This window comes from Oreochromis niloticus, linkage group LG3 (genome assembly GCF_001858045.2).
Source record: "Oreochromis niloticus isolate F11D_XX linkage group LG3, O_niloticus_UMD_NMBU, whole genome shotgun sequence".
Taxonomy (NCBI): domain Eukaryota; kingdom Metazoa; phylum Chordata; class Actinopteri; order Cichliformes; family Cichlidae; genus Oreochromis; species Oreochromis niloticus.
In genome coordinates, this window is record NC_031967.2 from 38,405,230 (window position 1) to 38,476,404 (window position 71,175).

Genomic DNA, 71,175 nt, shown 5'->3' on the forward strand with positions numbered 1-71,175 from the left:
TTCAGATTAAGTCCCAGCGTGGCAAAATATCACTCAATGTCCAGTGCTCTTCCACAATTCTTTATCCCACTGTTCAACTGCCCAGCCTGTATTTTCACAGTACATGTTACAGTACTCTTACATGCTGCTGCTGGTCGTCAGTCGTCATCAGTGTTACTGGATCAGTGGCACTGTCGTTTGCCTGCTGTATTCAAGTCCACGATGTTCTGTCGGTCTTCATCAGGCGATTGACTGTCCTTTGAACTTCTTCTCCGCTTCAGGGACGAAGTGAGAGATCCAGCTGCACAATTTCGAGCCAAAAACTGGCTTATTCTCCCAATTCTTTTAATCTACTTTTCTGCTGCTGAACTCAAGGTTGCAATGTTGAGAGAGTCCACCTGTATTGACACACTAAAGCATACAATTAGTAATATATTCATTTTTCTTAAAGGCTTCATTTGCTCCATGGGCCTCGTCTGTCTCTCTGTGTTCTTTCTGTACACACTCAGTTCCCATATATGGGCATGCAAAGTTCCTGTTCACTATTTCCTGTCGCTGCAGCCCCGGTACACAGAGCCATATTTCCTGTTCTTCAAACTAATCTAACTCCTTTGTTTTTACACACGTTTAAAGGTTCTAACCTCTTTAGTCATTCAGTAATCGTCTCACACACTGCCTTTTCTTTCAAACTCCCCCTTTTCACTTACTCAGACAAATCACACAGTCACTCAAATCAAATACTGACAGCATTCACACAATTAAAATCACTCGAAATACGCTTTCATACGAGTATCTTGGACATGCCTTCCATGATCAGAAAGAGCAAGTCAAAAGAAAAAAGAAAAAGAAAACTGAAACCTCTCATAACATCACTGAAGGTCAAATATCTTCATAGACCCAAAAGTAAGCATATTATTTCCCTAGTCAAAAGTCAAACCGTTCCTCACAAAGTAATTTTTAATCTAACAGCCTTTGTGTTTTGAAACTAAAAGAGGAAGGAACAGCGCCCAATTTAAACTGCGCATGTTGTCACTCAACAACACACACACAGAAAATGTAACTGTATATATTATCTCAAACTGAAACAAACCCATCTAAAAATCCTAAAACATCTTACTTCGACACCCCAAAACACACATCGCTTACAGACATCTTTATTAATTAAATTATCTCAAATTGAATTTCAGTTCTCAGAGCCCAGGTAACGGTCTTAAGTATCAACAGTTTATGTATCCTATCTCAAAACCCCGCAAAAGTCATACAGTCCTGGCAAGAAATAAAACTTTACTTACAATATTGTCATAAACAAATCCAGCGTCTTAAATACATGCATCAGCCATGTCTAGCAGTCTCTATAAACTTCCTCATACTCTATTGACCTCTCAGCTGCCTTATTTGCATTCTCACACACACACACAATCTAAAAATAATACCAGCCTGACTCACAGACTCAGACAAGTCTCTTAATATATTTACACAGACGTCCTATGATTACAACTGCACAGATTTTAGGCCTCTCATTTCAAAACCTACACAATTTAGACAATTTTTAAGTTAACCCTCCAAGGGACAAACTCCCTGAGTTTTTTGTCATCAATTTAACCAGTCTCGGCCCCGGGCCGTGGTCAAATATCTAAGACCCTACACAATTTAAAAGCGTCAACCAACTCAACCCGAAAAGCCCTGTTTTGGGGACACTTCACATCCCAGGCTTCCCCGAAGTTTTAAGTTAAAAATTAGACGCCCGAAACCCGGTTTCTACTGACTCAGTCTGAGACATCTGAAGAGGAAAATGTCCTCATGATCCAAACTATGCACATGACGCGCACTGTCACATGTTTCAGGGTCCTTAAATACTCTGACTCCAACTTGAGGCAAATGTTACCACATTGTAAACCTGCTAATGTCATTCATTAGTAGCAAAATGTCTCTGGCTTTAAGTCTTTTACTTTACAAAGATGTTTTTTATATTTAACAATTTCCATCATAAAGAAAATAAATATAAAGGGTCATGATCCCAAACACTATACATATGAAAAAGAACACAACACTACCTCTGCTTCATCTGACTGGCTGTTGATAATTTGTTGTTCTGAAAACACTGTAAATGATACGAGTGATGATGTCATCTGCTGAAGTGATTAAAAATGAACAAAAATATAAATTAAATATCTAAACAGAGATTACATTTCAGAAAGTTGTTACTGTGATCTTAATGAATGTGAACTTTATTCTGCTAAACAAACTCAGGAAGTCTGAGTCACACCTTCAGGTTTCCTGTGAACACATCGTCTTTTCCGTGGAAATGCAAGTTTGTGATAACTTGAGAATGAGGAAACACAAGAGTTTAAATTTTATACCATGGGTGTGTTTACTGAAAATCATGGACGAGTTTTATTCCCGGTGGCCTCGATCTCAGGTTTAGAGTTCTTCTGCCCTCAGCTGAATGTCTCTTATGCTGAGAGCTAAACATTAAATGGCTTCAGTGAACACTCAGGAGACTATTCTTCAGAGCTTTACTGATCCTTTTTTGTAAAACTCTAATAACAGAAACAGAATACCGTGTATTTAGTCTCCATACAAATATGCAAAGATTACATTCAATATTGTCGCCATGAGTAAACAGTCACTACACAATTTCAACATCGACAATCCACACGCATAGCATGTCAAGAAATGCTAACATGTTTCATGTTAGCAGGCTAACCAAAGCACCAACAGTTAGCTTACACTAGCCCTACTAATGTAACAAACTCTAAACGCTAAAGAAATTCATCCCGTCACTGAACAGGGTACTGATAAGTGAGAACAATCAATCAATTTCACCACACTTACAGATTATGCCTTTTCAAGAGTAACAGGAATGTCAGAGACATGGAGAAATGGAACTTCCTTGTCGAGCACTGTGGGAAAAACCTCTCCATGGCGCTTCTCCAGTTAAACCACTAGTTGGCAGGCTTTGTGATTAGAAGATCAAGAATAAACATATTTACTGACACATTGATTCAATTACTTACAGAACAAATGACTATGACCCGTCATATGACATCATTATAAAAGCATACCTCAGAATAACCCGAGGAACAGAGTAGTTCCCGCCTGATGCCAGCAGGACGTCACACCAACTAAAACTAAACCCCACTGTTTCAAACAATATTAACAGTCTTTCAGACTTTGTACCACCAGGACGACTTCACTGATGGGTCGCAGGTACACTCTACATTCGCCACTGTGGACGATCTTGACTTTAATCTTCCTTAGGCTACGTGCAGGTCTTAATGCTCAATTCTGAATTTTTGATCAAATCCGATTTTTTTGTCTGCTTGTTCACACTACACATAAAATGCGACAGCAAACACTCTCTAGTGTGAACCCTCAAAGCGGCCCACATGCGCAAAAGAAGATGTCACACACAACACGCTCTGTTTAGACCCAGAGCAAACAATATTGTTTGACTGATGGCCCTTAATATAAAGACTTCAGACTTTACGTTTCCCAATTTTTGCTTTAAGTTATTCTGATATTTACATAATAATGTAAATAACCTAATAATGATCCTTATTGCTGTTTTAGAGGAGCGGTGCTTCAAAGGATAGTTGCAGATTTCTGTCAGAATCTGCAGATTATACAGTACAAATAAAATGTTCACGTTGTCTTCCCAACAGTTTCACTAACATCTACACTGGATGGCCAGGAAGCGTTCGCGATGTCTTCTCAGGCGCTTCTCCGGCGCTGATAATTGGCGTCTGTCTTGTGTCAGTGACGTAAAAGACGGATTTAATGCGACATGACCGTTCAAACAGCAGTCGCTTTCTAAAACATCAGATATGTATCGGATTCAGTACCACATACAAAAGTGACCCAGATCGGATTTGAAAATATCGGATTTGTGCCGTTCACACTGTCATACCGTGATCGGATATGGGTCGCATAGGGTCAAAAAAATCGGATTTGATGCGCTTTCGCCTGCAGTGTGAACGTAGCCTTAGTCGTTCCTGGGAAAGCTGTTTGTGAGTAGCCCTAGTGGCCAGCCAATCCAGTTTTCTTGTCCATCTTTGAGCAGGACAACATCTCCAATTTGTAGACTAGGCTTTGGTGCCCTCCACTTGCGATGACCTTGTAGACCCCTGAGGTACTCTCTCCTCCATCGTCCTCAGAAGACATTGGCCAGGTACAGTTCCATGACTGCCAGGTCCTGGTCATGGAACTGGCCTGGTGGTACTGGGGGCACACCGATCTTTTGTGTAAGTAGCATGGCAGGAGTGAGAATTGAATTGATATACCTTTATTAGTCCCACAAGGGGGAAATTTTTTTCAGGATGCTCTGAGTCAGCAGAAACTGTGGTAACTGCCTTTGATTTAAATATTGCAGTGACCTCTGCCATGAATGTCACTAACACCTCATGTGTGAGCTTTGCGTTTCCATGCTGCAGCAGCATTACATCAAGGATCCACCGACTGACGCCAATCATGCCCTCCCAAGATCCAGCCATCTGTGAGGCATATGGAGGGTTAAATTGCCATTCACCACTTCTGTCGCCAAGGTACGTGATGATTTTGTCATTATGACAGCCCTTCTTGTCAATTTGGAGTTCTCTGCAAGCGCTCACAAAGTTTGTGCCACAGTCGGATCTGAGTAGTTTAACAGCACCTCAAATGGCAAAGAAACAGTGCAGAGCATTAAGGAAAGATGAAGTATCCATTGATTCTATCACTTCCATGTGTATGGCACGAGTGCTCATACACATAAAGATCACTGCCCATCTCTTGGCTTCTGCTTGACCTCCTTGTGTCTTTCTGACTGTAACAGGCCACGGACCAAAAACATCTAGGTCCACACACGTGAAAGGAGAGTCTGTACACATTCTGTCTTTTAGTAGATCTGACATGATCTGCTCTTGTTGCCTGCCTCATAATCTGCGACATATGACGTAGTTGATAACACTACTGATGCCTCTTTTGACCCAATATACACTGACCCACTATACAAAAACCTACAGCTATGATTGCACCTTTGGTGAAGTGTCTTCCCTGATGGCATACTTGTGCATGAAAGTGTCTGATTATGAGCTGAGTTATGTGGTGTTTACTGGGAATGAGCATGGGGTGTGTCTCATCTGTTGATGGTTGAGCTCTTGTCAGCTGGCCGCCGACCCTAAGAACTGCATCAGCGTCTATGTAAGAACTCAGCTTGCTAAGTGGATTTTGTGTGCGAATGGACTCACTCTGCTCCATGCGCCTGATGTCATCCGCATACACCTCTCTTTGAACTGCACAAATGATAGTGACCTTGGCCTGCTGGAGCTGTTTTTCTGTAACATAGTTGTTGCACTTGTGCTATCCATGACATGTGCTCTCTGTTTCACCTTTAAAGGACTTGGCAATGTGCAGCAGTCTGGCGACTGTTTTTAACAGATGACTCCAACTATAGAATCTCTCAAACCTTGCAGTCCCAAGCTCGTTTTTTGACAGAAAAGTGTCACAGGATACAATATTTGGTGTCTTTCTCAGGGCAAACAAGTTCTAACGCTTCTTTTTGTATTTGTCATCGGCCTGAATCCATAAGGAAGGCAGGTCCACTGAGCCATATAGAGTGAGACAGATGCTCGTCTGGCATGGTCATCTGGGTTTAGCTGTGTGGATACGTTATCTCACTAGTGGGTCTGGGTAGAATGCCTGATGCACTCCACACGTTTATGTACATACACATAAAGTGATTCTTTTCATTGAAAATGTATCCAAGGACTACCTTAGAGTCTGTGTAGAAGTAGTGTCAAGCTCCTGCTGGACCATTTCCACCCCTTATACAGCCAGCACAGCAGCATAGTGTTCTAGTCTGGGAATGGTGATGTCTGATTTTGGAGCCAGCCTTGGAGAAAGCCTCTGTCCCACCTCCTCCCCCTCAAAGAAACATCGCTGCCCAGTTACTTCAGTGGGTTTCTCACTGTGTCCTGACTCTGGACATGTGCAGTCCTAAGACAAAGGAAATCAAACATGGCAGTTAACAAAGAGAGTGTCGACAGTTATCAAAGGTTAATCAGATGTGTTTTAAGTAGGGATGGGTACCGGTATCTGGTGCCATTATGGCACCGGTTCTGACATAAACGGTAGTAACCAGACCGAAAAGCAGCGCACATTTCGGTGTTTTATTTCGGTGCTTTTTTTTTTGTTCATGAGATGTCATACACTTTGGATTCTAGCCGATCATTTTACCTTTCCAAGGATAGTAGGCGGGCCCACGTACGTACGTTCTTTTAGAGCAGAGCTGCAGATTAAAAATGCCCAAGGCGAAGCGGTCAAACGTCTTGCTGTACTTCACAGCAAAAGATGCAAACTCAGCAGCCTGCAACAAGTGCTTTAAGCCCCACGCCCCCGGTACCGGGAGCAAAAAGGAGGAGATCACGTTTAATCGGTTATAACAAGGGGTGAGAACTATAAGTCTAGACATGTGTGGTATCCACAGAAACCTCTGAATCTCAGCTAAAATGTCATATAAACAATTTCTACAACCAGAAAACTCAACGAAAACAAGCCATGATTAAACGAGCAGTTATTTAAAAGCGCACAAGTCGGCTATACAAACAAGGCGAACCAGAAATTCTCCAGACTTCATGTAACCGGCTAAAGAAAGGCTGGTTATCTTCCAGAGCTATCACCAATTCCAAACACCAGGTTTCACCACACTCTGACCAAAATTCACTGAATGAGCCGCAAAAGAAGACCACAAAAACACACAGCGGCGCAAATGCGCTAAGACAGAAATTGGCTTACCGTCCAGATTTCCTCCGTTATTTTCGCCGGTAGCTGGTAGCCACGTGATTATCAGCAGTTACCACGCCTACCTAGCCGCATCAGAGCCGTTTTCCATCAACAACCTCCATTTTAGACCCACCTATAGACACGTGACTGGAGTCACATGCAGTAAATTTGGGCCCACGTGGGTTTTGGCCTTGGAACGTCTGATTGGTTGAAGTAACGTGAACGTGGCATCGTTACTGTGACTCTATTGGCTCAAACAATTAAAAAGAGGTGTCAATCATGCAAATTGACCAAAAGAAACCAAAGTTACAGCCCCTCAGAGTTTAAAGGGCCAGAGGCCAATTAAGCGCTCCATGCGCAGAAAAGGCCCATTACCATGTAAATGTGTGGTTAATTCTTCAAAAATGTATTTAAAAAAAAAGCACTTGTAGGCATGTTAATAAAATTAATTTATTTCTGCTCTTAAATACCTAAAAAATTCAACTGGCATGGTGTCCAATTGTGTGCCAAAATTGGACATTTTTGTACAACGTCTGGATATTCATGTATTGACAGGGCTGTAGTTTTTCACTGTTTCACTTTAAAAACATAAATCTTTGCACAGATGATGTTTATATGTTGGTACGGTTCTTATCATTTTGCAGAAAAAAAGAGACCGCTAAAAATAAAAAAATAAGAGGCTTTTGGACAAAGTTTGTGTTCTCCATTCTTTAAGCACCGTTTCGAGCACCGTTTAGGCATCGGCACCTTTTCAAAAGTACCGATTTGGCACCGGTATCGGATAAAACCTAAACGATACCATTCCCTAGTTTTAAGTTGCAGGATTAAAACACAGTGTTCTTTATGATCACAAGGACATACTTTGTATATTTTAATCAGACAGAAGAAAAATATGAGAATGAGGTAAGAGGACAAATGTTAGGGTGACCAGCCCAGGTGTGTACAGCAAAGGAACAGGAGGAGGATGTCCCTGTTTACTACCTGTCTAATTATGAGGGACTCTGTTTATGATGGGAGCTAAATTAAAGCAAACTTTAAGGTCAACAAGTAAATTATCTCCTTGTTTCTCCCTGAAATGTTAAATTTGTCTGCATCTGGCTGGAGAAGCACACCCATCTTCAGCAGCGAGATAACCAAACCCATATATACATATACATATGTATCTGTGGAGAGAGATACAGTATGCATAGTATGCAAACGGCCATTGTAATTCATCATACATTGAACATTGAGAATAGGACAATGGCTCATTACTATTATGCTGAACACAGTCCAAAAGATTCAGTAAGCCACATCGGTGTCTACTGTTTACTATCATAGCCAAGTGAATAAACAATGTAAACAAAAAGTTTTCACTATCCCTACTAGGAGCATGTTCAGTGAGAGACTGAGATTACCCATAATTCAATTCAATTTTTTTTATATAGCAGCCAAATCACAACAACAGTCGCCTCCAGTAGCGGTTTTAGATACGGGCGACACGGGCGGTTGCCCGGGGCGGCATCATGGTGGGGGCGGCATCACTGGCATCGGCAAAAAAAAATAAAAAATTGCTCGTACTCATGCTGCCTCGACATCATGCCAGCGCATATTGGGGATGGCATAGGCACCGATCGGTTTTCTATCGCCCATTTGCTGGGAGTAAGGGCGCCCTCCGTTTGCGGGGTGCGCCTGCTGCTTGCTGCACAGGGAGGAGAGGGCGGGGCGGCGGGGGATTCTCTGGCTGGCTGGAGCAGCATCTAATAACCAACTCACAAAATAAAACAAAATAAAAGCAAACCAACAACACGAAAACACCAGACATTATAATACAGACATATAATTTGCACCGATGTTTTTCTATATTTCCCTCGGGATGAATAAAGCATAATCAATCAATCAATCAATCGATACACGAAAAGTGAGCGCGAGAGCTCTCGGTGCGCCTGCTCGCTGCTGAAGTCGAAGTAAACTTTATTGTCATCTCCGCTACATACAGTCCAGTATATAGAGAGACGAGACGACGAGGCTCCAGTTACAGCAGTGCAAGTAAACGAACAATAAATATTTATGAGTAAAAAAATAAATATACACTTTTGGACTCGGGGTAAAGGGATCAATAACAATTTAAAATGTATATTTTATATTTTGTTGATTCAAAGTCTCACACACAACCCGTTTTTAAAGTTTAAAAAAAGTGAAAAGAAGAGGAGTGTAGCGACTTCCACAGTCGCCAGAGGCCGGGGATTGAGCCTGCCTATTTGCCTGACGCGCTGTCAACTTTACGCAATAATGCGAGAGGTGGAATTGCTTGCTTGTTCATTAAAGTGCTTGAAAAGTTTACAGAGCAATGTGATCGGCCTGCGATTCAAACTCTTAAAACATCACAGCTCTAATGCAACAAGGGGAAACTCGTTGTGCTGCATTCAACAAAAACTACGGCTACCCAGCCCTCCTCTCTGTCAAAATCAAACCAGTGAAAGACAGACTGACTCTTAATGTCACCGCTAGCACCCACTGACTCCCGTTACACATCACCATAGCAACCAAACAAATGAAAACCCAGTGATCATTAAAATTCAGTACATTTAATTATGGCTCCTACAAGGAGAAACGAGCAAAAGATACAGGTAAGCAGATGTGTCATCGGATAATGGCAGGTCATGTATCCTAAAACTTTCAGAATACTTTCTTAATTATGTGGGTTACAGCTCCTCCAAGAAGAAATGGTAAAAATAGTAACAGTAACAGACTAAACTCCAAACAATATATACAATAATATAATATTAATATAATACTAATTAGTCAGTGTCAATTGTTGATTTGTCCTGTTCTCATTGTATGACGAATTATGATGTCTGTTTAGTAGCCGTTTGCATACTATATACTATATACTATATACCGCCACTGGTCGCCTCAATGCACTTTATATTGTACAGTAGATCGTACAATAATAGATACAGAGAAAAACCCAACAATCATATGAAAAATCATATGAAACCTCCGGCAGAACCAGGCTTAGGGAGGGGCGGGGCCATGTGCTGCGACTGGTTGGGGTGAGAGAAGGAGGACAGGATAAAGACATGCTGTGGAAGAGAGACAGAGGTTAATAACAGATATGATTCAATGCAGAGAGGTCTATTAACACATAATGAGTGAGAAAGGTGACTGGAAAGGATGCACCATTGAATGACACAGGAAATCATTCCTACCTGTGGCCATCTCCCTGTACAACTCCATTTAATACACCTTAAACTCTGCAATAGTTACACCCTTTTTGCAAACACTGTTTTGTACTTTAAACGTGTAAATCACTAACATATTGTTTTGTTTATATAGCTTAGTCTGTAAGTGTTTTTCAATTTCTTCTTGGAGCAACTGTAACCCGCATAATTTTCTTACGGATTAATAAAGTATTCTGATTCTGATTGTTTCAGGATGACCTGCCAAAATCCAGTGACACATCTGCTTACTTTGATCTTTTTCTCGTTTCTTCTCTTCTTTTCTCTTTCTTCTAATCTGAGGACCAGATTGCTTTGAACTTTTCTTGTCCATCTTCCATTGGTTTTAATTTCTCAGGCCAGTATCAACACCCCGAGAATCACCACAACATAACCTAATAGACCTACACCTTAGTGCACTGATTCAGTTTGTATAGGAGTTTGTTTTGTTTTTTTTCAGGAATTTCACACAACCCAGTAAAAAATTATTAATGCATAATAGGCTCGGATTGACAATACTATAAATTCAATGTGCAATATTTAGAAGCAGCATGCCCCTCCGCCTTTCGAAAGGTGAAAGGTAAGCCCTCGGGCTTACATTTCATGCATATGTGTTTGGTAGAATTTAGAAAACACATCGGTTCAAATTATGACTCTGTATCATAATGTCTGTAATAATGTGTTTTCGTGTTTGTTGGTTTATCTTAGTTTTATTTTATTTTGCGAGTTGATTATTAGATGCCGCTCCAGCCACCCAAAGAATCACCCACCGCCCCGCCCTCTCCCTCCATGTGCGTCAAAAGGAACTGATGACAAAAGGTCAGAGGAAGGGAGCACTTGTTTGTAGGTGAAGCTCTTTTGCTGCCACCTTATGAGTATTTAATTGAAGTGTATTTTATTTGTGTTAGATCTTTTTTAACTTGCAGTTCTAAATTGGAAGATTATTGTGATCTTGAAATATAAAAATAAAATTATGTTATTATTTTTCATCGCTCAAAATAAACATCACACTTGCATAAACCATACCCGCCGAAATGCCGTGTATTTATTGAGACTTTCAACCCCAGGCAGGCCAAGTATGGATCTTCGGATCCACATACGTATGTGAGCAGCTGTTCTCCAACATGAACTATAGTAACAACAAACACCGCTCACACCTCACAGATGACAGCTACAGTCCAGCGTAAAGATGAAGTGACTTCGTACAGCCCCGGTCTGCAGACGCTGTGCGCAGAGGTTCAGGAGCAGATGTCCCATTGTAAACATACCACGGCAGACCCGACGATGTTTCCATGAACATGCTTTTTTCTTTATGGACCACTTTTCACACATGGTTGCTGTAGCCACACAGCCAGCTGTGTTTTTCCAGCTTACAGCCCGACACATACCAACACAACAGCAGAGAGAGCACAGACTTTAAGCCGGCGAGGCTTGATTGCGGGTGCCGCTCAGGTGCGTCCGCCTCCCCTGCAGCGGCACTGCAGACAACGCCCCGCCACACACATTAACCAGGTAAAATAAATATTTATGCAGATATTTTGCAAAATAGTTATTTTTCATTTTTTAGCAGCATAGTGCCTTTTTCCAATTATTTTTAAAATTTAGGTCAAGGCTCCACTTGACCCAAAAGTGATATAAGGATGACGGCTCACTACAATTGTTGTTTGGTATATGAATAATTTAAGTTCAGCTTTTTAATTCATTTAAAAGAGACCTTCAACTGGGTGTCTTTCCTTTTTGTTATATTTTTTAAGAGTTCAAAATGTGTTTCTCTGTAGCACTTCATGGATTTCATAAGCAACACACTTTAGTTGTTTATACAAAGCATCAAGGTAAAAAACAATAATAGTGTTATCTTTATTTTAGATGTCAAAAAGTATTTGCAGCTCCCAGTCTTTTCTTTTCGGTGGAAACTGGGTCCAAATGGCTCTTTTGGTGTGAAAGGTTGCTGACCCCTGCCCTAGCCCCTTACCCTAACCCTAACCATTAAATTGTTAGGGTTAACCCTGACACTAAAACCACATTTTGAGCCTCAAAAATGCCTTTAAATGCCTTCAAAAAATGTGAGGACCGGGTTGTGTGTCCTCACAAGTGACTGCTGGTTCTCACAAGTATAGTAGAATGCAGATTTCGGTCCTCACAAAGATAGCTAGACAGGAACACACACACACACACACACACACACACACACACACACACATATATACATATATATATTTACATGTATAAAGATAAATGAGTTTTATTATAATAAAGTACACACACACAACTCAAAGTGTAGATTTAAACAGATAATAAAAGTAGTTTACACTTTACTTAAATGAGAAATAAAAATTAGATAAAAAAAAGAACACCAGCCTTAAATACATCCAATTCAAGAGTTGTGATCTGCAGCCATCACCTTAAAAGTAACTTGAATCACTGAGAGCGCAACTAAATAATTAACTGGAATAATTATTGGAATTTCTCTCTGTGTTACATCACCAGGTTCGTGATGTGTTTTGACATTAATCACGTGTCCTTTTTGCGTTTAACTGGTATATTTTTAAAGGGCGTCCGTAGCGCTGGGGGTTGGGAAGCGCATCTGTAACTGGAAGGTCGCTGGTTCGATCCACGGGCTCTCTGTCCTGGTCGTTGTGTCCTTGGGCAAGACAGTTTACCCTACCGCCTGCTGGTGTTGGCCAGAGGGGCCGATGGTGCGATATGGCATCCTCGCTTCTGTCAGTCTGCCCCAGGACATCTGTGGCTACAACTGTAGCTTGCCTCCACCAGTGTGACAGTGAATGAATAATGGAATTGTGAAGTGCTTTGGGTTCCTTGAAAAGCGCTATATAAATCCAATCCATTATTATTTTTAAAGGCTTTTTTTTCTAGTTTTTCATTCGCTCTCTCACAACATCTCTGGTGGAAGTGGCACTCAGGATTATTTCTTTTGGGAGAAAAGTCATAAGACCCATGGGTGTTTAATAAAAGGTTGAACAACATGTGGGCGGAGCTTTGTGTCCAGGATGCTATATTAGGGATGTGTTTAGAACATCTGCAGCCTGAGCTTTACACTCACATGGGTTAATTTCATATAAAGTGAAGTCATTATGTGAAACTTTGTTCATATTTAACATGAACGTAAAACGCTGGAGCAAAATGTATCTGACAGGAAGTAAAGACCAGCAGACCAGGTCCACTGTAAACAAACAACAGCAGCAGGTTTTTTTCTCCAGCTACACCTGAATGAAAACACGCTGCTGTCAGGTTCTGTTTGTGCTGTCAGGATATTTCTTGTTTGTGATGATCCAACACCGTGCTTTCTTCTGGTCCTGTTTGTGTGGCAGGTGTCACTGGCTTTGGTTTTCTGCACTAAACAACACTGTGTACAACATTTCTTCACCCATTCACTCATTTAAATCCCTGAGTGTACTGACTACCCACACATACACACAAAAACACACACACACACACACACACACACGTGTGGATTTTCCTTTGCCATGACTGTGCAGCCGGTTTGTTAGAATGTGCAGGAAATTTGTTGACATAAACAGAAAAAAATGAATAAATAAATACCGCTAAACACTTCTTTTTGATGTAAGATAGAATGCATTACCAGTATATATGATAGTCATGGGAATAAATGAGTATATACATATATATATATATATATATATATATATATATATATATATATATATATATATATAGTTTTATTCTTAAGCACATTCTGCTGCTCACATCTGTTTAAAGTAACTGTTGACTGATGGGTCTGTCTGGCACAAACCCACCGCTGGAACGAGACAATTCTACTACAACAGCAAAAGCAAGACACAAGTCGCCAAAGTTCTTTGTGTTACTCGTGCACGAGGGAGAGAACTGTGACAAGCGTGTTCCTGTCACTCAACCCAGTCGCTCTCATCTGATCCCTCATAGCACTGCTCTTCATTGAGGTTACATGAATATGCATAGGTTCATTAACATATGATATCTTACATAGGTATGCATGTGAACAAAGAGTACCGTCTGTGTGTATGTGAGCGAGACAGATAAATATGAAGGCATGCCGGCTCGGACGTCGCCCGGATCAACAAGGTCCGCGTCAGGTGTTGAGGAACCAGGGCACCCTGACGAGAAGTGGGCTACTGGAACAAGAAGGCATCGGTGGGCAAGAGACGAAAAAACAGGGCGTTGTTGGAATGCAACTACGCAAGTAACCCTGGCGGAAGGGGCTACATGAATAGGATGAGGGACCTATGGATTCTTCGATACCCAACATCCACAATGACGGCGAAACAACTAGTACCTCAGTGTTCCAACATTTGAAAGAAGGGACTGCTCTCACAGCTAGAGATTGACGAGGTACAACACAAATGCTATGGCAAGGGGGAGCCAGGACGCCAGGTCAGGGGGGAGATATCATCACCCCCACCCGAGATTGGGTACCAAGCCCCAAGTGCGATAGGAGAAGGATCGTTGAGTGCGAGAGGAACTGACCTGAAAGATAGGATCATGGCCAAGCTTGAAACCTGGACCCCCCGTAGCCGGTTACCAAGATTATGTGAAGTACCCTCAGAAGGTCTGCTAGATGATGTTAATGCAGCACTATGGACGATACCTACAGCCACGATTACCAAGACTAACAAGCTGATCAACAATACGGCAGCAGTGAGATGCTTGGCTACAAGTTGAACAGCCACAAGGGGCAGTACCCTCCATGGAGAAGGAGGCTAGAGGCTAAAATCAAGGTAGCACGGAGGGAGGTTAGCCAGCCTACGGAGTTGCAGAAAGGTGCGACAAAGAAGGTGCATAAAAAATACAGCAAGCTGTCCATACCTGAGGCCTTGGAAACTGCCAAGCAAAGACTCACAGCCTTGGCCAGCTGCTTGAGGAGGTACACCAGAGAGATAGAAAGCAGGAGAATAAACCAGCTGTTCTCCACAGAACCAGCAAAGGTGTACTCTCACTGGCAAGGGAACAGTAAGAGAACAGCACCACCAAGGCTGGAGATGGAGCAATACTGGAAGAGCATATGGGAGAAGGACGCAACCCAAAACGGCAATGCTCAGTGGCTAGTGGATCTGAGGGCAGACCATAGCAACCTCCCTGAACAGGATCCAGTAACCATCACGGTGGCAGACATCCAAGCAAGGGTCTCTAGTATGAAGAGTTGGACAGCACCAGGCCCCGACATGGTTCACACCTACTGGCTGAAGAAGCTGACTGCACTCCACGAGCGTTTGGCAGCACAAATGAACCAGCTGCTAGTTGACGAGAGACACCCAGAATGGCTAACCGAAGGTCGGACGGTCCTGATCCTCAAGGACCCCAAGAAGGGACCGGTCCCATCCAACTACCGACCAATAACCTGCCTCAGTACTACATGGAAGCTCCTGTCAGGCATCATATCGGCTAAGATGAACAGGCACATGGGTCAATACATGAGCAGGGCACAGAAAGGAATTGGCAAGAATACCAGAGGCGCAAAACACCAGCTACTGGTCGACAGAACAGTCATCCGAGACTGCAAGACCAGACTGACCAACCTGTGCACTGCCTGGATTGATTACAAGAAGGCCTATGACTCAATGCCCCACAGCTGGATACTGGAATGCCTAGAATTATACAAGATCAACTGGACCCTAAGAGCCTTCATCAGGAACTTAATGGGGATGTGGCGTACAACACTAGAGGCCAACTCCAAGCCCATAGCACAAGTCACCATCAAGTGCGGGATCTACCAAGGAGATGCTCTCTCCCCACTGCTGTTCTGCATAGGCCTGAACCCCCTCAGTGAGATCATTAACAAGACTGGTTACGGATACCGACTACGGAACGGAGCTAGTTGTCAGCCACCTCCTGTACATGGATGACATCAAGCTGTATGCCAAGAGTGACCGAGACATCGATTCACTGATCCACACTACCAGGATATACAGCAATGAGATCGGGATGTCATTCGGGCTGGAGAAGTGTAGTCAGATGATAACAAAGAGAGGGAAGGTAGTCAGAACTGAGGGGATCAAACTACCAGAAGGCAACATTGCAGACATAGAGGACAGTTACAAGTACCTGGGGATCCCGCAGGCGAATGGGAACCATGAAGAGGCAGCTAGGAAAGCTGCAACCACCTAGTACCTGCAGAGGGTCAGGCAAGTCCTGAGGAGTCAGCTGAACGGTAAGAACAAGATCCGGGCTATCAACACCTACGCCCTGCCCGTGATCAGGTACCCAGCTGGTATAATAAGTTGGCCAAAGGAGGAGATAGAAGCCACTGACATAAAGACAAGAAAGCTCCTTACCATGCATGGAGGGTTTCACCCCAAGTCCAGCACCCTGAGGCTGTACGCTAAGCGGAAGGAAGGAGCCCGGGGACTGGTGAGTGTCAGCACCACAGTCCAGGATGAGACAACGAACATCCAAGAATACATTGGGAAGATGGCCCCAACTGACAGCGTGCTCAGTGAATACCTCAGGCAGCAGAAACCCAAGAAAGAGGAGGAAGGCGAGGAACCATCATGGAAGGACAGGCCCCTGCACGGTATGTACCACCGGCAGATAGAGGAGGTGGCTGATATCCAGAAATCCTACCAGTGGCTGGACAAAGCTGGACTGAAAGACAACACAGAGGCACTAATCATGGCAGCACAAGAACAAGCTCTGAGTACAAGATCCATAGAGGCTGGGGTCTATCACACCAGGCAAGACCCCAGGTGCAGGCTGTGTAAAGATGCCCCAGAGACAATCCAGCACATAACAGCAGGGTGCAAGATGCTAGCAGGCAAGGCATACATGGAACGCCATAACCAAGTGGCCGGCATAGTGTACAGCAGTGGTTCCCAAACTTTTTTTGCCAGGCCCCCCTTTGTTTTACAAGAAAAATGTTCGCGCCCCCCCACCACCTAAACCATCCTAGTTCTTCAAATGTTCAATAAAAACATGTATGCTAATTCATAACGAAGAAAGCTCTGTAATGAAGACTGTCATTTCCAAAACACTGCCGCCCCCCCCCCCCCCCCCGCGGTCAGCAGCGCTGTTGAAAAGGCTGTGGAAGTCCCTGTATAAAGCACGTAGACCTGTGACACAAAAATCACCAAACTCGGACGACCACAGACTGTTTTCCTTCGTGGTGATGAAGGAAAACGCTGGGTTGGCATGTGAAAGGGCATTTATTCCCTTCAAGGACCTGCAGTTCAAAAAAGTGCCCCTCCGACAGCCAAACCCATCTGTTCTCTGATTGGATTGTTATATTTGTGATTGACATGACATTGACCAATCAGATGACAGGAAGAAAAATAGGGTCAAAATTCGTACTTGTAACTTGCAGGGGGGTTTTTGGCTAAGTCCACACACAAATCTTTTTTACACATACAAATCTTTTTTACAAGTACAAAACTGATTTACAAGTACAAAATATTTATGACCACATTTTGAGCCCATACCATTGCGGAAGCAAATACAAGTCAACGGCAATAAATTACAGGTAGTAATAAAATATACTACTAACTCTTTTACGCTACGCCCACACCTACACCGGTATTTTTGAAAACTCAGCTGTTTCTATGCGTTTGGGCCTTTCGTCAACACGTAAACGTTGTTGCGATTCACCGAAAACGGAGATTATTTAAAACTCCTTTTTTAAGTTTATGTGTGGATGAGGAATACAGAGTTTGTCACGCAACATCAAAGGTATGTGCCTCTTTTCACGTCACGCTGTGCGCCACGTTATTGTTTACATGAGATGAATTGCAGAATGGCAGATAGAGACAAAATACTGTTACTGTTAATCTATCTGCAGTTTTTACACGCTTACATTTACACACGCAGTTACTGTCCCTGCATTTAGAAAGGCAGAGGCATCACGGTGTAATTATTTTACGTGTAGTTGTTTTTTTTCCTGTGTAATAATATTCAGCATTGCTATCAATACATTTTTCAAAAATGCCTCTCTGTGCAAAATGGGTTCAAAAACAAAGACAGCTGTGGGATACTGTTTGTCCGTGATTTGAACCGGGGGAACAAATCGTGGCAGGATCAGTCTGATATTATTTGTATCCCACTGTAACTTTACTGCATAATGAGTTAACATGTCCAAAATTTCAGGAGTAGTTAGTTATTACAAGAAGTGTTTGTCAACTAAAAATCAACATTGTTGGATACTGTTTGCCCGTGATTTGGAGAGCCCAGCGCGTGCTCCCGACGCAGGGAAAACTATTTGCAGGGGAGATCTACCTTGGCACTTGCGCAGGTGAAGCCAAAGGGAAGATATGCTTCACCATATTTTCTAGTCTTTGGCTTGGAAGGAAGTTGGTTTGGAAACATATTTGGCGATGCTTCATCTCCTGCTTTGCGTTTGTGTGGGAGCCCCGTCAAAAACCTGTCCATTATGCTAGCAGTGTCCAAGCATTCTTTCTTTTTTTTTTTCTTTTCATACTGCGCCCCCCTGCAACGGCTCTGCACCCCCCCTAGGGGGCGGGCCCCACACTTTGGGAACCTCTGGTATACAGAAACATCTGTGCCGAGTATGGCCTGGAAGTTCCGAGGTCAAAATGGGAGACGCCCCCAAGGATGGTGGAGCTAAGATCCTGTGGGACTTCCAGATACAGACGGACAAAATGGTGGTGGCTAACCAACCGGACATAGTGGTGGTAGACAAACAGAAGAAGACGGCCGTAGTGATCGATGTAGCGGTTCCAAATGACAGCAACATCAGAAAGAAGGAACACGAAAAGCTGGAGAAATACCAAGGGCTCAGAGAAGAGCTCGAGAGGATGTGGAGGGTGAAGGTAACGGTGGTCCCTGTGGTAATCGGAGCACTAGGTGCGGTGACTCCCAAGCTAGGCGAGTGGCTCCAGCAGATCCCGGGAACAACATCGGAGATCTCTGTCCAGAAGAGCGCAGTCCTGGGAACAGCTAAGATACTGCGCAGGACCCTCAAGCTCCCAGGCCTCTGGTAGAGGACCCGAGCTTGAAGGATAAACCGCCCGCAGGGGCGAGATGGGTGTTTTTTTGTTTTGTTTTTTACATATATATATATATACATATATATATATATATATATATATATATATATATATATATATATCATCTAGAATAGAATAGAATAGAATAGAACAGAATAGACTAATCCTTTAATTGTCCCACAAGGGGAAAACTGATAGTGGCTCCAGCGTACCACACGGTGATGGAGGAGATGAGGATGGACTCGATGATTGCAGTGTAGAATTGCATCATCGTCCATGTTGGCAGGTTGAATTTCTTCAGCTGCCTCAGGAAGTACATCCTCTGCTGGGCTTTCTTTAAGTCTGTAAAACAATGTAAAATAATAAATTCTAAACTGTTAAATACATACCTTTGACTGACTTTGATGAGTTTTTAGTGGAGGAGCTATGTAATTAACAATAAAAGGCTGTTTTTCACCTTTAAATAGTTTAAATAAACTAAAACGAATTAGCTTTTAAAACAGCTCTCTGTTCTCTTCATGTTCTCCTTTCCATCACTCAGCTGGCTGGCTCCTCTTTCTCCTCCTCTTCGTACCACGCTGTTCAGTTTGTACTGGTGTATCTGGTATCTTCAGGGGTGGAAAGCCTCTGTCCCACCACCTCTCCCTCAAAGAAACATCGCTGCCCAGTTACTTCAGTGTGTTTCTCACTGTGTCCTGACTCTGGACATGTGCAGTCCTAAGACAAAGGACATAAACACGGCAGTTAACAAAAAAGAATGGCGTGTTATCGAAGGTGTATTTCCTGGTTTGTGTGTAGCAGTTCCTGTGTCTGACAGTCATGTGTTTCTCTGAGCCGAGTTCTTAATGTTCTTCAGTGTTTTACTGTCTGTGCCGCTGGATGACCGAGTGACGTGAAACTTGTTCTTTTCTTTTAAAACTTTCCCCCCGGCGGCTTCGTGCGAGCTGTTATTTATAATAATTTAAATTAAAAATTAAAACACAGAGACGTGGTGGAGTTTAGGACCGGGTGTGTTGGAAGGATACAGATGGAAAACAAAAATGTTGCCTCGTGGGTGACGTCATCGATGTCCGAACGTGAACAACTTCTCTCTCTCTCTTTTTTTTTTGTTTGTTGTTGTTGTGGCACTCTTCTGTCCGAGCTGTCAAACAGCACTAAAATGTGATACAGTCCGTTACTAGTTTTACGTAAAATTTGGATTTGATCAAATCAGCGTTAAAAGACGGTTATAGACGTTTCAACAGCGTCTTAAAATGCGTGTTATACCAGCCTGAGTGTGGGATCAGGAGTTGAGAACACGGACATGTCTGCTGTGACTGCGTGGCGCTGCTCCACTTTGCTGTCTGTTGGACTCTCTGCAGGTGAGATTTAACCGCTACAAACCAAAACGTTATCTCTGAAGCTGGGCAGACACTGTGTGATTTTTTCAGTCGTGTTATTCAGCTTCTGCTCAAACTGTACGATTGACTCGCAGGGGTTAGAAGTTCATAGGTCACGATGCAGGGTCTCACACTATACAGCACGATGCTCTGATGCGACCTGAGTGCTCACACTGTGCGTCCATAAAAATGAAGGTTATAACAGAAAATCTGTCTCTCGCTCTTCCTCTCTGTCTTTCACTCACACAGACACGCACACCACCACCATCAACTTTGCTAAATTGCTAATGAAAAACATTAATCAGGCAGCTGTGATTGACCAGCAATGTAGATCCAACTATTTTCACGGTTGTTGTGGTCGTGATAATTTTGTGAGGCCACATCGAAAAGGCTCGGATGAGCCTGCCAATCATCAATCGCTTGGTCGACGGTCGTGAGGATTTGAAATCCTCACGACCGTCGACTCCACGACGGAGAACTCCATTATTGTTTACCACTGAAATATAGTTTCAGTATATTTTATGCTATATAACACTTATTACTATGATTGTATACCTTTAAATTTGGAAAGAAAGTGTTCTCCCTTCCTCTCTCTTATTGGCTATTGTAGAAGTGAACAGTCGTGCTTTGACCTTTAACCTCTCTGCTCTGTTTTTTCCTTTTTCAGAGCAGGAAACCATCACAGCCAAAGCTGGACAGAACATCGTTCTGTCATGTTGAGCTCCAGACAGCAGCATCAGAGTTGTAGAGTGGAGCAGAGCTGACCTGGAGCCAGAACATGTCCTTGTTTACCGGTGTTGGAGCTTAGACAGTTCAGGCCAATATTTTACTCAATTACATCAGGCCATATTTAAGTATTTGTTATGATCTTTGAGTTTCTAGTTATAATCTTCATTATTTTATGTTATAATGTAATATGCTGTGCTCCATAAATTAATCCTGCTTTGTTAATCTTTTGTGTTGTTGTAAAGTGTTGATATATGTCGTAAAGGGGGTGTGTATTTTTTGCCCGCATGTGGGGGGGGAAAGAAAGGTTAGGCTAGCAAGCAGGACGTGGAGCAACAGTTTTCTGACCGTCGCCGTTTAATGTTGTTTTCGTTGTAGCATAAATGGAAAGTAAACGGAGCTCCCACCGGAGGCATTTGTTTTGTATTTTTTTGGTTTGTACTGAGAATAAATGTTTTGCCCTTTTTTCCTTCGCCTCGTTTTTGCTACTGGAACGCGTCCAAGCGTTTTAACAAGAGCACGAGTCAGAAACTTTACGTCCTGCAGAAGCGGCAAAGAAGGACCGAAGGTTGCCGCTACATTAGTCAGAAAACTGCTCCGAAAGTGAGAGGATTACGCACACGTCACCGGCGCACGGAGTTAATCGGCCCGCGGTGCGGCAAGGGAAAAACGGGAAAAAGCGCTTTACCAGTGAGGACGTTAAAGAGGATGCTGCTTCAGTCTTCCCGTGTTTCCCGGATCCTTTCGGCAGTAAGAGAGCCCCGCATCTGAAAAGTAAGATGCTGTGCCTGCTTTAAGGTTTGTGAAAATTCCTGTAAGGTTAAGAGGTACATGGCTGGTGTAAAGGATTAATTGCATTGAAAGGTTTGTGGCAGCGCAATTAATATGGAGCAGCCGGAAAAGAGAGTTTCAAAGCCAACCTTTAAAGCACAAGAGGAAAAGCTTCAGCAGCTTAAAGTGACAAGGAAAACCAAGTTGGGTTATCTTACTAGAAAGATAAAAGAGATTGAGGACCTTATGGAAGATGATGGCAATTTTGAGGAAGTGTCTGTTAAATTAGCCACTGACTTCTCAAAAATGTATATTGAGTTTTGTGAAAACAACGATGCAGTTAAAAATCACTTGACTGAGTCAGAACTTCTTCATGATCAGACACAGTGGTATGAGCCAAAGGCTAGCTATTTGAGAAGTTTTGTGGAGAAAGTCGAGAGATGGTTAAAAAGAGTGGAAATGCAAGTAGATGAAGCAAGAATGATTGATGCTGAAGTTGAGCCTGCAGACAGTGCTTCAGCGATATCGTCCAGACACAGTAAAGCACATCGAAGCAGCCGAACCTCTTCTACTGTGTCTTCGACCACATATTCGGCCAGGCTAAAGATTGAGGCAGAAAGGGCTGCTCTGGTAGCGCGTGCAGAAGCCTTAAAGCAAAAGATGGAGATTGACAGACAAGAAGCTGTTCTTAAGGCGAAAAGGGAGGAATGGGAGTTGCAAACAGCTATTGCTGCAGCTAGTGCAAAGCTTGAGGTGCTGACTGTGAAGGAGCCAGCCCATAACACTTCTGCTGACTTGGTTAACGAAATGGCTGCCTGCCAAAGAGCTCCGGGTCAAAATATTGGGGCCAGTTTTGGTTTCGTTCAGCCAGAACATGGAGATGTTTATCGAAAATGTGAGTCAGAAGTAATGCAGGGCTCAGAAAGGAGTAGCAGGCTTCCTCATCTATTGAGTAAGAAGGATAATAGCCAGTCTATTACTAGTCAAAGCAGAATGGCTGATGTTAAAGACTTGTTGAATGTCATGAAGCGACAAAACGAGATTACAGAGCTCCTAGTAAAGCAACAGAAGGCATCCACTCTCCCTCCTTTGGATGTTCCAGTATTCAGTGGGGATCCACTGGAGTTTGGGTTTTTTATGAAAGCATTCGAGCATGGGATTGAGGAAAGGACAGACAGCAATAGGGATAGGTTGCGCTTCCTGGAGCAGTTCACCCAAGGGAGACCCAAGGTTCTGGTTCGTAGCTGTTCGCACATGCATCCTGACAGGGGCTACGCTGAAGCCAAGAGGCTTCTGCGCAAGCATTTTGGGGATGAATATACTATTGCCTCAGCCTACATTGAAAGAGCTCTAAAATGGCCTGTAATCAAGCCAGAGGATGGTGATGCACTGACGGAGTTTGCTATGTTCCTCACTACTTGCTGTAACACAGTAGACAGCATGGAGTACATTGAGGAGATGGATAGCCCTACTAGTATGAGAACTGTCATCTCCAAGCTTCCTTTTAAATTAAGGGAAAGGTGGAGGGGTTTCGCCTGTGACATTCAAGAACGCACAGCAATGAGAGCTAGATTCGCTGATCTGGTCAGTTTTGTAGAGAAGCATGCAAAGATCGCTTCTCACCCATTGTTTGGTAACATTCAGGACACCACTTTGTCAAGAGACAAGGGCAAACCAAATGTACGCAGAGAGAATGCTCTGAAATTCAAGGAGAGGGAAAGCATCTTTGCTACTAATACGGCACCTGTGTCAAACAGTGCTGAGCAGACAAAGAGGGAAAGGGAAAATGTAGGCTCTACAGGTGGAAGACAGTGTCTTTTCTGTCATAAGGGAGGGCATAAGCTCAATACCTGCAGACTCCTCAAGCAAAAGCCCCACAGAGAAAAGCTTGATTTCCTCAAATCAAAGAGTTTGTGTTTTGGTTGCCTATCACAGGGGCATTTGAGTAAGGGTTGCCAGCGAAGACACACGTGTGAGACTTGTTCTCAGAAACATCCCACCATTCTGCATAAGGAGCAGTACTCTCCTCCTGATAGTGACGCTAAAAGTATCAGGGAACCAGCAGCAAGTTTTTCTCCAGCAGCAGGCAGTGAAACATGCGGTTGTACCGGGGCTGGCGAAGCAGTCTGTGCGCTTTCAATTGTGCCTGTGAAGGTCAGATGTTCAAGGAGCAACGCAACAGTTGTATCGTATGCATTCTTAGACCCAGGAAGCACTGGAACCTTTTGTACAGACGAGTTGATGAAGGATTTACACGTCTCAGGAAAAAGGTCCAACATTCTGCTCCGCACCATGGGAAAGGAAGCGACAATCAGTACTCATGTCATTATGGGTCTCGAGGTCAGTGGTTTGGATGAGGACAACTTTTTGAAGATTCCCCAGGTTTTCACACAGGCAGAGATTCCAGTAACAAAGGAGAACATTCCACAACAGAGCGATGTGGACAGATGGCCTTATTTGAAAGAGGTTCAGCTCAAGCAGATTGATGGAAAAATTGGTATGTTAATAGGAACGAATGTACCAAAGGCGCTTGAGCCCTGGAAGGTTATCAACAGTGAGGGCAACGGCCCATATGCTGTAAAAACTGCACTAGGCTGGACGATTAATGGACCTCTGCTAAGAGAAGAGGGTATTGCTCAAGGAGCTGTTGAGTGGCCACCGGTGATGGTGAACAGGATATCGGTGACAAAGCTAGAGGAGCTCTCGCAGCAGCAAATGAAGTATGACTTCCCTGAGCATGAGTTGTCCGAGAAAATGGAAATGTCAGCCAGAGACAGACAATTTATGGAGTCTGTGTCACTGTCAGTGAAGCAGGTTCATGGTCACTACACCATTGGCCTTCCTTTAAAGAACAAGGGGGCTGTATTTCCAAACAACCGTGTTGTGGCGGTACAAAGAGCAGAAGGCCTGAAACGGAGGCTGTTAAGAGACAGTGAGTTTCAGCAAGAGTACACAAAGTTCATGACAGAGACACTGGAAAGGGGCTATGCCGAAGAAGTTCCCATGGCAGAAACTTCTAAAAGTGGTAGCAGAATATGGTATCTCCCACATCATGGGGTCTACCACCCAACCAAGCACAAGTTGAGAGTGGTATTTGACTGTGCATCCACGTATCAAGGCGTGTCACTGAACTCACAGCTGTTGCAGGGGCCAGACTTAACCAATTCCCTTATAGGTGTTTTGATCAGGTTCAGGCAGGAGCCAGTTGCCTTCATGTCAGATATTGAAGGCATGTTTCATCAAGTCAGGGTTCCCGCTGAAGATGCTGATCTGTTGAGATTCTTGTGGTGGCCACAGGGAGATCTTGGTAAAGGCCTCAAGGAATACAGAATGGTAGTTCACTTGTTTGGTGCAACTTCTTCACCAAGCTGTGCATGCTACGCGCTGCAAAGGTGTGCTGAGGACAATCAGGCGAGGTTCAATCATATTGCAACGAACACTGTTCTAAGGAACTTTTATGTGGACGATTGCCTAAAATCTGTTGGCACTGAAGAGCAGGCAATCTCACTGATTCAGGACCTCAGGGCTTTATGCGCTGCAGGAGGTTTCAAGCTCACTAAGTGGATTTCCAACAGCAGAGCCGTGCTTGCATCTATACCTGAGGATGACAGGGCCAAAGAAGTCAAGGAGCTCGATCTTGAAAGGGACTGCCTCCCTATTGAAAGAGCTTTAGGGGTTCAGTGGTGCGTGGAGTCTGACACGCTGAAATTCAGAGTTCTGGTTGTGAGCAAACCACTCACAAGGAGAGGTCTGCTTTCGATGGTAAGCACTATATATGACCCACTTGGGATCTTATCCCCTCTGATCTTGCCAGTGAAGCATATCCTGCAAGAGCTAAGCAGAACAAAGCATGCATGGGATGATATCATGCCAGAAGCTCTGTCTCTGCAGTGGCAACAATGGGTCGGCAGTTTGCACCACTTAGCTAGGTTTGAGGTAGACAGATGTGTGAGACCAGTCAACCTTGGCAAGATCACTTCAGCTCGACTTCACCACTTTGCCGACGCAAGTGAAAGGGGGTATGGCATAGCCACCTACCTGGTTTCAAAAAACAATCTGAACCAACCACATAGTGCTTTCATTATTGGTAAAGCCAGGGTTACACCTTTGAAGCCAGTTACCATACCACGACTCGAGCTTACTGCTGCAGTGGTGGCAGCAAAGATGGACAGGATGGTGAGAGCCGAACTGGAGTTGGAGCTGGAGGAGTCTGTCTTTTGGACGGACAGCACGTCGGTGATTAAGTACCTCAAGAATGAAACAGCGAGGTTTCGTACGTTTGTTGCCAATCGAGTTGCTGCCATTAAGGATAGGTCAGCTGTCTCTCAGTGGAGATATGTGAACACCTCGGCCAATCCTGCAGACTTTGCTTCCAGAGGACTCAGTGTTGGTGCCTTTCTCAAGGCAAAGACATGGATCACGGGTCCAGATTTCATCACGAAGCCAGAAATGGAGTGGCCAGAAATGCCAGACAGTGTATGCCAGCCAATCTGTAATGACCCAGAAGTCAAAGAAGCATCAGTATATGCTCTTATGGTTGAAGAAGGTGCAGACGCCACCTCTCAGCTCATTCATCATTACTCAAGCTGGCATCGGGTTAAAAGAGCCGTTGCGTGGGTCCTGAGATTAAAAGGTGTGCTGAAGCTTCTTGCTCAAAAGAGGAAGGATTTAGAAGCGAATCTCTATGATGGAAGGTTGGATGTAGGAAGTCAAAGGCTGGAGCAGGAGAAGCAAATGACACACCTCAAAGCTAACCTTCCCATCTTGCCACTTTCTGTGAGTGACATGGCTGAGGCGGAAGTAGAGCTCGTGCGCTTCAGTCAAGGGCAGCGGTTTGGCGAAGAGATTGCCAAGCTGCAACAAGGAAAGACAGTGTCAAAGGATAGCCCTCTTTGTCAGTTGTCGCCAGTTGTACAAGATGGCATTCTGAGAGTGGGCGGCAGATTGAGCAGATCTAGCATGCAAGAGGAGATAAAACACCCTGCAATCTTGGCTAAGGATCAGCATATAGCCACTCTCATTCTCAGATCTGCTCACGAGGATCTTGGTCATGGTGGCAGGAATCATGTCCTATCAAAGGTACGGCAGAAGTACTGGATACTAAGATCCCATGCTGCTGTCCGGAAGATTTTGTCCCAGTGTGTTGTCTGCAGACGGCATCATGGGAAAGCGGCAAGTCAGATCATGGCAGATCTTCCTACTGAGAGGCTCACGCCCGATGAGCCACCGTTCACGAGTGTCGGTGTGGACTATTTCGGTCCCTTTGAAGTCAAAAGGGGTAGGTCCATGATCAAAAGGTATGGCGTAGTTTTTACCTGCTTGACAGTGAGGGCTGTGCATATTGAACTGGCAAATTCATTGGACACGGACTCTTGTATTCATGCATTGCGGAGGTTCATTGCTAGGAGGGGACAGGTTCAGTTGATGCGTTCTGACAATGGAACAAACTTTGTAAGTGCAGAGAGGGAGCTGCGGGAAGCAGTGCGTGCTTTGGATAATGCAAAGATTCATGAAGCCTTGTTAGTTAAAGGCATCACATGGATATTCAACCCCCCAGCTGCCTCGCATTTTGGAGGAGTTTGGGAACGGCAGATACGGTCAATACGCAAAGTGCTCAGCTCTGTTGTGGAGCAGCAGATCCTTGATGAGGAGGGTCTGCACACGCTGCTGTGTGAGGTAGAGGCGATTATCAATAGCCGCCCTATCTCAAGAGTCTCTACCGATCCGAATGACCTGGAGGCCTTGACGCCAAACCATTTGCTTTTGATGAAAGCCAAAACTCCACTACCTCCTGGAGTATTCAGCAGGAGCGACATGTACTCGAGGCGTAGATGGCGTCAAGTCCAGTACTTGGCAGATTTGTTTTGGAGACGGTGGATTAAGGAGTATCTGCCGGACTTGCAAAAGAGACAAAAGTGGGCCCTGCCACAAAGGAATATCAGTCAAGGTAATATTGTCCTTATCGTGGATGATTCCGCTCCAAGAAATTCATGGGTAATGGGTCGAGTGATTCAGACGTTTGAGGATGCCAAAGGTCGGGTTCGTCAGGCCAAGGTGAAAACCAGCAAAAACATTCTCCTACGACCTGTGGCGAAACTTTGTGTGCTGCTAGAGTGTGATATGTAGCGCCCCTTCTACATATTACTCAAGAGACAGCGGTAAAGGCTGGTCTCCTACGGTGAGTCATGTGCTTGAACCTCTGACTCCATTCCCTAATCTCCCCAAAACACACACACATACACGCATCCACGAAGATATGTTCCAGCTTAAGAAGAGTTCCTGCTGTAACAAGGCAGAGCGAAGTTTCTGTTGGAATAAGGACATTAATGTGCCATATGGGCAGTTCAAGTACTTTGTATATTTGTCTGTTCGTTATCTGGAAGTTTGATTTGTTGTTCTGAACAATATATATACGTATAAGAGTAATTGTTTTGTGGCTTACAAGAACAATTAGGGGCCAGGATGTTGGAGCTTAGACAGTTCAGGCCAATATTTTACTCAATTACATCAGGCCATATTTAAGTATTTGTTATGATCTTTGAGTTTCTAGTTATAATCTTCATTATTTTATGTTATAATGTAATATGCTGTGCTCCATAAATTAATCCTGCTTTGTTAATCTTTTGTGTTGTTGTAAAGTGTTGATAGATGTCGTAAAGGGGGTGTGTATTTTTTGCCCGCATGTGGGGGGGGAAAGAAAGGTTAGGCTAGCAAGCAGGACGTGGAGCAACAGTTTTCTGACCGTCGCCGTTTAATGTTGTTTTCGTTGTAGCATAAATGGAAAGTAAACGGAGCTCCCACCGGAGGCATTTGTTTTGTATTTTTTTGGTTTGTACTGAGAATAAATGTTTTGCCCTTTTTTCCTTCGCCTCGTTTTTGCTACTGGAACGCGTCCAAGCGTTTTAACAAGAGCACGAGTCAGAAACTTTACGTCCTGCAGAAGCGGCAAAGAAGGACCGAAGGTTGCCGCTACAACCGGGATGAGCAGTTTGATCTAGAAGACCAGCATCCATCTTTTAAGAACCGGGTGGATCTGCAGGACAGACAGATGAAGGATGGAGACGTGTCTTTGATTCTGAAGGATGTGACGACTAATGATGAAGGAGCATACGTGTGTTGTGTCAGCGTGGAAGAAAAACACTCATGGAATCTCATCAGCGTCATCCACCTTCATGTTGTTCCTCCAGGTGAGTGAGTAGAGTTGAGTGTGTGTGTGATCAGAGGTGAAGCTGCTTCCTGGTTGTTGATGTTTGTTTCTAAAGATGTTGTTGATGAGACTTTGTAGAAAGCAGCTGGTCTGAGTGATGTGATCAGAGTGCAGTAGATAATGTCTGACAGCAGTTTGAAGAGGAAATGGATTCTGTTCTGTTCTTCACTCATCACCTACCTGACAGCTGACACCTCACACCTGTTTCTCACCTGCAGCTCAGACAGGAGGAGACACAGAGGATGGATTATATGAACTGACATGTGGACTGGGAGTTGCTCTGTCACTTTGTCTTGTGATTGCTGTTGTTGGGTTTTGCACATACAGATGTCGACTGTCCCAAAACACTACTCCACCTCGTCAGACTCCACAGCAGAACTATGAGTTGGATGATCTGAGGACAGGCTGTAGACGTCAAACATCCAGAGTTTGATTATCTTTATCATTTCTCTGATATCATGTTGACACTCAGAGTGTTTGTCTGTGCTGTTGTTCCTGGGATTTACTGAAACAATGTTAAACTGTTACAAACATGTATGAAGTCATGTGCAATAATCTCTGAATCTGTGTGTTTTTGTATTTTTAACTTCAGGATCAGCAGCTGCTTGTAAACTCGCCTTACTCTGTGAGGTTTGAACCACACAAACTCAGATTTATATGAAACTAAAGATTCATGTACATGCAAACTCCGATATTTCTTTCCTGATACTGAGCTACAAGGTTATCCAAATATTTTGTATTTGTTTATCTTTTCATGCAGAGACACTAACATGTGCGAATAATGTAAAGTTCTTATTCATGTGCAGCTTCTCTTCAACTTTTTTAATGTTAATAAAGATTTACATGTGAACCTATTGAAAGTCTTTTTCAGTCTTTTTTTGATGTACAAAGTTGAAAATAATTTTCATTGGAATGATAAATAAAATTGGAGTTTTTCAAAGTGGCTGTGACCAGGTTTAAATGTTGTTGACACACTGATGGATGATCTTTGGCTTTATTTCAGTGTCTGAAAGCCTGAACCAGCAGATGAGTCTGAGGTTGTTCCAGTCTTATTCTGATTTACAGCTACTGTGTGACTCTGGAAGAGATGCAAAGATACTATTTTATGCTGTCAATGATGATTCAGCTAAAGAAACAGAACCAAACAGGCTGCTAGTGACGAAGTGTCTAACCATACAATTTAAAATGGCTTCCTTGCTCAGCTGTTTAACTCAGTTGGCTCATCCACTGAGTCAGAGCCTTTTTAAGCTTGAATGATTCAAAGGTGCAGCACGGTGGCACGGTGGTTAGCACTGTTGCCGCACAGCAAGAAGGTCCTGAGTTCAATTCCACCATCAGGCCGGGGTCTTTCTGTGTGGAGTTTGCATGTTCTCCCCGTGTTTGCGTGGGTTCCCTCTGGGCACTCCGGCTTCCTCCCACCGTCCAAAAACATGCAGCTTGTGGGGATAGGTTAATTGGATAATCGAAATTGTCACTAGGTGTGAATGTGCGAGTGAATGTGAGTATGAATGATTGTCTGTCCCTGTGTGTTGGCCCTGCGACAGACTGGCGACCTGTCCAGGGTGTACCCCGCCTCTCGCCCTATGACAGCTGGGATAGGCTCCAGCGCCCCCCGCGACCCTGAAAAGGATAAGCGGAAGCGAATGGATGGATGGATGATTCAAAGGTCAGTGTTGAGCTGCTAAATGAACAAAAGCATTACTCTGAAAATGCTCAGGTAAAAAGACTGGACTGAAAGTAAGTGTCAAAGCAGCCAGTGCTATCAGAAAACAGACAGAGCTTCAGAAAGGTTGGAGAATTGTTGTTCATGACCAGTTTAAAAATTACAAAGTCTGGCTCACTGGAAGGAAAACATAAAAAGAGTACTGCACAGTACTGTATACCAGCTCTGCTTTTAGTCTCAGTAACTCTATATAAGTACTCATCTGTGCTCAGAGCTGAGGTCTCTCTCTATGAGCGTTTCTCTCTTTGTAAAGTTAAATTAAAAATACGACTGCAGGGAGGAGAGAGTTTGTAACCATAACTGATCCAAAATGACCTTTAAGAGCAGGAAACTGTCTGTGATCCATCTGAACTGAAGCAGATGTCAGGTCCAAGTAAAAGAACAGCCAGCGATTGTAGGACCAGTGAAATCTTGAGACTCGTGGTGATGCAAACATTTATTAGTGATATGAAGTGAGCGGATCCAAACTTCTCTCTACACTGAGGTGAGTGATTGAAGCAACACTTAATTCATGCATGACAAACAAACCTTTTACACGGCCATTATGTTTATGGTTTAAAGACAACATGACACTGACTCGAGCAGTGACACATCAACTGGTATTATAAATAAAAGGAAATAGATTCAATAACCAATCAAAAGGACACAAAGAGTGAAGGAAGATCAGACTAACAGGCTACCGTCCTTATTCTCTTATTTTAAAGAGAGGTGGATGACTTGGATTAAAGCGTTTCTTTAAATGGACATTTTTCATCTATCCTGTTGTTTTTTGGAGCCTTTGAGGATTTCTGAGTTCACTTCAGAGCAACATTAACTGTTTGAAAACAACTATTATTTCAATCTTTTAGGTAAAAAGTTTAAATTCGGAGGGTTATGGTTACACTTTGGTTAACATCCCCACATATGGACACATTTTCTAACAGAAAAACTGCTGGATGATCTGTTGGATGTTGAGCAAACTGATGTTAGCTGCCGTTCAGTTCAGTCAGAGTTATGTAGTGGTGTTGTTTGAGTGAGGTCAGTCTCTCTTTCTGTTGTTTGATAACTCACTCGGCAGACACAGACCTTGAAACTTGAAGATGATCGTAGGAGGAGGAGGGTGAAGCAGGAAGCTGTGAGCATGAAACTTACTGTCAGAAGCAAATTTGTGCAAATAAAAAATGTGCACGTTTCAAAGACTGTAACAAAAAACTGTTCATACTGACACATGAGACACGAGACAGTTTTCATTCTGTGGAGATCGTAGGAACCATGTAAGTTGTTCCTTTTATGGATTAAGAGGGTTGGTTTAAATGCACACACTGTATTGGTGCACAGGTGTGGGGCGTGACTCATGGGTGTGTTAGGTAATAAATGTGGTTGCACTCACCTGTTCACTGCACCTGATGTTGATGAGCAGAAAGGTAGGGTAAGGGGGAAACTTCCTGTTTGACCGCAGCTTGAGCACAGCTTAAGTCATTTTGATGCATTTTTGATGCATTTTCTTAAGTTATTTTTTGTATGAAACTTGAGTTTAGATTAGTGCACTAATTTATGCCATGGCCAGATCTTGTAGTTTGGCATAGTAATTGGTGTCAGGTTTGTGAGTTGCATTCATGTTGTTTGTGCAGTCTGTGCATTTGTATCATGTTTTGATCCCATGTACTGATTTTGTGTAGTGGACAGTACAATGTGGAATTAAAGTAGCAAATAGTAAAGAAATGCATCTCATGTGTTTATTGGTGCACGCCATCTGTGTCCTCATGTTTAGCCTGCTGCAGCCGTTGGTTGGAAGAGCCGCAACAGAGAGATCGTTCAAGATCTGAACTAATAAAATGTCCTTTTGACTCCGCCTCTTTTATTAATGTGAAATCATTTCAGAGCAATGTTCGTAAAATTGTATAATATTTAGTTTTTCCAAGACTGAACATTTTCCTCAAACACAAATCTACTTTCAAAGTAGCTGAATTTATTTCTTTATTGATCGTGTTAAGCTAACAAACGCATTCAACTGAAAGCAGATCAAGGACCTGGAAGGTGTAAAAGGTTGATAACCTCCAATCAAGCAATAGTGTCTGTCTGTGGAAAACAACACTGGAAACGAACTCCAAAGAATCCCCATCAAACAAGGCATACAGCTGCTGTTCCACAGAGGCCTGAAACTTTCAGAGGGCAACTCATCAAAGTTTAGTTTAGATGTGTGTGAGCATGTTACTGTTTTCCACTGGGTGGCTTATTGCAGAAATTTATTTATGTTTCTATTTCAATTTTAACTGTGAGGGTTGTTCCTTCTGTTGAGTTAATAGGGTAGAGAGCAGCTGGTCTGAGTGATGCTAATGTCTGACATCACCTACATGACACCTCACTCATGTTTCTCACCTGCAGGTCAGGCAGAAGAGGATGAACTGAAAGAAGAATCAGTTTGGTTTTTTTTATATTTACAAAATTTGATGAACATTTGAGTCAGAGATGAGGCCTTCTGCTTACAGCAGTGGGTTAAAGCACCTAAAGTCCACAGTCTGTTAACTGATCACTGCATAAACACTGAACATATGCATATATATTAATAAAGGTTTACAAAAGAAAAAAGTCTATAAATTATAAATGAAATCTTTTATCTGTATTAGTTCTACACTTCATTTTGGCTGCGCCTCCCTGAGGCTGGTTCTGCCAGACATTTCTGGCGATTGTAGGCTCTTTATCTTACTTTTACACAAAAAAACACGTAAAGGAAACTGTTGCTGTGATTTGGTGCTATATAAATAGAATTAAATGAAAACTTATAAGCTCCCACCCAGGTTTTCTATTGGACACACTGCCAGGGACAGTGATTGGCTTTTAAACCATGTGACCACATGCCCAGCAAATCCTTGTTAATGGCGCATAGGTCAATATGTAAGTGGATATATGACTGGATGTTTTTTCTGTGTCCGTCCTGTTTAAATGTTGTCTGTAAAACATTTTATGATGATTGACGAGGTCTCAACCTGAAGCATGTCTCTGTCAGCCTATTAGAGATCAGGGCTGTCCTGCTGTCAAATAGAAGACATCTGGTGGATCTCTAACAGTCATTTTGAGCTTTATGGGAACTTTCTGTAAGTATATGTGCATTTCTGCTGACTTTGCCACAGAGTGGGAAATCTTTGGAAATAAAGAGTAACAACTGTAGGACGATCAACCATGACAAAAGATCAGAAGAATGGAGCACATGTTTGTAGGTGAAGCTCTTTTGCTGCCACCTGCTGGATCTTTATACATAGTGTCTCTCAAACAGGTACCCGCTCTCTCTCTCACACACACACACACACACACACAGGAACAGATAACAGGAACAGTTGCTAAGGACATAATATAATAATAATGATGGAGAACTTTATTATATAACTTATTTATTAGAGTTTACAAAGTGCTTTGGTAAGAAACTCAAGAGCAGATTTTAAAAAGAGGAATGAAAATTTAAGTGACAAATAAAAATAAAACTATACAAACTATAAAAATCTGTTAGACCAGTTAGAGACCAGCAGCTGGACATCAGTGGTTGGACTGGTGGACTGCTTCAGTGAAGAGTAGACGACGTCTGGCTCTGGTTTAAAGTCTGAACACAAACACACACAGTTCAAACAACAGGAAACATGATTACAAGCTTTGTATTTCAATCAAGACCTCCAATCTCCACCTCTCTGCATCACACACAGTCCCAGTTCAGACTTGGACTGGGTACCAGCTCAGATTATTTATTAATAAGTGACTTTTATGTATATATGCATGTATATATTGTGCTATTCTTAGTTTGTGTATTGTCTGTCTTTGTTACTGTTTGTTTATAATGGAGCACTGTAATGAAAAATAATTTCTCCCAGGGATCAATAAAGTATTCTGATTCTGATTCTGATACAAATCACAGAGCTTCCATTCTGCTCACACTTTAACTGCTTCTTCAAACCTGGAGCCCACAGATCTGTGCTGATCTTTAACTTTGATCACATGATTTCTTCTAGTGTGGGTTTAATATTGGTTCCCTGTCTGTCCTCCCTGTGGCTCGTCTCTCTCTGTTCCCTGTGTTACTTCATTAATCTGTCGCTGTTCCTGATTTCAGTTTGGGTTGTTCTTTATTTCCTGTTTTACTTTGTTAGTTTTCACTTGTATCTGATTTTGAATTTCACTTCTTTCCTCGGTGTCTTGGTTGTTTTCAACTGTTTCTAAACTAGTTGTTTCGACTTCCCTGATTAGTGTGTGTGTGTGTGTTCCCTCACCAGAGGCCTCACGGGCCTGTACTACGAAATACAGTGTTGGCTTTTCCAATTAGCTTTGTGGATATATCACTGTGGCAACAGGGTGTAGTTGGTGGGTGTGGTGCAGGGGTTCAGGGGGTAGTGCTGGGGGAGGCTGGCAGACACAGTGGTCTGCAGTGGTCTAATGATGCCTTCTCTTTTTACAAACAGGAGCATGCTGGGACCAGAAGAGGGTGGAGTGAGCTACCGAGCAGTGCAGACAGAGTATGATGGCTGAAATAGCCGGTCAGACACTCTGAGTATTAAAAGTGAATTTAGCACCAAACCAAGCACCTATTGGGTCACGTTGGGTCTCCGAGTAAGTCCTGCTACAATCACCATGGTAACTTGTGCTATGAACCTAGCCTGCTCCTTCTACATCATCTTTTTTACACTGAGGGACACCAGCTTTAAATAGATCCAGTTCCAGAGCTGTGACGTGCAGCCGTCACCTTCAAAGTAAACCGAAGCACTGAGAGCGCACTCAGTGATAAAATAATTAACTGGAATAATTATCAGAATTCGTCGCTGCGCACTACATCACCAGATGAATGATTTGTTTTGGCATTAATCACATATCCTTTTTGCTTTTAGCCAGTATATTTTTTATGTTTTTATAGTTTTTTATTCACTCTCTGATAACGTCTCTGGAGGAGGCAGCACTCATCAGGATTATTTCTGTGGGAGAAAATTCATGTGATCCATGAAACGCCTCTTTTCGATTGGTCAGATGGTGCCAGCATCGCCCCTTTCTGACTGCCAATGTTAGGGTAACTGAATCTACATAATGGAACGATATCCGGGTTATGATGAATGATCTTTGTGCTACAGCGTTCTTTCCTGCTGTCCTGATTTGTTTGTTTTGGATTTGGGGTGGAGGTTTGTTTAACAAAAGGTTGAACAACATGTGGGTGGAGCTTCTGTGTCCAGGATGCCATATTAGGGATGTGTTTAGAGCATCTGCAGCCTGAGCTTTAGGGTAACAGGGGTTAGTTTTATATACAGTGAAGTCACTATGTGAAAGTTTGCTCATATTTAACATGAACAGCCACCGCTGGGGCAAAATATATCTGACAGGAAGTAAAGACCAGCAGACCAGCTCCACTGTAAACAAACAACAGCAGCAGGTTTTTTCTCCAGCTACATCCGAGTAAAAACACACAGCTGTCAGGTTCTGTTTGTGATGACCCACCACCCTGCTTTGTTTTTGGCCTGTATGTGTGGCAGGTGTCACTGGCTTTGGTTTCTGCACGAAACAACACTGCGTACAACATTTCTTCACCCATGCACTCATTTACATTACTGAGTGCGTGCACACATGCACACACACACACCACGGTTTAAGTTCTCCTCATGTCTTTAAATAGCTTTTGTTTCCATCTCCCTTTTTGTCATGGTTGTGCAGCCAGTTTGTCGGTTTGTGACAATGTGCAGGATATTTGTTGACATAAAGACAAAAAATGAATAAATAAATACTGCTAAACACTTGTGTTTGATGTAGCATAAAATATATTACTAGTATATATGATAGTTATGTTAAAAAACAATATAGTTTTATTTTTAAACACTGTGTCAGTACAAAGAGGAACACAGATTTATAACCAACCTCACATTCTGCTCCTCGTATCTCTTTAAAGTAACTGTTGACTTTACATGAAACACTTTGTTTCTGACAGAAAAGTCTATCAATGAATCACAAGACTGAAATTTGAGCCATGAAGTGGTTAGCTTAGCTTAGCATGGTGGCTGTAAACAGGGTGAGCAGCTAGCTTGTCTCTGTCCACAGTCAAAGATAAAGAGCAGCTGTACCTGGGCCTCCTTGTTCTGTTGGTTGTTTGTCCATAACTAACATCTTCAGTTCTCACTGCTGAGTAGACCACAGCTGAATCAGTCTCTGTACAATAAACACATTAGAATTACTGCAGGTACAACAACAGCATTGTTATATTATTACACTACAGCTATATGCATATCTTTTAAGATACTAAGTGATGGCATTAAGAGATCCATGAAGACCTTTCACAGGTCTCTTATTTGAACCCTTCTGTTATGAAGGAGCAGAAATAACCGGAGACATTCCTGTAAAAAATAACAGATGATGACAAGAAAGTCCCCATCTTCTTTTAGTGCAAACTGACACACTTCACTACAGAGAGAACAAAGGAAACATGCTTTCACAGCATGAACACTATTATTAGCTAAAGCAGAGCATAGTGCAATGAGAGGACTCAACTTCAGACTACCTGCTACTGCTGTCAGCAGCAGGAAGTTACTGCTGTGGTTTCACAACTGTAAGAATGATGCACTGTAATAAAGGACATTCTGAAAAGGTTGAAAATACACAGTTAATGACCTTTGTTGTGTTTGTGTGGCTGAATTATTGTTGTTAATTCAGACAAAATGTGGTCAAATGAACATGAAGATAAATGATGGATCACATTTGGGCCAACAAACTCTCCTAAAAACACATCAGTGAGCCTGATGTGGACAGACTGAGCTGTTCACTCATTACAATGAAAATACACTGCAGGTCATTTTGACTCATCCCGCTGCCACAAATACTACACCAAGAACAGTAAGCAAATTAAATAATTACTGTTTGAGAAATCCTAAATGAACCTTTTTTAGCAGTATAAAACCGTATGATTAAGGTTGTGGAATAAAGTTTACGTGTCCACCAGGACAGAGCAGAGAAGCCAGGAAGTGTATTTAGTTTAATAAATGTAAAAAACAGAGGAGCAACTGACTGCCCACAAAGCAACAAATGTTCAACATGTCACAGAAACTACCAAATTTTCAACTTCATAATAGTCAGATTCAAAATTTAACGTATAGATTATAAGATAGAATATAAAATGCTAGAGATACATATATTTTGATGCATGCTCAATCATCCAGTGAACAACACTCAGTAAGTACAGAGGGAAAGACAGCTGCAGTTAGGTTTGGTTGTGGAACATCTATTTCACTAATGCAGTCAACAACAGCTTTTGTGAACCCAAATCTGGTTCTAACTTTATATTAAACTCAGTCTGAGACACCTGACGAGGAAAAGGTCCTGTTAATCCAAACTATGCTGATAATGCACACTGTCACATGTTCAGGCTCCTTAAAGACTCTGACTCCTTTTCGTTAATAGTATCATTTCTCTGGTTTTATTTATTAATTTATTTTAATTACTTGATCCTTACTTTGCAAATATGTCTTTTTTATATTTATCAGTTTCCACAAAAAGGAAAATGAAAAAGGCCCATGACTCCAAACCCTACCCCCCACCATATGAAGAAGTCACAACACTACCTCTGCTTCTTCTGATTGGCTGTTGATGAATTGTTGTTTTGACAGCACTGTACATCACATCAGTGATGATGTCATCTTCCCCAACTATGTCTGCTGAAATGATCCAAATGAACAATAACATGAATTAAATATCTAAACAGAGATTACATTTAAGAAAGTTGTTACTGTGATCATAATGAATGTGAACTTTATTCTACTAAACAAACTCAGACATGAAAGATCAGGAAGTCTGAGTCTCACCTTCAACTTTCCTGTGAACACATCGTCTCACCAGCAGAACCAGTAACACCAGCAGAACCACAATACAGACTGATGCAAAAGAGATTAACATATGAAAAAGAAGAGGGGCAGAGGCTGGTGCAGGGATAGAGGTGTTTATAAGTAGAGGTGTGGATGTAGGTGGAGGTGTGGTGGTGTGTTTGTCTAAAATAAAGCAAACACAGTCATTAAGTTGTCGTCACATTGTGAATGTTGAAACCTGCAGAAACACAGACAGGTGAGTGTGTCACCTGTGACAGTGATCCAGCTGGATGGAGACTCTCCATGACCGCTGATGTCACACTTGTAGAGGCCTTCATCAGACCTGGAAACATGCTGGATGGTCATGTGACCTGTAGGCTGCTTCCTGATGAGGGAGCCATCTTTATAGAAAGCAGCTGGGAGGTTGGAGGGAGTGGTCTTTGTTTTACAGAGCAGAGTGACGTCATCTCCCTCCATCACAGGGAGGACAGGACTCTGCAGGATCACTGATCCACCTCAACACAGAGACAAACTACAGCATTTCATCCATTTACACACAGCTTCATCAACACTAACTCCACACACTCAGCTTACCAGTGACTGTCAGGTTAACCATGTTACTGATGGGACCCTCTCTGGACTCACACCAGTAAACCCCACTGTCCCATGTGTCGATGTAGCTGATGTTACAGATCAAACCAGCTGGTTTTCCCCACCCATCTCCACACTGAGTCTTCTGTCGTTTGCTTGTGTTTCTCCTCAGAGTCCATCCAGCAGAGCTGTCGTCCTCCTCACAGCTCAGAGACACAAAGTCATATTTAAAGAACTGAGAGCTGCTGGGACTCACAGTCAGACGAGCTGTGAGGGTTAAAATAAAAACTGATGATCTGTTAGACTTTACATTGTGAAACATGAACCCAATCAGGTCATATCAGTGAGCATTTCTCAGGTTTAAACTGTGACAGAAGAAGGTTACTGACCTTGGTTTGTTGTGCAGCTCAGCAGTGAGATCAGAACTAAAGAGAAATGACACTCAGGCTGATTTGAGGAGAACATAAAGAACAACTCCACACAAACAGCTGACAAACACACAAACTCGTCTCTGATATATCTGCTCATTTTCTGTTTGATGACAGCAACATGTTTCAATGAAGTTTGACAAAAGATTGAAAAATTGTGTAAGAGCTGGTGATAGCCCTCATTCATACAGTTAGGATTTGTCATGATTCTCTACTGCAGATTTTATTTAAAAAGCAGCTCTGTATATAGACCGACTAAACTCTAAGTATATACAAATTATCCTCTACCCTTAAATAACCCAGTAAAGTCATGTGTCCACTGTGCAGCTGTGTTGATATGAGCGAATGATTTGATCTTTTCACTGCCTGCTGTGTTTCCTCGACTCCTGAGCAAAGATAAAGAGTCAGTTCAGACCTGCAGTTGGTCCTCGTGGTGTTTTGAACTTGAATTCAGCCTGATTTGTTTTTCATGTCTTCTCCTCCATCATCAGTTATCAGGAGAGCAGACAGTCAAAGTACAAGAATTCAAACAAACACAGAGATTCTACTTACAGAGCAGACACAGCACAGATGTTTCCTTCATCGTCCTTCTCACTCATTTCAGCTTTTTTTCATTTCTGTCACTGACACCAAGTAAAGCCCGCCCTCTTCCTCTGAGCACCAGCTTTCTATTGGTTCAAACACAGAGGCGAAATCTATTTTCTTTTGATGTAGTTACGTCCCCCTCAGTGAGAGAGGCAGATATGAGCTGAAACACAGGAATCAAACCAGGGACGCTGCTGTTATGGAGCTGAACTGGAACCATTCAGACACTGAGGCCCTCTGAACACATTTTAATTACAGCTGTGCAGAGACACACTGATGACTGACTGGAACACTATGATTCACATTTTACATTAACACCATCCTCACACATGGTTTATATATGGCCACTAGAGGGAGATGTTGGACTTTAAACACTAACATGGATACAAGCAGCTCATCAAAATGTTCTTTTCATTTGTGTCATTTGTGGTTCTTCCTTACTGCCTGTGATCTGGAAATTACTCTCAGTTGGTCATGATGACGGATGTATTAGATCCAGAAACACATCTGCAGGACAGAGGAGTTAGTAGGCTGCACAGGTTCCTTTACAAAAACATTTTGACCTCTAACGTACATAATAGGCATGCGAGCAGGAGACACGGTGGAGAAGAAGCAGGCCAGTAGCATTGGGGAAGAGAAGAGAGAGGAATTCTGGATTAATCTGTAGAAAGTGGTAGAGTGTCCTCACTGGGGAAAGTGATGATTTGAACATGTAGGTGAAGGCAACAGAGGTAATTTCCCACCTGTGGGACTAATAAAGGCCATCTTATCTTATCTTATCTTATCTTAAGGAGCTTTTTATGGTAGGCATGGTGTTAAAGAGAGAAAAGCAGAACAGATGTTGAAAATCCATCAACTTCTGTCCTGTTTTTCTCTCATTAACATAAAAAGCTCCTTACCTCTGTTGCCTTCATCTCTTCACTTTATTCACTTATTCTCAATTATTCAATTCAGTTCAAAAAACAGTAAAGTCAAAGTGTTTTATATTTTAAGGTCCCTAAAATAATATAGAGAAAACCCCAACAATCATATGACCCCCTGCGAGCAAGCACTTTGGCGACAGTGGGAAGAAGTGTATTAACTAGTGCTGTCAAAATTAACGCGTTAACGCAAGTTAATCCCCCATCACGGTCACTGTGACTACAATTTTTAACGTAATTAATGCACCTGGAGTGCAGAATGACTCAAAATCCCTGAAATGTTTCTGTCAACACATTTCTGGCAGTTTGTCCAAGTAGAGTTACCTTCACACATGCACAAATGGGCAGCTGATCTGGTAGTGACGGGCAGCTGAACCAATCAGCTTAATCTGGAAGATGATAAACGCACATTGGTCCTCTTGATGGGAAATTTGAGTATTAAAAAAATAACAAGACGGAACAGTCGACCAACATAAAGTATTATGCACATTGTGCAAGAAGGAATTTTCTTTTCCAGCTTACAATATCACATTGACGCAAAGCATATATTAGTCGTGGATGCTGCTAGCACTTTGGCTAACACGTCACCCAGCTTGCGACAAACCACTCACGGAGCATCGGGCACTTAGTAAGTCTACCTCGGATACATTGACTGACACAGCTGCCAAGTGGATTGCAACAAGCTGCAGACCTATTAATATCATTGAGAACACGTGTTTTACAAAGCTTTGGTTCCTCGTTTCAAGGACTTGAAGTGCCTCCCCAAGAGTGACAGAGAGAGAGTGGATACATGTTTACAGAGTTTTGTGTTAATAAGAATGTTCAAGATGTTCAATAAACATGTTAAGTGCGTATATGTTCCCTTTTTTCTCGAGTCTGTTTGCTCGTGCGAAATGAAATGTGATTCATGTAGAATAAAAAAGAAAGATATTTAATCGTGATTAATCAAAATGAATCCACACTAACCCTGTGATGAATCTGATTAAACATTTTAATTGTTTGACAGCATTAATATATATTATATATTAGTGTATACTTACCTGTCAGTATATAGGTTTTTTAAAAAGTTGTATTTGAACAAAACTATTCAACTTCTCTTTGAATTTATATATATATTTATATATTATATTTATATATTTATATATATTTATAATTATATTTATATTTATATATTTATATAATTATATTTATAATTATATTTATAATTTATATATATATAATAATTTGAACATTATTTGTGTTTATTCTGTGTTTACTTCATTATATTGCATAAATGTCAGTTACAAGTTTAAATATAAAGTTGAAAAAATGTAATTGCAACCAGGCTATTGATCAAGTAATTGCGATTTATCTCCATTAATTACAGACAATTGTGAGATTAATTAGTTAATTTTTTAAATCTATTGACAGCACTAGTATTAACACATAGATGGATACAATTATCTAGAAATCGTATGCTACACTTAGAGATTTCCACATGACACTGAGGATGGGAGAAACAAACTGAAGATTTAAACAGGTTTAAACTGATTACACACTCAGAAAGTTTCTAATTGATCATAAGTTTGTAACCAAAAATATTCAAAAATAAAATCAAAACTTTTACATGACAATAACACTGGAACTTCAGCAGGTATAAATATAAATCTTTATTAACAAGATGATGATGAAGAAATTTGCATTTACATATATTCACTGTAAGAAAAGTTACATGAAAGAGGTTGGAAAGGGTCAGGGAGAGAAATATCTGAGTCTGTAACTACACAAATCTTTACTTTTATACTTTACACTGTGAGGTGCAAAATTTGAAATTTTAAACAAAAAAAAGAAAAATATTTAAGTAATGTCAACTACAACATTCAGTTATATCTGAACAATGAGCCAGATTATTAATCATCTGTAATTCACAGAACAAAAATTATACTGTAACAGCTGATCCTTAGTTTTTCTTACAAATAGCTGCTGAAGCTAAAAACAAAAACATGTATAGATTTAGAGATTATATCACATACATTTATACATGTTTGACTTTGTGTCAGTAAATCTCATGAACACTCTGAAAATGAATAAACTGTAGTTCAGAGTCACTGACAGACAGCACAGACACACATTGTTGCTCTGAGTCTGAACATGATGATCATCAGAGAAACAACTTCAGACTCTAACCAATGTTCCCTCTAAGCTGCGCACGTGTGCAATTGCGCACTGCTGGCACGGTCTCTGCGCACAGAAAATCTGCGTCGCGCACAAAAAAAAATTCTAACCTGAATTGAAATTAAAATAAATACGTTAACAATTCTGTTTTGCAGTGTTAGTCAGTAAGTGACTGGCTGCTCCTGTATGGGATTAGAACGATGCCACCTTATCCCATAGTCCAGCCAATGATGCGATTCATATTCGTATATACGCAGCTAATCAACGTCGTTGACAGGCTATGACAGCGTCCTTATGTGCCGACACCGGTGTTTTAGCTAGCAAAGCGGCGTGGCTGATGTGGAGTGAAGCCACGTTAATGACAACGTGTACAACCATTGGAGAGGTGAGCAGGACAGACGGAACAATTGACGGAAAAAGTGTGGACTTTATACCAGTTTTTAAATTGTGTTGATAGGCCACGTAAAACCAGAGTTATGATAAAAATATATGCAATGTTTGGTTTTCTTCCTGAATACTATCATTGTTTATATTTACTGCGGGAAGAAACAGCATTTTATCAGGAAAACGCTCGAAAGGACTCTGAGCCTGTGAGCAAAGACAAAACCAAACACCCCCCACCCCGTACCCCTTTCCTATTGGTGGAAAAATGTACCATGTCGACCAATCAAAAAATGATATGGCAACGTGGCATTTAGTTGTTAAGATACGGGGGGAAGTTTTAGGAGTGACGGCGGTGTTCTGAGATGTGAGAGATTTGAGACGTTTAGCACAAATCTTGTGTAGTTAGTGTGTAGTTAGTGTGTAGTGTAGTCAATAGTTTTGTTGTGTGTGTCAGAACAATGAGGCGACTGCTGAATGTTACAGGTGTTACAGGAGTGATACATCTCCTGCTGTCAGGCCTGCAGGTATCAGGCTGTTGTTCTCCTTTATCTCATAGTGGACAGAAATTATTTTTTGGAGTGGCACAAATAATTTGTGTGGCATCAGATTTGATGCAGAACAGCTGATTGTTCTGTAAATAGTTTGAAATGTTTATTTAAAAACGCCTTGGCTGCATTTTTAGGTAAACAGCTGTAAAAAAAAACTTTGTTTGCATAACTCAGTTACTTTTTTGAAGAAGTAACTATATAATTAAGTTCAAGTTATTTTTACTTCCAATAGTGTTAACATGCTACACAGGTCATGAACAAGATTTTTTTACATTTTCATTGTAAGTGGGCTAAAGCAGTTAATTAAAAGTAGTCTAACATAAATGTAAATGCTGTAATTTGATTATTTTAATAAACCATGTAACTTAGATGGATTCGATGCTGGCGTGACCACAGTGCACACGTCTGATGTCGCTCACAGTGGTCCAAGGGATCACTCAGGGAGTTTGTGTGTTCGCTCAGACACATGAAAAATTAGAGAGAACATTGATCTGAACATCCAGCTTTCTACAGCCATCTGCTGGAGGTTCACCATCATTTATCTATGTTTCTTTGTGTTTGTTCATCTGACTCACATTTGTGCTGTGGAGGCTTAAAAAGCTCTGCTTTATCTGGATCAGCAGGATTCAGTTTACATCTTCTGTAGGTCAAGAAACCAACAACAGCAAGAAGCACAGCAGAAACTGACAGACCAACGATCAGTCCAACAGATCCATCCTCTGTGTGTCCTCCTGTCTGACCTGCAGGTGAGAAACAGGTGTGAGGTGTCAGCTGTCAGGTAGGTGATGAGTGAAGAACAGAACAGAATCCATTTCCTCTTCAAACTGCTGTCAGACATTATCTACTGCACTCTGATCACATCACTCAGACCAGCTGCTTTCTACAAAGTCTCATCAACAACATCTTTAGAAACAAACATCAACAACCAGGAAGCAGCTTCACCTCTGATCACACACACACTCAACTCTACTCACTCACCTGGAGGATCAACAACACTCAGGTCGATTCTGCTGACACGCATATGAGCTCCCTTCCTGTGGTTTGTTCCTGTCATGGTGACACGACACTCGTATGTTCCAGTATCATTAATCATCACATTGTTCAGAATCAAAGACACGTCTCCATCCTTCATCTGTCTGTCCTGGAAAACCACCCGATTCTTAAAAGATTCATGCTGGTTTTCTGGATCCAACTGCTCGTCCCGATACAAAATCACATATTCATCTCCCAGGTCAGCTCTGCTCCACTTTACATAGTTTGTGTTGTTGTTGTTTGGAGCTCGACATGGCAGAGTGACGTTCTGTCCAGACTCAGCTGTGATGTTTTTCTGGTCTGAAAGAGGAAACAACACAGAGCAGAGAGGTTAAAGGTCAAAGTTATGACGAGAATGATTTACTTAGTTATGCAGTTTATTTCCTTTGATATTTGAGTATGACCATAAAATCTCTCTGACATGGAAACAAAATTCATGTGTTTGTCCCTCTGGAGTCATTAATTAGAAAAATTCTATTGGCCACTTGAATTTTCCAATTGGTTACCATTTTCCAAGATAGCTAACACTTCTATACAAGAAACAGCTGATTTACTACAGAATTCCAGCCACTCGTTAATTTTTAGTTAGTGAAGCTCCGGCATGTGTCGAGGTTTGGTTTGTTTGGGCAGAGTCATGTGATCAGTGACGGCTTTATTTGTTTGTCACTGCTTTATAAATAAATCATTAGCAGAATATTTGCTGTGTTTTGGTGGAGAGTCTGTGTGAGAGATAGAGAAGCAGTGTGCCACATACTGAGAGCCATGAAGCCAGTGAGGAGGAGAGGACATTCTGTTCCTAAATAAAAACCAAATAGAATAACCTTGTTATGTTTTTACATGACTAGTTCAGTTATTCAATTCAATTCAATTCAATTTTATTTATATAGCGCCAAATCACAACAAAAGTCGCCTCAAGGCGCTTTATATTGTACAGTAGATAGCACAATAATAAATACAGAGAAATAATATTATTCTACCCCCTGTTCAAAAATAAAGAGAAGAATACACTATACAGAGAAGTTATAATATATTATATCTAAAAGTACCTGTCCGCTGGTTAATCACATACATGGAAGCTCATTGCACAAACATACTTCCAGCCTATTATAAGACTGTGTTGCATATTATAAGATATATTGCACTTTTTATCTATTATGTTTACAAATGTCAAGAAGTCACAAACGAATGGAGAACACACCATAGCACATGTTTAAACAAGGAAGGTTTATTCACTAAAATTATTTATTAACCAAATAGACATAACATTATTTTTTACCTCCGCACAAAAATACATGTTCAAAACACAAGAGCCCAATATCACACAGAGCTGTCACGTGATATTAAATATAAGCTCTGTAGAGTGGCCAATCATAATGAAGCCGTTCAAATTAAAGCTTCATACTTTTATCCAGCAGGTGTCACCAAAGAGGACCACGTTGAAAAGCTTCGTAGTGAACTCTTTTTAAACACACGACAAAGCTTCATTTGTCCCTCGCTAACTTTAGTTTCTAGTCGTGATTTCTGTTTTTGATTGTGGTTAAAATCAAATTGACAAATTCTCCAGAAATTCATTGTTTGATTTTTAACCAAAAGTGTTACAGTTTGAACCCAAACAACTGTGTGATTGCAAGAAAGCGTTTAATACAATCCAAGAGCACATAAGACACTTTAGAATCGTTTTCATGTTTTATAAACACGTAATAAGTAATAATTCTGGTCCTTTATCTGCATGAAAGATGGGTGAGTGTCTCAGGGAAACAATATCAGCCTGAGCACGCTTGTATTTGTTACTGTACTTTTAAACCGTGGGGACTGTCATGCAGACACTTTGGAAACCTCCTTTGGACCTCACACACTCTTCTTAAAGTTTCTGCAGTAGGACTTGTTTTTTGACCTGTTTGTCTCTTACAGCGCTGTCACTGCCCCCCTCCCAATGTCTTCACTCCCTTATATAGATAAATGGGGCTGTGGGTGTATGTAGATGGTATGCAGATTGCTGCAACAACCACAACTCCGTTCATTTAGAATAAGTCTGATTTACTGACATATACACGGCGGTAAGAACAAAGACTGCGCATGTGTAAATCTGATTTTTCATAAAAATAATACTGTATTTCCCCACACATTAGTACATGAATAAATAAAACATGAAAACGAATGAAAAAAGTTTGAATGTGTTCACGTACTTGGCAGCAAAGCTGATTGTTCTAACAGATATCAGCCCACAAAAACAAGCAGCTGAATGAGGTCTAAGGACCGAGAGACTACACCAGATTTATAAAAGCTGAGGTTCAGCACAGCCGGGCTTTCTTTGTGAAGCAGGATGTTGGTTTATCCAGGTAACTTCAGGGCTTCCTGCACTACAAACGAGGTTCGCTTCTTACCGTGATGAATCGGCGAGATGAATTATGTGAACACGTTCACATTACAGATCAGCAGGTATGAAATCACCACTGACCAATCAGAACAGCAGAAAATAATGCACCATTCCTGGAACATCCCGCAAACCTTGGGGTGCGAACAGGAGCGTCCAAAGTTTTCTTTTTTCCTTTTTAAAGGATTTTTATCTGATCCTAATAGAAGCATAAGAAAAGAAAAAATGGCACCTATGCTGTATCAGTGTAAACCTGTTTAATCTATTTAATCTTTACTCTCAAAACTTTAAACAGCACCAAGTCTGCAGCTGAGAGGATAAACACTAAAATTTTGGCAGCTGGTTATATTTAGAGTTTCTGTTCAAAATCGTCTGGAAGTGCCTCTAAGTATTTAATTCACATCATGTTTAAAGTTTGATGAAGTTTCTCTGCTGGGGAAATAAAGTTTAAACTGGAGCGCTGAATGAGCCACAGACTGCGCGCATCAAAGGAAAGTTCATAGATTCGTTTGGTGATTTAGAAAATGTATTTATATTTTTATACGTGATTCTAATCTGCTGCTAAATCTCTTTGACACTGCAGGAAACAAACACGCTCGCTCTGCTCCATCTTTGTGTTTTATCATTTGATCATTTTTTGAGTGTGTGCTTCTTACTTTGATCTCAGAGGGAAACTCTCACCTGCAGACACTGACACGAAGACAAATAGGAAAGTCGAGCAGAGCGCCGCAGTCCCAGCAGACATGTTGGTGTTCCGGTGCAGTTTTAATCCAATTATCATGTAAAGTGTTAATCCGACTCTCAGTCTGACTGTGCTGGTATTCGCAGTGAATAACAGAGCCCGAGTTTCAAATCTGACTGAATGTGATTAAAGTTGAAATAAAGCTGAAAGTCCCTGACTGTGAGCACAGGTCCTTGTGCTGAGTGATTCCAGCACGCCCGGCCTGTCTCTCTGTTATCTGGAGTTATCCTAAAAGTGGGATAGGCGTCACACGAAGCTGGTTATTAACTCTGACCAATTAGAGCACGAATAAGTGCAATGACCTCAGAGCGGCTCATTTTACAAAGGAGAACAAAACAGAGTGAAATCATCATAGCTGCTGTAGACAAAGCAGCGGGATTACAGGTCAATCAGCATTCAGCGGTTCATCATTCAAAGCGCCTTTATTAAAAGTGGTGTAAAAGATTTTGAAAGTGCTGCTAATTAGGTTTATGTGAAACCTGGAAAGAAGGCACACAAATGGTGACTAAGTTTACAGACTTATCAATAAAAGTAAAACAAAGCAGAGTCTGATATTCAAGAATGGAGTTTTTATTTATGTATATATTTATTTATTTATTTAGTTTAATATTTAATAGACGGTTAGTCTTGAAGCCTCTGTTTCTACTTGTTCGCATATAGTAGAATCGTTGCTTTGTGCTCTCGGCTTTGTCCCTAAAAACTAAAAGGGGGGCGAGGGTAAGGATGCCATTGTACCAATATCAGCCTTTGTCTTTTGTTCTGTCTGCTGAAGCTGGCTTTGCACCAACACAAGGCTGTGTCTTCTAGCTAAAAAGCCAGAGGATATGGTAGGCATTTAGTCTGCGACCTCCAAGATTTTTAATTAAACATTTTAGTTATTTTTTTTAAATACAGGTTTAAATATGCCTTTGTCATGTACACAATGATCTTGACCACCAAAATCAGTATTTTAAAATTCTTTTCCTGCTTATTTAACCATAATCAGTACAGTGTAGTCACTCTGGTGTTCTTAAGAGTTCAGTTTAGTGCACATCACCCTTTACTTACACACTGTAAATACACATCTTCTATTCACCACCCAGTGTTTAAAATGGTTAATAATTGTAAGCCCAACTCTTCCAGGTTGTTATGAATGACCCAGATTTTTTTTAAATTTTGTGATTCAAACGTGAATGACGTGGAAAACATTTAAGACATGACTTACACAGTGATTTCCTTAATACTTTATACAGGTCACATATTTCAGGAATGTTTCTTAATGTAAAATTGTACAGATACGATACAAAATTTTGAAAACAGCTACCTCAGAACCTTCTGAGCTGTGCCTCTCCTGTACTGTTAGATGGATCTAAGCACAGGTCTTTATAAATTGTTCCACAGTACTCAGTAACCAAACAAATAAATGTGCTCTTGCCATTAATAAGCAATCGAATTGTGACTTCAAAAAGTAGCACAAACAGATACAACAAAAAGTTACTCAACAATGACTGATATTCAAGCAGAGTATAAATGAAATAAACTTTGTGCCTCTACAAATTAAGAAATTTATGATTAATGACTCAAGAAAACCTGTATTTTCCAGGCAACCATATGCCGCATGGCTGAGAGCAGCCGGCCTGGGTTTGAGTCCGAGCCACAACCCTTTGCAGTCGTCCCCTCGCCTTTCCTGTCAGTCTTCTCTAGAACTATTTAATAAAGCCAGAAAAAGGCCAAAAAATATATAAAAAAAATAAGACCTGTAAATTCAACACATGTGCATTTAAATTTTGGGCCATTTCAGAATAGTCCAACGAGGACCAAGGGGTTTGATGTTATAAGTTTTGTGCTGTAAGTAGGTTTTAGCTTTAAATATTTCCAGCTGATAAGGAGACGTATTGCATTTCAAATGCATGCTCAAATGCTTTAAACGTTTACTTTGTCTGTAGTGATATTGTTGCACTACTGAACGTTGGTTTTAACTCAAGTTCAAAATGTTTAGATGAAAATTAAACTTTGAGCTTTATTTATTTCGCTGTAATAACCCCAGAATGCCATTTGTTTAATATATTATTCTTATATATTTTTAATTTCTGAAATAATATACCCACTGTGCAAAAACCTCTGATTTTTTTTCTTTAACTGAAGGCATCTAATACACATGTTGTCACTGTGTTTTGTACGCGCTGTTAAACGAAGACACAGATGGGCAGTAAGGGTTCTGTTTTTAGCATATTTCTCCTGTTTTGGCTTCCCTTCATTGGCTTCCTGTTAAATCCAGAATTGAATTCAAAATCCTGCTCCTCACATACAAGGTCTTAAATAATCAGGCCCCATCTTATCTTAATGACCTTGTAGTACCATATCACCCTATTAGAGCACTTCGCTCTCGCTCTGCAGGCTTACTTGTTGTTCCTAGAGTATTTAAAAGTAGAATGGGAGGCAGAGCCTTCAGTTTTCAGGCCCCTCTTCTGTGGAACCAGCTTCCAGTTTGGATTCAGGAGACAGACACTATCTCTACTTTCAAGATTAGGCTTAAAACTTTCCTTTTTGCTAAAGCATATAGTTAGGGCTGGACCAGGTGACCCTGAATCCTCCCTTAGTTATGCTGCAATAGACGTAGGCTGCCGGGGATTCCCATGATGCATTGAGTTTTTCCTTTCCACTCACCTTTCTCACTCACTATGTGTTAATAGACCTCTCTGCATCGAATCATATCTGTTATTAATCTCTGTCTCTCTTCCACAGCATGTCTTTATCCTGTTTTCCTTCTTTCACCCCAACCGGTCGCAGCAGTTGGCCCCGCCCCTCCCTGAGCCTGGTTCTGCCGGAGGTTTCTTCCTGTTAAAAGGGAGTTTTTCCTTCCCACTGTCGCCAAAGTGCTTGCTCATAGGGGGTCATATGATTGTTGGGTTTTTCTCTGTATCTATTATTGTGCTATCTACTGTACAATATAAAGCACCTTGAGGCGACTGCTGTTGTGATTGGCGCTATATAAATAAAATTGAATTGAATTCTGTTGTTACTTTGTCTCATGTGTATTTTTCTAAATAGAGCTGCATCAGTTTCATTTTGGTAAAACAATCTTTGTGTGAAGTTTTTAGCTGAGGTAAACGCACCAATATCAGGACACTGTTAGGGTTATATTGTGGATTGTCATTTATGCTTAGAAATGTATAACCAGATATTCTTAGAGGTGTATAATCGATTGTGTAGTGATAGGATGTATGATCCTTAGTAGTCTGCAAAGACTCTGTGCACATTCCAGAGTGCTCTGGCATACACACACACATCCTAGGGTCATGAGAGAGTTCATACCTTATTTTATTGTTTTATGGTATTATTTTATTGTTCCCCCCCCCCCCAACACACACACACACACACACGCCTATACGTACACACAGACAAGGTACTCTTTGTTCACATGTATGCCTGTGTAAGACGTCATATGTTAATGGACTTATGCATAGTCATGTAACCACAATAAAGAGCAGTGTTACCGGGGAAGCTGGCTGAGAGTGACTGGGGTTCGAGCGGAAGGAACGGCGCTTGTCACAGTTCTCTCCCTCGTGCATGAGTAACACAAAGAGCTCTGGTGACTTGCATCTTGCTTTTGCCATTGTAGTAGAATTGTCTCATTCCTGATAGACTTAGAAGGTGATGGCAGGACGTGAAGATAAAACACAAATGCTGATTCTGGCAATGTAACATAAAAGACACTGAAGTTGTGAATACTGACCGTAAACAAACCATAAAGTTAGAGACCTCACTGAGACGTCTGCTGTCTCTGAGCTGTAGTTTGGTTCATGAACAAATTCATTTCTATGTAGTGGGCGTGGACGTTTATGCACATTGCATCAAGCAAAAATTTAATTATATGTCTTTGACTTGAAGAAATGTATTTAACATTTAAACATATTGTCTGCATATTCCAGCATAGAAAATAAAATAATTTTATGTGTTTACACTCACTCTTTCAAATAGACCCAAATAAAAAACAGCAGAAAATAAATAAACTCAAAGACTCAGTGTCACTAAGTCCTGTTGCTCTTAAATCTATTTTCACCTGTTTAGCAGGAGTGGAGCAGGCAGAGGTTTCTCTGGTGCAGGTGTGCTGCAGCGATCATGTCAGTGGGAGGAGTCAGGGGTTTCTCTGTGAATTTCTGCCTGCTTGGTGCTTGCTCAGAAGTTTAGGGGGTTTTTTCGCTGTAAAAAGAAGTTTTCTTCCCACGCAGTGAACAGCGGATGCTGTTGTTTTTGTCACTTTTTATGGAATCAAACTCAAAGTAAGGTCAGTACTTCCAAGCTTTAAACGCTGCATGGTCGTACTCTCTCCTGCACTCCATATTATCCATTGTTGATCTGCACACGTCTGTTGCTGTCACAGCCGCGCTTATGTCACTGTCATGAGACTCTCACAAACAAAATCACAGTTTAGTAACGCAGGGTGCTTACAGGAAAGTAACAGTAATCTTGTTACTTTGTTGCAATCCCTTAGTTTACTCATTACTTGAAAAAAGTAATCAGATTACAGTAACACATTACAGTTACACATTACTTATAACGCATTACTGCCCATCTCTGCTGATGACTGACTGGAACAGTATGATTCACATTTTACATTAACACCATCCTCACACATGGTTTATATATGACCACTAGAGGGAGATGTTGGACTTTAAACACTAACATGGATACAAACAGATCATCAGTGATGCTTCCTCAGTGTGATGACTCCCCCACTCTGCTTGTTTCTTCTTTCCCCCTTTCTTATTTCCTGTTGTGCATATCATTGTTTTCCCTACTGAGCTCTTCCATGTTTTAAGCCTCCTCGTCTCCTCCATCCTCCTGCCCATGACTGGATTGCCTGATAACTGATAATGTTTTGATATCAATTAAATATGACTTTTGACACAGCTTCATCATAATTAGTTTTGTTAAATCACAACTAGAGCTTTATTTTAAGTTTTCAGATGTAAAAGTGCTCATGACATGTTTTATATTTAGGGACACTTTGAATTAAATTCACAACACAGATCAGTGTGACACATGTCACAGCTTTTTAACCACCCCACAAACACAGAAGGGCAGAAACAAACAGGAAGTGTTGTTTACAGAGCCCTCCTCCCTCTATGGTTCAGATATTCCAGCTGTGGTCACGCCTCTGTTAAAAACTGCAGGTAAAAACGCTGCAAACGCTACACCTCTACATCGTGCATCATAGGTGCTCTGGTACGCCCTGACATGGTATTTTGAGTTGATTATTTTTGTTGTAAAAATTTGTCTTTGGTATGTTTCCTGTTTTATTTTGGAGTTTTACTTCTGTAAGACAGAAGAAGTCACTTTGATGATGGCGAAACGTTTCTCCAGCTAAAAACGCTGTGTCCAGAGTTACACTGGATCATCTCTGCAGCAGGAGGACACATGAGCACCTGATGTGACAAACATCTTTCTTCTTACTCCTTCCTTTAAAATCAGAGCCTCTGAACTGAAACCGTGTTTTTCGTGGTTCTCCTGTGAAGTATCTAAGCTTTTCTTGTCACAGACCCACATCACCAACATCCACCATCACATAATGAACCAGAGGAGTGTGAAAGCAGGCTGATTCTCCAAGCACCGAGCTCCTCCGAGTCCTTCACTTCATTATTATCTCCAACTTCACCACATACAAACTGACAGATTAGTGTGCACTGGGTTAAACTGTCTGGTTTTGGCACTGACATGAAAAAACATCAGAAATGCATCAGGTTCAACATCATAATTAGAAGTTAAATATGTGACTTTGTTCATTCTCAGTGGGCTGGATTCTGAGAATACGTTTCCCTTTTACAACTTTATTGGAATCTACATGCATGAACGCAAGACAGCGATGATAAGAAAAGGGAGATGTGAGTGGTCCACGTGTAAAACGCGCAGCCCCAATTTTAAAGCAGCCTGGTTTTCACTTTAATGTCTGGCTGATGAAGCATGAACCATGTGTGAGACGTGTATTTCCAGCTAAATTAGAGTAAAGTGTTTCTGTGTGACTCTCTGAGTGAAACTGAGAGAGTACCGGTGGGTTTGGGGGGTGATGCGACCGGAAATCTGCTGCATGAAACTGATGAAAAATCCACTTTCTTTATGAGACAGAAAAAGAGAAAGAAGGAAGGAGGTGTTTGTGGCTCTGAGAGACAAAGTGAGGGAGATCAACCTGCGGATTTGCCTTCCTGCTCATCTTTAAACTAAGAAATAACAGAAATGAAGGTTTGTGGTGCAATGGTGATGCATATTTATACGTCCTAAAGCTCTGGTTGAAGCATTCGTGGGAAATTCAAAAGAAGCTGTGAAAACCTCCACATCTGAAGACTTTGAAGAAACACCCACCAGCGTGTGTATACTGTGCTCATTCCTTTAGCACGACAAGCCGAGCCTGCTGTTCACGTGTTTTTTTCTCATTCTGCTTCCTGTACATTAAGACCGAGTCTGACAACAGGAAGTTGCAGCGACCTGAACCAAACCTCAAACAGCGAGGTGTTTGAGTTTTCAGTGCCACGAAGATCGACTCAGACGCTCGCCTGGAGTCTCTGAGGCTGCTGAAAGACGAGGAAAAAGCCACCTCAGAATTTGAGGTTGTTTCTGTTCCACCTTTAGGAAGAAGTGAGACAGTTTTCAGACGAGGGATTTCGATTCATGAGTCTAAGTCTTCGTTCCTCGTTTGGTAAGAATGAAAAGTCTTTTACAGGCAAACTTGTAGAAATCCTTCTGCAATTAAAAACGGGCGATTTAAGACAAAAATGATGGGGAGTTGGAACCAAACTGGGCCTATAGACTGTAAATGATGTTAGTGTATTTAATATCACTGCTGAGAATAAGTGTGAACTTTGACTACAAAAAAAATAGAAATTAAAGATATCACCACCACATTTACCTTTAAATCTCTTTATTTAGAAGCAAAACAAATGACTTATTTGTGTGCTATTCTCAGTCTCGTGTTTTCCTCTTATGGACCGAAGCCACACAATCTTTGGCTTTTTCTTCATTTCATATTTCTCTATGTTCCCTTTAACTGAGCTCCTTTTTAGTGTCATTTCTTACCTTTCTGAGATTTGTTTTTCACCTTTTGTTGCTCTCACACAACAATTTTCTCGATTTGAGGATTAAAAATGTTTCCTGCTCTTGTTATCTTTCTTCCTGTTATTTAATAGGAAATGGTCTCAAAGTGCAGCAGCACAACAGAGCATCTTTATAAATGTCAAACTCAGGAAACCATCTGAGTTTTTTTCCATTTCCTGTTCAGTTTCCTGTTTGCAGCACATCACTTCTCTTTTAGCTTCATCTCTGCAGCCAAAGCTGATCAACAGGAGGCTCTGAGACTCAGTGAATATGAGAAAATGACTCACTGCCTGTGTAACATGCTCAAACCTCTGATTCATTCAGAGAAGGGGGGTCGGCTGCTCTTTTGGCTGCTCCTTCTTTTTGTCATAGCAGTTTCAGCCCATTCGACAAGCTGAAATAAGAAGCTTTGCAGACAGTCAGGCATGCGTGTGACACTTAGCGGTGATATTTCTGGGACTTTGGGGCTCGTGTAAAAGCAGAGGATCTGCTGCTTTCTTTTATTCGGCTTCCTGAGTTTCAATGCTGATGCAGTCTGCTGGTCGTCGGCGGCTTCTTAAATAGCTGCCCGTCGATCAGGATGCTGACTGTGAAGGTTTTTATCATTTTTGCTGCCAATTTTATTTTTGCTGAAAATTTGAAACAGCCTGTTTACACATGAAAACTAACAAAAGTTTAAACTACCAGATCAGATTTTAAAGATCCTTGAAATATCTAGTTCTGAAGTGTTGTTGAAGTTTGTAGGGATTCTCTGGGCAGTAAATATTAAACCCATTATCAGGCTTCATAATCGGTGCCCCTGACTTCCTGACTTATTTTCATGAACTGAACACCATCTGACTTCCTCACAGATCACCCTGAGTATGTCTGAAAAGAGTCAGCAAAGGTAGGCTTGCTGACTGTTAGAGGTAGAACGTAGCTTATTTACTCTACTACTAAAGTACACTTTTAATGTACTTGTACTTTGATCGAAGTACTTCTATGTTCTGCTGCTTTCTAAACATTGGATGGGAATTTTGTCCCCATCTGTACTCCAAAACATTAATTTTAAAGCTTTTCGTACTTCTTATTTTGCAGATTTTCAAATAAAAATCCAAATAAAGCAGTGTAGAGGTCAGTAACTTACGCCGAGCATAAATGATGTTTGTTTTCTTTTACGGTGTTTTCTGGTGTGATGCTATGATACTCTGTCCTAATCTTATTATCAAAATCCAGTCACGTGACCTCATCTCTCGTTAGCCTTAAAGTAGTTGGCACATGGATACATGCTAATGTGAAGAAAATGAGATAAAAACATTGTGTGATTGCATGTTTATTACATATTACCGGACACGGGAGATAATTCAGGCTTTTTCTTAAAATCAGCTGTTGAAAAAAATGCAAACCTTGCGGTTTTCTCCGGACTTCCTCCATCGCTGCACACTCAAACACAGACGGAAGGACCGAGTCTAACGTGTCTGACTGATCATCAGGTAAAAGGCAAATATCAAAAACAAAGTTTCTCTCAGTGAGAGTGTGAGCTTAAAGATGTGGCTGTAGAGTCTTTCCTGTCTTCTGCTCTTACTCACCCACACTTTAGTGTCGAGATCTTTGCGTTAGACATGAGCTGGTGGAACAGATTAGGCTGTCGTTTGCTCTTTCCCCCACTCTCTCACACCCTCTGTGGGCGATCTGTCTCATTTTAAAAGTAAACTCTCATCTTCCACTCTTGTCCTGTCCTTCTTACATCTTTCTAGATCTCCCACATTGATGAGTTTTCCCTGTCTGTCTCTCTCTGGGATGGTAACTGTGCATTAGGTAGCAGACGAACTGTAAAAAGTTGCTCAAAAACGGTACTGCTTTACTTACATCTGCACCATGAAAAAGTCACAGACGGCTGCTGAAAACATTACACTGCAGAGAAACCCCAGAAACACCAGCAGTGTGATCAAATGTTCTGAATGCAAAGAGAACTAAAGATTTATGGGTTCAAACCCTACAGCTGAGACCAATGTGAGGAAGCTTTCCACACATCCAACATACTCTGAGTGTTCACTGTGGAGAGGAACTATTCTTCTTTTTTTCAATTTTATTTATATAGCACCAAATCACAACAGCAGTCGCCTCAAGGCACTTTATATATATGTCTGATTTCATATGTTTCAGCTCTGACTTCACTAAAGATGATAAAGATCTTGATATTGGATGACTGGATGACATTAATGACAATATTATCCCTTTACAAAAATTATAGGGGTGAATCTGGTGGTCTTGTGCAATTACATTTTGTAATGCTTTTAAACAGCAGCAACAACAAACCGGAAATCACTGATACCGCTGAGCAGTTGACCCAGTTTCAAAGCTATGTTTGCTGTAGCTCTCATACAGCCATAAGATCTCCGACTAAATAAAGGTCACTTTTAAACCACAACATGATGTCTTTATTACATAATTTTAAGACAAATAAACAATTCTGAAGTCGTGTATACATAATAATTACATAACATTAATAAACATTTTTATGTATTTTTATTTATGAATTATTTTCATTCTTTTCAGTAGATTACATCAATATTTGATAGTTCCTGTGGTCAGACGGCGATGCAGTGTTCACATGTTAAAGGACTTTTATTCCATTTTGTGGCACATGGTGAGCTTCTCTTTATTGGACTGGAGGTTATAATGTCTAACAATTTTACCACGATGATAAATGGTATGGTGATTTGTTCAACAGTATATTACTGTACTGTATGTATGTTATGGCTCAAGTTACAGTTGTACAAATGCATATTCATTAAAATGACATTCAAATAACGTCAAAGTGCTTTTCAGCATCTACTGAGCTTTCGCTTTTGAACCTCATTTGACCCTTTTCATTGTATCTTTGACACCTCTAATTAATTTCTCATTTTGGCAACAGTACAGTGAATTGTATAATGATGATTTAAAGATGAATCAAGCTGTTCTTTTTAAGCAAGGTGAGGTTAATGTTTAGCATGAGATCTGTTTGACTGGATTAGGAAACTCAGCGCTATTTGTTGGTGGTTTTAAATTAACAGCAGGGTCTGCAGGTAATTCAAACCTGTCATCTTTAGCGAAGCCTTCTTTGAGTATTTTTAGTCAGATGGCAAAAAAAGATGGTGTCATCAGCATAAAAATGCACACTGAAGACCTGAAAAATGAACATAAGAATTGGACTGAGCTGCAGGAGTGCAGAAGGGGACTGAAAGTGAATAAAAACTTGAATATTTCAAGTATCAGTTGATTTAGCATACAAGTTTTTCGAAGCACTAGAGGTTCTTTTCCACTGATGACATCAGAGGGCTGCCTCGGCCTCAGGAGGTGTGGTAACTCCCCACGGCATGCTGGGTAAATAGTGTGCCAGCCACTCCCCCCAGCTGCTCCTTGGCTCTTCTTCTGTCTCCGCCCCTCCTCTTTTCACTTCCCACCCTCCCACCACCCAGTCCAGCTCTTCTTTACCGCCCCCCACATCCTGTCTCTCCTCCCTCAGAATCACACTGTAGCGCTTTTTGGACACTCCTTCTCCACCTCTGCTCCTCTCTCTTTCTCTCCCCTGATCTCCTTTTTGACCACCATCTTCTTCAGACACTCTGCACTCCTCCACCACATCCCTCCATCCCTCTATCTCCTCCTCTTTGCTTAACAGACGGTACAAAGTCTTCTTATATACTGCTCGCTCCTCCTTCCCACTTCTTTCTCCTTCTTCCTCCCTTGTTGCTCCTCCACCTGCGGGTTTTAGAATGACAAGCTGCCCTTGTTTCCCGTCTCCTTCCCCTCGCTCACCTACATCTTCCCTTTGCATACCTTCTCCCGCCTCTCTGTGGACCAACAGAACAGAGCGATAAAGCGCCATTACTCCTTCACCTCCCACTTCCTTCCTTTCCACCCTGTCGTACGTTAACAGCATCAATCCTTCACTTCCTCCTCTTCTCCTCGCTAACCGCAAACATAGCGGCTTATACACTCTCCTGTACCAGATGACCATATTAGCTAAAGTTACCAATATACATACAGCTGATGCCACGCAGAGCAGCAGGCAGCCCGCGAACAGCCACATGCAGAACACCCCTGCAGGCCTGGAAGAAATAACTTTTTCATGTTCCTGTTTTTCATCGGGGCTGGATTTAGTGGTGGTGAGTGCCTCATAAGCTGTGGTAGCCTCAGTGGTGGTGGTTGTGACTATGTTCATTGTTGTTGTTGTTGTTGTTGGTAGTGTTGTAGTTAAAGCAATAGCTGTGGTTGTTTCAACAGGTATTGTTTGCGTTTTAGTCAAATGTCTGGCAGTAGAAGTAGTAGAATATGTGGTCAAGTCATGAAGCCCAACTGATGTTTCTGTTGTTATCGCTTTGTGTGAATACTCTGACCGTTCAATAAGCCTGGTGATGACTTCATACCAGGACCTTGTGATTGTTGTGTGCATTCTGTATAAATCTACAAATGTTGTGGAATCGAGAGGAGAAGAAGTAGAAGGATCTGGGACAGGAGGAGAAGTTGATGGATAAAAAGAGTACTGAGTAGTTGGCTGGTAGAAATCTCCATGTGGACCAGATTCTAAACACAGATCGGATTCTTCCAGATTTATTACAGGTGTACCTTTGTGCTGCCGGGGAGCGTCACACACCTAAAAAGACAGCAACCATTTAAAAACACTTCAGGTATAGTTTTAGTATATATAATCTCCACCATCACTGATGACCCGACCACACTCAAACATTTTTTTTTTATATAGAAATGTCCAAACACAAAAACTCTAAGGCCAAAATGTGAGCAGAAGGCTTGATTTGAAAGGTAAGTTTCAGAAACTATGTTTAGTAACTTCTGTAACCTAAACCCTAAGTGGTTTACCAGTGACTTGTTGGATGTTAAAAAGTTAATAGAAGCTGTGCAGAACCAAAAATGCCCACAGTCTTTGTGTTCTTTTAGATGTGTCTGTATTTGTTTAATTTTTCTGTTTGTAGTACATACCACGCTTTCTACATCACTCTTGATTTCGGGACCATCCCGCACATAGACGTTGAGTTCATAGTCATCAAGGTACCTGCGCAAATAACCAAGGGAGCAGGTGCATGCCCAGGGATTGGCTGAGAGGTAGAGATAAGGTACCTCCTCCTTTTGGCTGAACCATTCATCGGGCATCACGCTGATCTGTAATGGAACAGAAACTTTAACAATTTTAGAAACAAATGACTGCTGTGCCATGAGTGGCTGCAGCTGAGAGAAGGTTTAAACTTGTATTCACATACTCCTTGGTGTGTATTTCCCACCTTGTTTTTCTCCAGGTAGAGAGTTTCTATGGCTGGGAGGGGGTGAAGCATACTTTGAGGAAGCACCTTGATGTGATTGGATGACAGCTCCAGGATCTAGAGGGAAACAAAAAAATGTGACATTGAAGCTACTGAAATACAAACAAAAAATAACAAAAAAAACAGCTGATTGATGCACCTGAACCACAAAAATCTACTTGCTCAATTTTCTTCTGTTTATTAATTTACATGAATGCACTTTCTACTGGTCTAAATACGCATAAAGTTTATTTAAAAGAAAATAATCCACTCGTGGACAGTCACACCAGAGATCAGTTTTACACTTTGTACACCTCTTATATCACATTTTGCCTTCAGAGTTGCTTTAATTCTTCATGGCACAGATTCAACAAGGTTCTGGAAACATTCCTCAGAGATTTTGGTCCAATTAAAAAGAGAGCATCAAACAGTTGCTGCAGATTTCTCAGCTGTATATCCACGAGGTGACTCTACAGTTCCACCACATCCCAAAGAGTCTCTACTGGCATTAGATATGATGACAGTGGGGACCATATGAGTAGAGTGAACTCATTCACATGTTCAAGGAACCAGCTTGAGATGATCTGAGACTTGAGACATGGCATGTTATCCTGCTGATTTTGCTGATTTTGACCATACAGATATAAATGGATCAAGTTGCTGCCATGTGATTGGCTGATTCTATACTTGTATTAACAAGCAGTTGAATGTGTGTATCTAACACAGCAGCTGGTGAGTGTAAATGAATGACTTCAAGTCCAATCAAGTTTTGGCCATAATGAAAGAGAGCCAGTGAAAAGTTGGGTTGAAAATAATGAACTGGAAAACTCCAGGACCACTTTGCTACACTCTTACTTCTTGAATCTTATCAGTTATGTTTCTCACTACCTTCAATTCTCAAGTGTTGATGACGTGACACTGACTGTCTGTATTTTCTAAACCTCCTTTATGTTTATGCACATACTGACCTCCAGCTTGGTGAGTCCAGAAAAGGTGTGATCACTCAGAGAGTTGATAGCGTTGTTTTCCAGGTAGAGTTCAGTCAGACCTGGGCAGGCAGAGAAGGAGCCATCAGGGAGGGAGGTCAAATGGTTTGACCCCAGCCTGAGGACACTAAGTGTGGGGAGAATGGGACTAGCAGTCGGGGTTACCTCTGGAACCTGGAGAACAAAACATCCCTTTGTATTAGAAGCTGACTAACTTCATGTTTTTTAGGATTCATTTAAAACCACTGTTGACTGTGTGACCACTGTGCAGGCAGACAGACACCTTGTTTCCTGTGAGGTCGATCTCATAGATCTCTGGGAAGACCTGGAAGGAGGACCAGGATAGACTGGAGAACAGGTTACTGGGAAACAACAGGACCTAAAGATAGACAGAAAATGTGGAAGCCTTTAGAGCTGTGGTGGTTTCCTGTAAAGTGTCATCTCTTAAACAGGAAATTTGTGTCTCCGCTTTGGTCTCCTCTTGTCAGTCAAACACTTGATCCATTATGGGATTTAAACTTTTTCTTCAACACTTTAAACAAAATTTTCTTATTTTCCTCACTGCATGTGTTAAAATAAAGAGTGTTTAGCTGTGTAAGTGTATGGTAATTGTCAAGCTGCATGGACAGATTAGCTAAAAGTTTTTGATATTGGCTGTCAGGCTTAGCTGCAGTTGTCACAGCGGAAAGTCTGCAAATCCCAGATAATCATTTGCTTCTTGACAAAGATCCAAAATGGTCAGTTTGTCAAAACAAAGATATTAAAAAGTAAAGAGCAAGACAAGAATGTCTTCATAAATATTGTAATTACGAGAAACTATTTATTGGGAAAGTCAAATATGCTCACCGAATAAAATACCTACTTATAATGTACTGTTGTAACAAATTACAAAAAATGGATGCCAGGTTCATGGATATGGATAACAGAACCTAAAATGTGGTATAAGGTGGTTTCTTACTGTGCTGCTTATTACTGTAAATTCTCAGAATGCTGCTGGTTTTTAAAGTCTGTTCAACTTCCTAAATTTTCATTCATGTCCTTTGTCCATTTTCTACTTTATCAAATTATTATTAATATTTGCAGGTGTATCTTTTCTATTCACTAAATGTTAATTTGTCATCATTAGTATATTACTAGTTTAAGCAGTTGTAAGAAAGACATTTCTCTGCTGAAATTAATTAAACTCAACTCATTCTGAAATTTCTGTTTTAAAGATCAGCTTCAAGCCAATTACAATAAAGAAGCTCCTCGAAGAATTTATGTTTGTCATAATAAACATGTTTGTTTGTAACACATTCAGCATCATTCTAATTTATTTAAATTAAATTTGATGTCTTAAAAATGATTTAATCTAATTACAGAATGAAACTATAAATATAATTTCACACTCACAGTTTTTAAAAAAAAATTAAACTGAGTTATTTCCTTCACACTTGACTTCCTGTGGTTGGTGGCATTACCTTTGTCGTGGGTTCAAGCCCCACTGGGATGTCGCTGAAGCCGGCTGCTGTGCAGTTCTCCCTGGGACGGTGGTCCTTGTCCCGGTCACTGCGGCAACCGGCCACTGCTGCTCCCATGGAAACACAGGACAGGAGGATGAGAAGGAGGAGGAGGTGCCGCATCTTCACTGAGACTCTCAGAGACTGTCGGTATGTCTCAGTCTTAGAGAAGAGATGGTGAAAGTGAAGGAGGAGATGCCTGGTAGAACAGGAAGTGTGCACTTCCTGTGTACGTGTGTGTGTGTGTTTTGACTGACAGCTGCTGAAGCAGGAAGTGTGATAACTGTTCAGTTGACAGATTGTGTATGTTTGACTCTCCAGCCTCACGGCATGTGTTTTTCAATTTTTTTTCATGTAGTCTTCTCGACAGCTTCCTCTTTGTGTGTTTCACATAATGTTTACTTGCATGTTCAAACTTCCTGCTGTTGTGAACCAGAGTCGATAAGGATGTTTTGAAGCACTCTGACAGCAGAGCTGCCAGCACTGATGTGTGGGTTACTGCAGGAAATCTGCTGAGTCAAACAGTCTCTGTTTCAGTTAAATCCAGCTGATGCGGGGTGAAAAAATAAGGTGTGTTACATTTGAAACTTCGCTGGAGTAAAGTTGGATCTGCTAAAGTGAATAAACACAGTGTATGGCTGCAATGAACCCCATCTCCTCCATGTAAGCAAAGGAGAAAGTCTTCTTCACATCTATCCCAAAGGCAGTACTGATGTAGCCTCGGAGTAGAGCTGCTCCTCCTGAGTGTCAAATTGTGCCATTTGAGGTTGTCAGGAATCCTGTTAGGATGTCTTCTGGCCACCTCTAGTTGGAGGTTTTCCAGCCATACCCAACTAGGCAGAGATCTCAACATAAACAAGGAACCTTTGGGTAGGGATTTTAGATCTCACCTGGCCTGGGAATACCTCAGGACTTCCAGGGAGGAACTGGCAAATGTGTCTGAGGAGAAGGACATTGTGAATACCCAACACTGGACAAGGAAAAGATGATGGCTCAATGGATAGAAAGAATACTTTGTGACTGCTGTTAACATACTTTAACAAAGACATGTCAACCTGGCAACTAAGAAAATTGAGTTTTTAAAATAGAGGCAACCCAACCTTACCAGTATCCATAACACTACGCTTCATTTATGTGAATCTATGAATAGTTGAAGCTGTAGAAAACTGAAGTGGCTGATTCCATTCTGCAGTAGTAAATAGGTAAAAATGCTGTCAGCATTTATAGCTATGAGGCCTGTGTCTACTAAAAGGTAAATGGACTAATACAGGCCTTATTCACCCATTCACAAACACAAATACACTCACTTCAGTAGCTATATAAGTCCCAAATGTAACATATTTTTGCAGGGAGCTAAATAACATGAACATCGTTCACCTGGCCTCTTCACCAAGCTTGACCATGTAACTTTCTAAGCTGGATCTGCATCCATAACGCCAACGTTTCTGGATGGGGTCCACCTCCCTGGTCCACTGAAAGAAAACAGCCAGGATGCCGCACGGAGGTGCAGGTGAGGTTGAGGTGATTTGGCCAAGTGGTTCGGTTGCCTCCTGGGCACCTCCAATTGGTGATTTCCCAGACAGGAAAGGAAGAGACCCCAGGGTAAACCGAGAAACCTTTGGTTTCACAACAACAGAATAGCAAAAGCTGGAGATCCTCTGATTTCGACATCGGGCTCCAAAAGTGAGTCACTTCCATCAAAATGTTTTTGTAATGTGATGCATACTATCGCGGGATAATGTGAGATTGAACAAAAACATTAAAACAGAGATTCTCAGGTAGTTTCTGAAGCTGCAGGAAAAGCCGGAGTGGTTGATAGAATTGACTTCAATTTAGTTAAAATGAAAAACGGTGTCACACTGAAAAAAAAAATAGAATTTGTGAGTTTGGGACTCAAATTTAAAGCAAATGGATTTGACTTCTAACAAAGTAGCCATCAGTCACCATAATAAACACTACTGCAGAGTGGAAGATACACCTGAAAAAGCTTGTTTTACAAGAGAATACAAAGATGCATTGATCTAAACTAGTGTTTTGTTTCCAGGTAAAGGTTCCTGCCTCCGTTATCCTGTTTTTATATTAGCTTGCATTTTTTTAAATTAATATAAATGCATTAAATGCTACCTGGGAAGAGACCCTGATGTAAATCCAGAACTCAGAGGAAAATTTCTATATGCCATCTGGTCTGAAACCCCTCTTGGGAATCCCCTAAGAGCGACTGTGCTTAGTCCACTGCCACTGTGACGTTGCCTTAAAGGGAAGGTCATTAACAGATGGATGAATTCTGTGTTATGTTACATTTTGGCTGCATTACACACACAAAAAAAATGCATAAATGAACAGCTCTTTTTGCTTGTGATCTTTGCAAAGAAAAATGCTTTCTGCTTTGTTGTTTCTATTCTATCTGAGTTATCGTTTCTATTCTAGGACTCATTTAAAGCAACTTTTATGGAGAAACTTGTTTGCACCCTGGAAAAACACATTGTTGTCATCCATAAATTAGACTTCTGGGTTATTACTTCACAAGTTTCACTTACTACCACAAACTAATACGAAAAGTTATTTTATCAAACAGGCAGTGGATCTGGACCAGCAAACAGCAGGCTCATTTTTGTCATGGAAATCATTTAACAACCAGGAGATGCCCCCTGCTGGCCACTAGAAATAATGCAGTTTTAAGACATTTCAGCATTCCCCTCAGACCTGGAAACTACACCCACATTTATGTTTTGTTTTGTTTTCGGCAGGGGGGTGTTTGAGTGCACTGACACCTCTCAGCTTCCATAGCCATCCTTTGTGGATGAAGACCCAATAAAAACACAAGAAGTGAGTCTTATTTTGAATCTTGGAAACAGTTTATTGCCATCATGTTGTCTGCAGGTAGAGCCTGAGATTGGTTCCTGATACAAACAAAACAACAACAAAAGACAACCCAACACATACAGAGAGAAAAAACAACAACAACAACAACAACAACAACAAACAAAAAACAACTGAGGGGGTCTGGGCCAACAGGAAGAGGGCTACACTATGATGTCATCATGTCCATATCCGTGTTTCGAGTTCTGAGGCGACACCGCGCCGTAATGTCACAGATTCTGAGGTCATGATTAGAGCAGAGGTGCAGGGAATGGGCACAGCCTGTCAGTGAGGGGAGTTCTAGAATGTTCTGGAATTCTGCCGAGTCATGGCAGCCATGGCAACACCCCACCCCCTCCAAGACCCTCCCCCATTCCACCTCAAAAAACAACAAAACTAACCAAAGAAAAAGAATTATGACTAAAATCAGCTTTATGAAGTAAAACAAACTTTAAAGTTTTGTCCTTAATTAACCTACAAACACACACAAACAGACGCCCAACACACACACACACTCAACAACTCAAACACATACACTATCTCAACTGTTTGCGTGAGGGCAAAGAAACTCCCTTTAGCAGCATCCACAATAACCAAATATTAATGACGATGACTGATGACATCATAAACCAAAGGTTAAACATGGAGGTTGGTTAAAATACGCAGTACATGATGTGATACACAAATGTAAAACAAACAGCCAATCAGAGGCCCAAGCTGGAAAAAAGCTAAAAAAAAAAAAAAAGGAAGAAATAATAATAATAATAATAATTAAAAAACAAAAAACAAAATACATCTCCCAGAATTCCTTGCTTATCTAGCCCCATCAGGCCCGGCAGTGGAAGCAGCTTTAGAGATTGTCCTGTGATTGGTCAATTCCAGAGATTCTGCTGACATCATGCTTCTCAGGCCAATTGCAATCACTTCTTTCGTTTTCATCATAGTTATCGTCATCGTCATCAGGACGCAGGAATCTGGAAATTTGTTTTCTATCTTAAAGATGTGAAGTGAACACAACACCAGCAAAAATACGTGTGTGTAAATGTCATGTTTGAAAAAGAGAAGAAATTAAAAGCAACCTGAAACAGGTGGAGGCCACAATTTCCAGGATCCCTACATGGCAGGAAGGCAGCAGTGAATTTTCCCATCCTTCTTGAATTGGACAAAGTAAAAAGTGTCACATCCTTACAGCAGGAATCTTGTATCACACCTGACATGCTGTAGTGTCTGTTACTTCTTCAAAAACAAAAAGCTTACTGTATATCAGCTTCTTCTCTCCCTCAAAACCTTCTCCTTTTCAATAGATCTCCCAGAATTCCTTGTTTATCTAGCCCTACATAAACTAATCCATCCCTTCATGATTATGTCTCTGAGCTCCGACATCAACTCCCACCTTGCCAAATCATCATGTGTTACGTATCACTTGCATTTCCCACGATTGCCAGAGACGGTGAACTGACTGTCAGGACATTTCACGTGTTTAAAAATCAGATTTAACACTTCAAATATACAAACACAGCTCTTAAAAACAAACATCTGACAGGTAAGACAAGTACAGCACCTACTCCACTTCCTCTCTGCACCCCTTCTTCCTCAGGGGCCCATTTACACTCGCCGTTCTCGCCCTCAACTTCTTCCTTTTTGATTTTCCTGTTTTTGCAAATACCCCGTTGGCACTTATTGTTCCTGCACTGATGCTTTTACCCTGACTAGCAAGTGCCACACAGCTGCTTTCTTTGGTTTGTAGCACTCAGCGATGCTGCATTCAAATCACATGGGAGAAGATGTAAATACAAGTTTACTGTTTCTGATTAAATTCCTAATCATCAGTTTGAAGTGAGTTTAAAAGGCTGTACAATCTGTAATTCCCATGGAACTTGAATGCAGCGTAGGCTAGGCTAAGCTCACAATTTCACCTACTCTTCACCTGGTAGCACTAAAAGCTAAAAAAGAACGCTCATCAAACACAGAAACACCACCCTGCTAACTGACATCCTTTATCTTTAAAGGTTCTTTAAAGGACCCCTGACCGCAGCAGGCTGTGGTAATGGGGGTGAGGGTGAGGTCCAGGCTGGAATGGTGCATTGTGGGGGTTGTAGTAGGGATGGTGGTGGTGGTACTGATGGTGCTGGCGTTGATTATAATGGAAGCCTCCGTCTCTGTCTCTGTCCCTGTCCCTGTCTCTGCTTCCTCCTCCTCTGCCTCCTCCTCCTCTCTCCCCCCCTGGCCCAGGGTAAAAACCCCCTCCTCTGTCTTGGTCGCCCCTGGTGACCACCGTTGCCACCGTTGCTGAAGTGGTGGTCATTGTCCCCCGTTCTCATTCTGCTCACCACCATCACTTCCTCCTCCTCCTCCTCCCTCGCCCAGACCCAGAGCTTGCAGGGCAGCACCAGATGGTCCCCAGGACAGCCGGTGGGCAGGGTTACTCTTAAAGAGGAACTTGAGCTTGCACTCCTGGGGAGGGATGAAGCGGCCAGTTCCCGGGAGGTGGATCGGGACAGTGGGGGTGTTCTGACCTGGAAGAGTTGGAGGAGCAAGGGTTAGGGTCAGAGCACAGACTGTAAATAAAAGATGGACACAGCGCAAGCAACCGGCTCAACTAATTACAGATCATTTGATAGGTTTATCGATGACGATCATCAGTGGGGACCAATGTTCCCTCTACTTTTTCATGTGTCTGAGCGAACACACAAACTCCCTGAGCGATCCCTTGGACCACTGTGAGCAACAGCAGACGTGTGCACTGTGGTCACGCCGGCATCGAATCCATCCAAGTTACATAGTTTATTAAAATAATCAAATTACAGCATTTACATTTATGTTAGACTACTTTTAATTAACTGCTTTAGCCCACTTAGAATGAACATTTAAAAAAATCTTATTCATGACCTGTGTAGTACACTGTAAGAAAAAGTCCTAATATAAAAGTATTTTACTGTGTATTTTACAGTTTTGTTCTGTTCTTCTAGATTATCATTAAATTTACATAAATAGTCTGTGATTTCACATTTCAAATGTAAATTAACGTAAAATCACTGTAATGTAATAAAACATAATTTTCTTGTTTTTTCAATGTATCTGTCTGTACATATGCATATTTAGAATGTTAAAATACATTTACAAATGTATCATCATGTTACAAATATTTGTCCGTTATTTGAAAGATTGAACTGTTAAATTCAAATGTAATGCTATGGAAAAATATATGAAATGATTCTTATAAACTTTTTTAACATCAAATAATTATTACTATTATTGCTATTTAGGGCAATTGTGGCTCAAGAGTTGGCAGTTCGCCTTGTAATCAGTAGGTTGCCGGTTCGAGCCCCGGCTCGGACACTCTCGGTCGTTGTGTCCTTGGTCAAGACACTTCACCTACTGCCTACTGGTGAGGGGCCGATGGTGCGATATGGCAGCCTCGCCTCTGTCAGTCTGTCCCAGGGCATGCAATCCATTATTATTTAAACCAACTGTTAACTGTATATTTCTGGACATTTAAGTATTATTATTCATATTGCCACATTCATTGACCTTGTTTATAGGTAATTTCATTGTTTGATCACATTAAATTTTTCCTAATTTAATGTTTAAAAGCACTTGAAAAAGGCAAAATCCAATGTAAAATTAGGGCAACAAACTGTATTGTCATTACTGAAAATAACCGTATTTTTATGATGAAGTTATTTTCTGTTATTTTCTGGTATTATTTTGGCGCCCCAGCTGCCGGAATGTTACTGTTTTTCTAGGATTTTTTTTTAATAGTGTATCTTAACACTATTGGAAGTAAAAATAACTTGAACTCCAATTTTGAAAACACAACTTTCTTTCTATTTTTTTCATAAAGCTCTGATTTCTATTATGAGTATGAGTCTGTGGTCTGGGCAACACGTTCTCACTCCCAACTCGTCAAATGTGTGACGCATGGTCAGGCTCCCTCTGCTTCACTTATGGACGCGCAGGGTACCCCCCTCGCGTCGAGAATTGACGTGCAGGGTCCTCCTATTGAATACTATAGAGCTCCCTAATCGTTGTTTATTGACGACAAGAGATTTCCGCGCAAGAGCCTGTTGTTCGTATATTTATATATTTCCGAAATCACATTGTAGTGACGTATACTGAACAGAATATATTATATAATGTAAACAACTACCTGAGAAACAGCAGATACAGCAGATAAATTAATTATAGGCCATTACTTTTGTATCGTTTATTGCATTTATGGAGGGAGAGGTGTATGCTGGGTAATGGCACAGCTAGCGACACGGTGACTTTATTCACCCGCTTCGGCTGTTATCAGTCCATACAATGGGCGTTATTAGCAGAAATCAGTCCCATAGATATGGGCCATCTCCACCTGCTAGATTGTTCAGAAGCTTGTTCTCATCCATCCAGATGGAGGATCAGTAACAGGAGCGTGGAAGACTCCAGAATCCACTCTGGCTGGAATCCGGTGGATACAGCAGTGTTACAGGTAAGACCATTTAAACGGACAGCATTTATAGAATGACTATTAAAAGTCAGCGAGTGTCAATAATGTTAATGTGCTTATGTTAGTAATACAGCGAGTGCTAATATAACAGCTTTAAGATGCATTTGTAGATATTATTACGTGTTTTACCGTCTTTATGGTGCTAGCTTAAAGTTACGGTGTAAACGTTAGCTTATATTGTAGTAAAGCTGTTACTGTTTAAACGATGTTAGCACAGAAATATTAGCTTCTGTCATGACTGATGAAGTTACTAGTTAATAAAGTTTCCAGTAAAGTGATTAATCGCAGCCACAGATTGACAGTAAATATCTCGATTAGCTTCAATGCATCTGTAATAAATATGTGCACGTTTCAGTGCTTCGTTTAAACTGTATGATACTTATACTGACCCAGGGTCAGTGTAAAATACAATCCTAGCTGTGTGAACAAAGCCTGGCTCCTTTAATCCTGCAGGACAAACCTCAGGATGCAGGTTATTATTACTCTTTCCTGCTGGCACACCTGTCACACCTGAGAGTCAGCTAGAAACTTACAGTGACGTGGACATCATGCAAAGACTGCCAGACTCTGTAATACTGTAAATGATCAGTGACTCAGGTTAACACTAAACTTTAAACAGTCCCTCTGTGTCTCTGTGTGTGCTGAACATCTGGAATCGGGATTTCATTCAGACACAGCAGAGGGATAACGACGGCTATTCAACATCGTTGCACGACACATTCGAGCTGCATGTTGCAGACAAAGCGACTAAA

General features: G+C 41.4%; 4 protein-coding genes and 1 long non-coding RNA gene across 9 annotated transcripts; 2 read left to right on the forward strand and 3 right to left on the reverse strand.

The window, feature by feature from the left end:
- The first annotated feature begins 21,251 nt into the window (after positions 1-21,251).
- Positions 21,252-29,379, forward strand: LOC106097554 (uncharacterized). Its single transcript, XM_019352271.2, has 2 exons — positions 21,252-28,949; positions 29,188-29,379. The coding sequence occupies exon 1, from the start codon at positions 21,877-21,879 to the stop codon at positions 27,886-27,888; it is 6,012 nt and encodes a 2,003-aa protein (XP_019207816.1). The 5' UTR covers positions 21,252-21,876; the 3' UTR covers positions 27,889-28,949; positions 29,188-29,379.
- A 2,711-nt stretch (positions 29,380-32,090) lies between these two features.
- LOC112843371 (uncharacterized) lies at positions 32,091-33,331 on the forward strand. Of its 2 annotated transcripts, XR_003215702.1 has the most exons (3): positions 32,091-32,558; positions 32,693-32,869; positions 33,057-33,331. It is a non-coding gene; the product is annotated as an uncharacterized LOC112843371 (long non-coding RNA). The 2 variants fall into 2 exon arrangements; XR_003215701.1 differs by lacking the exon at positions 32,091-32,558 and having other exon boundaries at positions 32,571-32,869.
- A 739-nt stretch (positions 33,332-34,070) lies between these two features.
- On the reverse strand, positions 34,071-40,216 carry LOC109196788 (low affinity immunoglobulin gamma Fc region receptor II-like). Of its 3 annotated transcripts, XM_025901987.1 has the most exons (7): positions 40,054-40,216; positions 39,077-39,498; positions 38,752-38,997; positions 38,483-38,665; positions 38,243-38,335; positions 36,752-36,836; positions 34,071-34,266 (listed from the first exon to the last, which is right to left on the reverse strand). In XM_025901987.1, the coding sequence occupies exons 2-7, from the start codon at positions 39,393-39,395 to the stop codon at positions 34,260-34,262; spliced, it is 933 nt and encodes a 310-aa protein (XP_025757772.1). In that variant the 5' UTR covers positions 39,396-39,498; positions 40,054-40,216; the 3' UTR covers positions 34,071-34,259. The 3 variants fall into 3 exon arrangements, with proteins under 3 accessions (XP_025757772.1, XP_025757771.1, XP_025757770.1); XM_025901986.1 differs by lacking the exon at positions 34,071-34,266 and having other exon boundaries at positions 35,541-36,836; positions 38,243-38,332; XM_025901985.1 differs by lacking the exon at positions 34,071-34,266 and having other exon boundaries at positions 35,541-36,836.
- Positions 40,217-44,445: 4,229 nt separating this feature from the next.
- On the reverse strand, positions 44,446-48,536 carry LOC109196857 (uncharacterized). 2 transcript variants are annotated; one of them, XM_019351340.2, is made up of 4 exons: positions 48,180-48,536; positions 45,879-45,920; positions 45,071-45,424; positions 44,446-44,832 (listed from the first exon to the last, which is right to left on the reverse strand). In XM_019351340.2, exons 1-4 carry the CDS (start codon positions 48,277-48,279, stop codon positions 44,627-44,629), a joined length of 702 nt encoding a protein of 233 aa, XP_019206885.1. In that variant the 5' UTR covers positions 48,280-48,536; the 3' UTR covers positions 44,446-44,626. The 2 variants fall into 2 exon arrangements, with proteins under 2 accessions (XP_019206885.1, XP_019206886.1); XM_019351341.2 differs by lacking the exon at positions 45,879-45,920 and having other exon boundaries at positions 48,180-48,531.
- A 9,169-nt stretch (positions 48,537-57,705) lies between these two features.
- Positions 57,706-63,514, reverse strand: gp1ba (glycoprotein Ib platelet subunit alpha). The gene is made up of 6 exons (XM_005464973.4): positions 63,037-63,514; positions 61,860-61,955; positions 61,559-61,750; positions 60,573-60,668; positions 60,274-60,453; positions 57,706-59,929 (listed from the first exon to the last, which is right to left on the reverse strand). Exons 1-6 carry the CDS (start codon positions 63,196-63,198, stop codon positions 58,604-58,606), a joined length of 2,052 nt encoding a protein of 683 aa, XP_005465030.1. The 5' UTR covers positions 63,199-63,514; the 3' UTR covers positions 57,706-58,603.
- Positions 63,515-71,175: the final 7,661 nt, after the last annotated feature.

Excerpts from the sequence above, each read along its gene's own strand:
- LOC109196788 (XM_025901985.1), bottom strand. The coding sequence starts at position 39,395 with ATGTTTCACAATGTAAAGTCTAACAGATCATCAGTTTTTATTTTAACC. Across the intron at positions 38,998-39,076 it reads GGTTAACCTGACAGTCACTG|GTGGATCAGTGATCCTGCAG; the intron begins GTAAGCTGAGTG and ends CTCTGTGTTGAG. Across the intron at positions 36,837-38,242 it reads GCCAATCAGAAGAAGCAGAG|AGACTGATTCAGCTGTGGTC; the intron begins GTAGTGTTGTGA and ends TTTATTGTACAG.
- gp1ba (XM_005464973.4), bottom strand. The coding sequence starts at position 63,198 with ATGCGGCACCTCCTCCTCCTTCTCATCCTCCTGTCCTGTGTTTCCATG. Across the intron at positions 61,751-61,859 it reads TCGACCTCACAGGAAACAAG|GTTCCAGAGGTAACCCCGAC; the intron begins GTGTCTGTCTGC and ends TTTGTTCTCCAG. Across the intron at positions 60,669-61,558 it reads CTGGACTCACCAAGCTGGAG|ATCCTGGAGCTGTCATCCAA; the intron begins GTCAGTATGTGC and ends GTTTCCCTCTAG.
- LOC109196857 (XM_019351340.2), bottom strand. The coding sequence starts at position 48,279 with ATGATAATTGGATTAAAACTGCACCGGAACACCAACATGTCTGCTGGG. Across the intron at positions 45,921-48,179 it reads CTTCGTGTCAGTGTCTGCAG|GAACAGAATGTCCTCTCCTC; the intron begins GTGAGAGTTTCC and ends GTTTTTATTTAG. Across the intron at positions 45,425-45,878 it reads CACTGGCTTCATGGCTCTCA|ACCAGAAAAACATCACAGCT; the intron begins GTATGTGGCACA and ends TTCCTCTTTCAG.
- LOC106097554 (XM_019352271.2), top strand. The coding sequence starts at position 21,877 with ATGGAGCAGCCGGAAAAGAGAGTTTCAAAGCCAACCTTTAAAGCACAA.